Below are 72,089 nucleotides of genomic sequence, written 5' to 3'. Positions count from 1 at the left end.
AAAGGGTTGACTCTTTACAACAGAGTCAACAGAAACTGGAGCATCAATTAAATTATAATGGAGTCTGTGCAGAACATATAGTCACCTGACAAAACCGCCTAGAATTCTTGAAAGAGGAAAATAATGAATTAATTATTAAAGACATCCACTCGCAAGAGGAATTTGATGAGGAGCGCCAGAAATCTAGTGCATTTAAAAAACAGAGGGATGACCTGGCTGAACAGAGGGGCACTCTAATTCAGGAGAGGTACGCCTTAGGCCAGGACGTCAGCCAATTAAAAACCAAGCTAGAGGAAAGAAAGCTGGCCCTCCAGGAGCTCATTGAGGTAAAAACCGAGTATGAGAAGCTACTAGAGCACACCTGGCAGGTAGAGGATGCTCTGGAAAAGAACACCCAACCAATAATAAAACTCAGGAGGTGAGTGTCCTGCAGCAGAAATTGGCCCAGTATTTCCAATCCAGGCAGGAAGCATAGAGAGACAATGAGGCTCTCTGTGAAAGAATGATAGGCTCCACAAACAGATAGCCATGCAAGAGCAAATCATTGGGACCAGTAAGGCCTTAATAGAGGAGCAAAAGAGTCAGATTTTGGCATGTCACCAGGGAATAGGGGCTGAAAGAGAAGAGGTAGGAAGGGACAGAGAAACCCCTGAGCATAACATCAGGACCCCTGTAATCAGGGACTCTAACCCCTTCAGTACCATGGACCCTGCCAGCTTCATGCCCACTGGCTCCTTTGGGGATTGTAGACTTCAGCAGAATTGGTCACATGGGACTGATGGATCAGCGCCTCCCAGAAATTGATGGACGGGTGTCTCTGTACAGATCCCCAAATGTTAGAGTTAGCCTCTCTGATCAGGAAGGCTCCTGTGAGGGGAGAATTAGGGAATTGGATCCTCAAAAATACCACCTACTAAAGCACCAGTTAGTAGAATTTTGTGGGGAACTCCAGGAAAGCAAGCTCAAAAAGAGTATCTTAAAGACCTCGTCCCAGCTAGGGCAATGTGGGGGCGGGGTACTTAGCCCATCCTGGGAGCAAGGGAGAGTCAGAAGACTCTTCTCAGCACCACAAGCATTAAGAAACTAGGCCCCCACATTCTGCAAGCCATTCTCAAGCTCGCAGAATCGGGGAGAGCCTAGAGGATCAGATAGTCACCTTCTGTAGCAGTGCCTCTGAGTCAGAGGATGAGTAGACTCGGGTGAGTAAGACCAAAAAGGGCAACACAATTAAGAGGGCTCTACAAAAAGACCCCCTGAAACAGATCAAGGCCATTAGGAGTGTCCTAACTCCCTATAACAAAAATGCTAAGTATTTAGTCTGGGAGCACCTTGAGTTATACGAGCAGATGATGGATACTTTCCATCTGAAAGATAGCCAGAGTTGCATCCAATATGTAAAATGGACCTTTTCCCCTGAGTAATCCAGCTTCTTTGCGGGGCTGGAGGATCAGAACCACTCAAGATGGTCCACCTACAGGGCGGCCATCTTAAAACATTTTTCTGTCCATAGGAACCCCCAAGAGGCCTGCAAGGCGACCTACAATCTGCAGTGTGGGGAAGATCAGGCCCCACAAGAATTTGTGCAGGAACTTAAATGTGCCTTTGCACAGACCACCAGGAGGGTGCACACAGACAGTAGGGAGTCCATTAATACCTTCTTTCATGCACTCCCTAAATACATCATGACCCAGCTGGTGAGGGACTTTCTGAGAAGAGATCACTAGACGGGGTTATTGAACAGGCGACCCGTATTTATGAAGTGCAGAAACCCGTAGAGAACAAAAATACAAATAAAAACCACAAACCAGCCAACACCCCTGCTACTGCTAAGGTGACGGAGGTGAAGGTTGCCCCCATTTTAGATCCGGAGATGGGTGGCCAAAAATATTCCTGTACAGAATCCATCTTCTAACCAAAGAATCAGAAGGCCCTCGGGCCAATCCCAAACAGGTAGTCAGGGAGGTAATCCCACTAATGGGACTCCTAACTCCCCTGATTATAGTATCCCCCATTACAAGGACAACACACCCATCCTGGGGTATGTGGGGACTCTCCCAGCCCAAGGGGGGATCCAACCAGGTAGGCACCACCCCAGGAAACTTCCCTCCTAACTTTCCCCAGGAGAGCAGTAATCCCCCAAATGCCGGGTTGGGCTTCTTTCCCCGATACCCGCCAAACTTCAACCCACAAAACAACCCTCCTTTCTTTCCCCACTTTCCTGAGCCCAGACAGCCCAATCCGGGAGAGGGGAGGCCAAGGGTGGAGGGTTATCAAAACTATCCCAACCAAGGGTATTATGGGAGAAGGGACAGTTACCCTTCCTGTGATCCACCTAGGATGGACCAGAGACCCCGATACCAGCCAGAGCGGGTATCTCAACTGGACCGCCAGGTCCAGAACTTGTCATAGGATCTGGGTCGCATGCTGAGGGCTCAGCAGAACCCTCAGATGAACATGGCGGCCCAGAACTCCACAAACCAAGGGTCTGGTACTCCAGAGCAATGACTGGGAGAGAACCCGATAACCCACTGGTTCCAAAGGAGGAGGCACGGTGGACTGGGGGTGCAAAGCCTTAGAGGAAGCTTCCTTCCCTACTTGTGAAAAGCCCCTGGAAACCCAGGAACCAGAACCAAAATCTCCTGCCCCCGAAAGTCTGCAACCTAAGGAACAGAGGGCGGGGAGGAGAAATAAAGGACCTAAAAAGACCCATTTTGTGGAGGAGGTTAGTGTCTTCCAATTTGAAGGAGATGGGTCCGCAGAGGAGTTTGGGAAAAGGATCTTCTCCTTCATGGATGGGGGAACTCCTCCCAAAGAAAAATGGGTCCTGAGAGATCCTAATCAAGACTGGGTAAATGTGGGGACTGAGTTAGAACCGCCCATCATTGAACCCCAGAATGACAAGCCAGAAAATCACCTTGCCCAAACTTATTCTGGGGACTGCCTCCAAAAAGGGGGGTGGGGCGGCTCAGAATCAGAACCAGGAGAGCCCAAAACTCTCCCAATATCCAACTGCCATATTTTTTATACAGATCCCGAAGCACTCGCACAGAATCCTTCCCAAACTACCCCTGTGTCAGCATCGAGAGTCAAGAAATTAACCCACCAACTGGCCCAACATATCATGTTTACTGGGGAATGACATCCTGCATAGATTGTCTCCCCTAATATGATATGGCATTTGTATTTGTAACAGATTGTGTAAACAAGGTCCTCTGGACCCAGACTAAACGACCAATAAAATTAAAACATAGTGTCAACCATGTTAGTTTAAATGGCACATGCCACATGGTTGAACAAAAACCGGATCATTTTGAATCCCATTTTCAAAACAACAAAATCCCTGGCATGACAGTAATTGCAGTAGGACAACAAACTGGTGATGGGAATTCCTCTCTAGTTCTGAAAATCAACCTTCCTTCCAGTCTCAAGTGGCATTTCACACTGGAAGGAAATACTCTGAAATTCTATACCAATTTACAATCAGAAAATCCCACTTCCATAGTCCAGAATGATAAGAAACCAGCTCAAAGTTTAGCTGACATACAGAAAATTGGAGAACAGTTCATCCCTATTCAGTTAAATAAGGGGAAGGACTCTGTTCTCGCCCGAGTGTGCGTGAACAACGGTAAGAGCTTTATCAGCAAAGCTATGTTCCGAAAACTCCCACAAGGTCCAGCCATTCTCACCTTTAAATTGATAGACAAATGGGAAATGGACCTGGAAACTCCCAATTCCAAACACTTCCTGCCTGGCAGGTGTATGCTCAAAATTTCCATAGGCAACAAAAGTACATAACTGTTGGGTCGTGCAAGATGTCCCTGCTGCATTTTATTTAGGCAGTGACATTCTGAATCGCTTTGTCATTTGTTTAGACCTGATGAACTTCAAAGCCTGGTCCCAATTAGCGGGTAATCCCATGGACTTTGATGATCCATAGAAAGCATTTTGGTCAGCTCAACTGCTGCCATATGCAGTTGAAGTTCAGAGTGAAGAGGAAATCACCATCCCCGACTATTCCCACTTGAAGTAAAAATTAAAAGAGGACAGAAACTGCAAAATCCTAAAGCATATATTCAACTCAATGCCCATCTCCAACAGCAAGGGTTGGAGTTAAACCCAACACCATTAGTCAATACAGAACACAACACCATTCCAATAGTGGTGGAATGGCGGTTGATGACTGACATTTTTCCATAGATTTAGGTAATGAACTTATAGGACCAATCCCCAATGACTGTTCTGACAGTGATAGCGACAATGACAAAACACCAGACAGGATCTCCACCCGGCATGGGGGGAATTTCCTGGTGTACTCTTTCTGCCCTTATGGTAAGGAAGAGGTGACCTGTGACTTCAGGAGGGATGAGGTTGAAGTGGGAGAATGGAAGACCAGGCTCCCGCCCTTCCCCTCTCGCGCTTGGCCTAAAGGATCACGGCCCAGGCACCCGCCACGAGAAGAGTTTGCCCATCTACCAGACGACCAAATACCCTGGTACAGGAACATACGGATGTGTCCATCTGCATGCCCAGCAGCCCGCCCTGTCCATGCCGACACATGCGGCACGGATCAACTAGACTAAAACCTACACGTCGTTAGAGATGCCATGACGACCTAGCCAACGGTCAGCACACCTGTGCAAATATACACACCGGACACTCCCGCACCAATCTACACGAAGAATATACTCAGTGCTATGACGTAGGCGACAGACATACTCACGGACGTGCATCTTTATTATTTTCCACATAGGCTCTCAAAATGCAGAAACGCAAGACGCATCATGAACTCATCTAAAGAGCTTGCTTACGCTTCTCCTAAAACCAGGTGCCATAATGAGAAATATAACGAAGACACGATACTGGGGATAAGACAATATGATACTATAACCTAAAGCGCCTGTGCACCAAACGGTTCCACCTATACACCAGGCCCAAGTAGGCCGCAAGCAAGAGCTTCCATGGACGTTAAAAGAACAAGAGTCAGGTTGCTGATCCTGCAGAATGAGCCCGGCGAAAGCAAACAGCCAAGGTCGCAATGTTGCAAACCCACATTCCGAAAGCAGACAATCAAGGGCACGATGTTGCAATCTCATACGCCGCACACCAACGTCAAAGTCACACCTGCAAATTAAACCAGGCACACAGTGGAAAAACAATATTAATTGTGCAGAATTCTGCCTCAAACACGGTCCCACCTCACGTGACCAAGCCGAACCTGACAGGATGCCAAGGCCAGAAGAACGGAGGCGTCTGGATCCCTCGTTACAAGACACAGGCAGATACAATTAAAAGGCTCAATGGACATCTGCGACAGTGGGAGTAGTCGGCCTTCCAGCTTATGAATAAGTCCTCACATTGTCTGCACGTACTCATAGTGAAACATTGTTGCAAATGACAGGTGCACCGCGAGCTGGGAACAGCGATGGTCCCAGACTGGGAGGCTCGCGAGCGCACCAATCAGAACATGGGGCTCTTATCACTGACGCCATTAACATTAACCAATCATCAGGGGTCTTCATGTAACAATTCTCATGTATCTAATTGTAGGGACAACCCAGGTATATCACCTGACTAACCCTTGACCACTAACACTGTTCTCTATACGTATGCTATACTAACCCTACCACTCGAGCAACCAATTAAGAGTGGCGATAGGTTTTTGGCTAACTTTCCAAGGTGACGCAAGTAGCGCGTCATACTAAGGTAAAAAGGGCCTGCGAGCCCCACGATTGTGTGTGTGTCAGGACGGACGCGTACCATCCTTGACCCATCCCTGCCGTTTTGTCTAATAAACAGCAGAGTCACCTTGCTTCTTGCGTGTGTCTCATACTCTATCTCTTTTGGGATATACGGGAGGAGTTGGGGCCTCCCTGCCCGGAGGTCTGCGGACGGCCCGGCCGACCCCGGCAGAATTTCCCCCCGACAAGTTGGAGGCACTGCTGAGATCTGTTTAAGATCTGCTTTTTTATTTTTACTTTTTCCAGGTAATCGCGTTGCGAGGAGGCCCGGCGGCGCGGCCCCCTCTGCCGTTGCCCCCTTCTGAGGACTACAGGATCATCGCGGAGCTGCGAGAAGACCGGACAGCGCAATCCGGATATTGGCCCTCGGGAGCCGGTTGAGAAGTATCCCGCCCGCGGTTGGCGAGTGTCCAGACGTGGTCCAGACGAGGGGAGGTGGCGAGCCGCTTGGAGGGGTGCACGCAGTAGCCACAGGGGGCTACGTGCGCCTCGGCCGCAGGGGGCCGTAAGGGTGTCGTGTAAAGAAAGAAAGACAGAAGAAAATATACAAATGTAAAATACTATATTTTTATAATTTTCCTTAGCGGACTATCGCAAGTCCCCAAACTTACGGGGCCAGGTAACGATATAAGGATGTATATTGTAAACTGCTAGTGAGATAACCACTACCAGATAGGGGAAGGGTAACAAGTGGAGCGCTACTATGTCATACGGGACAGGATCGGGAGGGTGGGGGAACACCCTCACTACCCCACTACAACACATATGTACAACACTGCCACCCCATAGGGAGAAACTGATTAAGTATAGCATAGAATGGACCCAGGGGACGGATAACAAAATGATAACACCGTGGCCGCCTAATGGTAGCTTCGATCCATATGCCCAACATTCACTATTAAAGCATCTGCACAATACATACAAAGGGAAGAAGTTGGCAAACCACGTGGAGGTGTTTAACTTATGGAGGATGTTCCAAGGGTCCCGACCAGGACCAAATGGAATGTTCACTGTGGGGGAAATACCGGAAGAAAAAGAGATTAAGGAGGAAGGAGAGGATGGGAAAAAGGGGAGTGAAGACCCAAAGAACACGGGGAACGGACAAGAGGGAGGAGAAAAGAATAATACATCAGATGAAATAAAAAAGGAACCGAGCAACGATATACCCCTAGCAAAGGGAGTGAAAACAGAGGGAGGGGGGTTGTACCCTTTAAGGGAGTTAGGAGAGATAGGAAGAGGTCAGTTAAGGGCGGCTGAGGGGTACTCGAACCCGGCATACAGCCCTCCACCATATGTGGCTCATAGGAAGATGCCAGCAGGGGAGGGGAGGACTGGAGAAGAACAAACTGTGGAAGTAGGAAATGATGAGTGGGTAGCTGCACAGATACTATTAAAATTACGAGGTTCATTAACAGGAGAAGAGAAGGAGGTAGTAAAGAAAACAGACGAGGATAATACCAGGGAGAGTGAAATGAGGGGGGAAGAGCTGTTACGACAAAAGGAAGAGATTTTGGAGGAACGACTAGCAGAGTTAAGGGATGAGCAGAATGAATTGATCAAACAGCTCGAGAGGAAGGAAAGAGAGAAAGCGAGGAAAAGGAAAGAAGGTAAGAACGAATTGGAAAAAATAAGGGAACGAACTGAGGAGCAAAGGAGAGAAGTTGAAAGGGTAAAAGCAGCAGCAGAAAGGGTATCAAGAGTAGTGCTGCGAGAAAAGAAAAGGGAAGAAGAGAAAGAAAGAGAAATGGCAATGTGGAAGAGGAGATTACTATCAGAAACGACTAAGAAGACTAGGAAGAAAGAGGATGAAAGAATAATGGAAAAGATGAGTAGTGAAGTAATGGAGGAATTAAAAAGGAAAAGGGAGGAAAATGGTAGGGATATGGAGGAGAGAAATGAAGGAGAAAGAGAAGATAGGAGAAGGGAGAGTGAAGTATGGGGGGATGTGTATAGAGACACAGAAGTAGCAACAACATCAGCGCAAAGGGGAGCGGTTGATAAAGGAGAAAAAGGAGAACTGGACCTAATAGACTTACAAACAGTAAAAATCAAGGGGAAAAAGACCGAGTGGGGGGTGCCGTTTATGACTGACTTTTGTAGTGAGGAAGAAGAAGGAGTGGAGAAGGAAGGAAGAAACAGTGAAAGGGAAAGCCTAGATAAACTATACATCACCCGGACCAACACAGACTCACCATGGATCCGTAGGAGAAAGGATGAGCTGGAGAGAAGTGAGGAGGGAGAGCAAGGAATAGCGGAAAGACAGACACATGAGGCCGCACCGTCCCCATCACGCCCTCTCCCATCGCACCCTACATGCTCAACCACCTCACGCTCGTTACGCACAATAAAACTTGCGCCCTTCACAGACGAACTGACACCCTATGCATGTCGGCTTAGGGACCTCCCTAGACGCAGGCAGGAAAGACGAATACACATGCCCACATTAAATACAGGAAATGATGGAAGAAGGGGAAAAGATGGAGAAGAAAGAGTTACGAGCAGGGGAAATACGGATGAAATTGACGATGTAGAAGAAAGGGAAGAGGAGGAAGGGTGTGAGGACTCGATCTTATGGAACACAAAGGGTAAAACGAGACATAACTTAATGCCACTTCTGGAGAGAGGAGGGGTTAGACCACAGTATGTCCCTTGGAAGCATACAGAGAAAGAAAATATAAAATGCAGGCTCCCATCATTAAGTGGAGGTGCGGGTAAGTGGATATATGAAATGGAAAAACACACCGCAGGACAGAAACTGGCAGTAGGAGATGTAAAGAGCCTTCTAATATCGATATTAGGGGATACAGCGGATGACATTTGGAAGAGAGCGGGATTCCCTGGGGTAACAATAACAAACACATCGCATGATGGGGCACCATTCACAAACTGCAGACATGCACTATGGCAGGCACTGAGGGTACAGTACCCAGACACATCAGACATAGGAGCAATTACCTCCCGCAAGATGCGTGAGAACGAAGATCCTGTTGATTATATCCAGGAAATCCAAGAGAAGTGGCGCATGGAAACTAGAGAACAATGGGATAAAACACCTGTATACTAGTACAAGGGCTCCCAGAAGGAGTTCAGAAACAACTAAAGAAAGTAGTGGGAATGGAAGCAAAAGCATGGCCAGAACTACAACTGACTATAGTGCATCATTGCAGGACATGGCAAGGAAAAATGAAACAAAAGGAAGAGGACAGGAAAGCGGAAGAGGCTAAACTAGTACAGAAAAAGCTTACTAAATACACAATGGAAGGGGCACTAATGACTACGCCTACAACAATGACCCAAAGCCCCACACAAGTAGTGGCTGCACAAGATTCCTCCCAAATACCACCTTCACAGACTATAACACAACAGGTGCCGCCACTCCAACCATACATGACCAACATGGGAGGAGGACACCCATTGCCAGGAGCTGGGTATTATAATTATAACAGGGGGAGAGGAGGAATTATGAGAGGGAGAGGATACTGATATAACACCCAACAGCAGGTGGGAGGACTTAGAAATTCCTACCCCACAGGGCAACCAGTATACCAGGACAACACAGGGAGCTTTCCATGGCAGAGTAGGGAACCACCAGTGTGTTGGAGTTGTGGATTATTAGGGCACATGTCACGCACGTGTAGAGTTAGACCAGGAACACCATCATGGAGTGAACAGGGACAACCAAGGCCCTCACAGGAACAGCAGGGCATACAGCAACAGCAGACGTTGCAACAGGGAAATGAACAACAACAACTAATAACACAACAACAGCCACAGACATATTCACTGCCACAACAACAGGTAGCGATAACACAACAACCCCAAGCACAACAAACACAACTGGGTAGGGTGACGGTCTTGGGACACAACCCTTACACAGGAAATGGCCAATCGTTGTACCCTCAATAGGACAGCCCACAGACGGCCTTGGTGTGTCCCATCCTGTCAGTAACACCTAATAGTGCGGAGGAACCAAGCATAGAGGTAACGATAGGTGACAAAAAATTATCATTCCTTGTTGACACCGGGGCGACCCGGTCTTGCATAAGGGAAGGTAAATTTAAGATGTCAGGCGAAGCCATGAACACCCAAGGATTCTCTGGGGCTAGAGGGTTGGTTCCTTTTACTGATAACATTCCCTTATCTATTGGAGATTATGACCTGTCAGTTCCACTTCTATATTATAGTGTCTCACCAGTAAATATACTGTGGAGAGACATAATGAACAGGTTGAATATGACGATCTCCTTTACTGAGGACGGCATAATTTGCTCTACTCCAGGGATTAACATGCTCACAGCACGACAGATTATGCAAGCATACTGCGGACAGACAGCGATTAGGGCGGAGCCAGTAGATGGCGAACCAGTACGGGAGAGATATGGCATTTGCATGGATGCCAGGGATAGAAGGAAAAATATGGAGGAGGCCAGCAGCCTATCTGTTCAGACCAGAAACACCTGTTAATGAACCAGAAGGAAAGGTGGTTCCAGTGGACATTGAGAGCATTATTGCAACAGCTGATTACATTGCTGTACATGCCCAAGATAGAGAAGGAAGAGCATGGAGGGCAGTGATAGCACTAGCAGAAGGATGTAGGCTCACCCAGGTGTCAGATGAGGAGCTGTTCTCAGAAGAAAAGGAGGAAGGTGAAATGGTGTTTATGATGAGTGTGGAAATATGGCTAAGAGTGGCTTACAAACAAGTAGCACAGAAAATCGCAATGGCACTTGAGGCACCCGCATGCACCCCAGTCCCCTTCTTTAAGGAGGATATGTCAAAGGTACCCACATCATTGTGGACTACTAGCCCCTATGACGTGGGGTGCATAAAAAGTATAGGGGGAGTAAGGATAAAATTGAAAAAAGGTGCAATACTCCCCAGAGTGAAACAGTACCCACTATCAAAAGAGGCAGATGAGGGCATATATGAAACCATAACGGCCCTTATAAATAATGGCATATTGGTCCCCTCAGAATCACCATGTAACAGGCTGTATACCCAGTGCGCAAGGCTAAAGGGGGGTCTTGGCGCTTCATACAGGATCTCAGGCCCTTGAACAACATAGTAGAAGCAGAATATCCCATAGCAGCAAACCCGGCCACAATATTGTGTGGTATTCCAGCAGAAGCATCAGGATTTACAGTGATCGACCTTAAACATGCTTTTTTCTCAATACCATTGCACCCAGACTCACAAGATCTGACAAGCTTCACTTACAGAAACACAAAGTGGAAGCACACCAGATTGCCACAAGGGTATTGCGAATCACCCTCAATTTTCAACAGAGTAATACAGATGGATTTGGGTAACATTGAAGTGGAAAGCACTGTGTTGCAGTATGTGGATGACATAATAATTTGCAGTACAAACGAAAGAACATGCAGAGAGGACTCCTTAAAGATGTTGACAATATTGGCTGAGAAAGGTTACAAGGTAGACATGGAAAAGCTACAGTACTGTCAAGAACAGGTACTTTACATTGGTCAGCTTATATCCCAACATGGAAGAAAGATTGCACCACAAAGAGCACAGGCCATTTCAAACACTCCAATGCCACAAACAGTGAGGGAACTGCAGCAGTTCCTGGGGCTGTGCAACTACTGTAGAGCATGGGTATTTGATTACAGTTCATACATAGGACCCCTGCTTGAGGCGTTAAGGGAAGCTAATAAAGGGGAGAAAAAGATGGGGTGGACGATGGAAATGAAAGAGGCTTTTGATGAATTGAAAGATGCGATATCAACTGCTCCGGTACTGGCATCCCCAGACTATGAGCGACAATTTTTTATATTTTCACATTGCGACTCAGTAGTAATGAAAGCAGTGTTGGCTCAAAAAACAAGCATGGGCTACAAACCAGTAGCATTTTACAGTGGCCACTTAGATCCTGTGATGTTAGGTCATTTCCCTTGCGAACAAGGTCTCGCCGCAGCTGCCTTTGCGGTAGAAAAAGCATCAGCAATAACCATGGGGTGCCCAACTACACTGTTTGTGGAGCATGCACTATTTGCAATATTGAATAAACCTAAGTCCACCCTAACCACGCAGAGGGCATCAGGTTATGAGATCATCCTATCCAGAGCTGAACTATCAATTGTTAGATGTAGCACGGTCAACCCTGCAAGGTTCCTGGCAGAAGTACTTGAGGAAGGAGATTATGCCCACGATTGTACGCAAATAACTGAAATGTACTCATGTACTAGAAAGGTTGAAGAAAACGCACTAGAGGGAGGTGAGCTCCTGTTCATTGATGGGTCATCAACTATCGACCAAAGGGATTGTATAAGGAGGACTGGGGCAGCAGTGGTAAAAATGATGGAGGTACCGGTGTGTGTGGCCATGAAATGTGTACAATTACCACAGCATTACTCCGCTCAAGCAGCGGAATTAGTTGCACTGATCTTGACGTTGAAGGAAAGCTTTGACAAACGAGTGACCATATACTCCGACAGCGCGTATGTTACATCCACTGTCCACTCGGGGCTGTCGAAATGGAGAAGAAGAAGGTTTAGGAGAGCTGATGGCACTCCAGTGCAACATGCCCTCCTATTGGATGAACTAATTGAAGTAATAAATGACCCCCAAGAATTTGCTTTAGTAAAATGCACAGCACACACCAATGGTGAAGACCACATCTCAAAAGGGAATGCACATGCGAAGTATGCTGCATACTTTGGTGAGATATGGAACCCCCCAGAGTCACAGAGAGGGAGAGGGAGGGGAATGGCTAAGGAGATGTTGATAAGAGAAGGGTACACCCATCTCCCAGCCACACAGATTATGGAGCTACAAGCGGCTGCACCAATGGCCGAAAAAGAAATATGGGTAAAAAGAGGATGCACAATGTCACCAACCGACGCACTATGGCGCCAGGGTGACACTGGAAAGGTTGTAATACCATTGGCACTTTTGAACACCGCCCTGAGCCAACTACATTACCCAGCCCACACAGGCAAGGAAGTAATTGCAGCACGAATTAGGGAAGACTGGTTCTGCCCCGAGTTAAATTCTCATGTGTCAAATTTTATCAGCAATTGTCTCACATGTCAACAGTTTACGGCTGGCCACACTCTGAAGGTGATAAGAGGTACTATACCCCGGCCAGAGGGACCTTTCCGGCATCTCCATATTGACTATGTTGATATGATCAACGTATGTCAAGGAAATAGGTATATGATTGTAGTAGTATGCCCATTCTCGAGGTGGATTGAAGCAGGGAGCTGTTCACACCCAGATGCATTTAGAGCAGCTAAATTCCTAGTGAGGGAGGTCTTCCCCAGGTGGGGAGTGTGCGAGGTGTTAAGGTCAGACAATGGCCCACATTTCGCAAATGAAATGTTCCAGCACATCACATCCTTGCTGAACATCAAGCATAAATTTGCATGTGCATACCACCCACAGGCCAACGGTGTATGTGAATGCCTGAATGGCCTTTTAAAGGAGGCAATTGCAAAGATACAGCAAACAACAAAGAAGAGTTGGTTATATTGCCTTCCATTAGCCCTATTTGAGCTAAGGAATAGACCAGGGTCCGACCACCACCTCACCCCTCACGAGGTGGTTACCGGACGTCAAATGCGTCTTCCCCTAACGCCAACATCAAGAGCATTTACCGACCACGAGAGTACTGCGAGTGTTCTTGGTGATGAAATGTACCAATATGTGTCTTCTTTGATTACTAGTGTAGTGTTTGTGTCTCAACAGCTCGAGCGCACGCGGGGCGGGTCTAACAGCAACCAACAAGAAGACGTGGATAAAGAATTGGAAAAGGAAAGACTGTGTAAAGTTGCTAAAGGTGACCACGTACTACTTCGCAATTTCAACAGGAAGTGGAACAGTCCACGATTCACTGGCCCCCATCTGGTAGAGGAGGTATCAACGAGAGCAGTAAAGCTACAGGACAAGCGTGCCTGGAACCACCTACACGACGTAAAGATCTACAAACTCCAGACCCGCCCCAGCGCCACCGACAGGTCCATTGGGAGAACAACAACATCACCAACGGAGGAAGAGAGTTCTACCACAGCTAACGGCCTAAGTGTTTCCATACCCTGTCACTCCCCAGATTCCCCAGAGACAATAACTGAAGAAGAAAGGGGTGATCCCCATACTGCCCACCCCATGGTCACACGCTCAAAGAGTAAAGATACTTCCGCCAGTTGAGCCCCAAACCCCCTGCCCATTGACCCCTACCCCCACTGCAGTAATAACTGAACTGAAGGACATTGTCTTGCACACGTACACATGTAAACACGTGAATGCTCTCTTTTCTTTTCTCTCGCACATGCAGGAACTGCGTATTATTGTACTGCTAAGAAAATAGATAACTAACAAATTCACTGCCCAGGAGTAGATGGTACCCTCAGACGATAACTACCCAGAAGAATTGTCACACCAATTTGTATATGAAATAAAAAGGCCAACGTACCTGAAAAGAAGGAGGGTACGTGTCTACTACACAGCATTCCTCTTGGCCATAGAATATTCAATGCCCCACCTCCACCCATACTTGCCTGTCCTAAGAGATAGATCGCTTAGATTAGCGTGGGAACAGCTCTTCACCTGGGCACTGAATGACTATTTGATAGGGAGAGCTTAAAAAACAACAACTAACATTAATAGCCAGCATATTGAGAATTTTCAGGCGGGCAACTTTAACGTCGCAAGAATACGCTGCCGGACTGCAGCAAGGTAAGAGCAAAATGCAGGTGAAATTAGCATTTGTAATAAAAATAATAGGGATTTTGATGATCACCGGGTTCTTGGCTGCCTCTGTATGGCAGTACAGCTATGCTATCAATATTATTGCTGTACCCAAACCTAATACACCCCCACCCCCAGCTGCAACAGGTGTTACGTCAGGTGATACTAGTAAAATTGCACACAAGCAAAATAGAGTTCAACGCAGCACATACTCAGATAATAAAGGTATTGACAATTATGTACAAGATTCAGCACACATCTCAAACAACATATGGTACCAACACATGACCCGCATCGGTAAGCAGACAACAGAAGACAGCTGCTACGTTTGCTCATTAATACCATACGCCATGAGCGCTTCTCGAACATTCGTTGCCACAGAAATAGATGAAAAGACAGCACGATGCATAATATACTTGGCACTGTTCCAAACGAAAGGAAGATTTCAAGGGACAGTGGTGCAACTGGTGTGGAAAACACGAGACACATATCCATATGAAAACAACTTCCTCAAGACTTATTTGAGTTACCACAAGAGCAGTTTACATGCTGAAGCATTCAGATACATAACAAGTGGTCCTGAAAAAGGGGAAACAAAGAAAGTAACACTGCAGTATTTACCATGTGATTGGTACGCCACTGAAGTTCCTGGTAAAACAGGATGTTGGGAGAGGCCACTGGTGACGATAACGGGGAAGGTGTACATGGACAACAAATGGGAGATAGGAGTGGTTGGCAGCAACATGGTAACAAAAGAAACTATTTCAACTATCGATGCACACAACCACAGATGTTGGACGACTTGGATCAAGTACGTACCCATGCTCACGTGGATAGAGAAGGATGAAGACCCAATAACAATACTGCCGCTGACTGCGCCTAAGGTATGCTACCAACATAAAGGAGAGGTGGACGTAGGATACACCACCAACTGTGCAAGCGTGATGGAGTTACCTGAGGGGGGAGCAGGAACAGCAGTGATAATGGACCATTACTGGGCCTGTGGAGAAAAGGCATACCACACACTGCCCCCTCTGTGGAATGGTGTATGCACGATGGTGCACGTCAATGTACCATCACTAGTGGTACCCCAGAAACATGTGAATGTGGCGAACTTCCCCAAAATGGATGAAGGGGACAAGAGGAAGAAGAGATCTGCACAACCTCAGAAGGGGCCAGGGAACAGGAACAATGGCAATAATACTGTCCTAAATAGAAGGAAAAGACAAGGAGAACTCACTTCAATTCCGCCAGAACACAGACTATTCAGCAGAGCAGCAATGTTCTTCTCCTCAATAATACATCCGGGACTGCAGGCTTACGCAAACGCAAAATGGCTCCAGATAACTAGATGGGAACTAATGATGACCATCAATTCTACAGTAAATGGATTTAACGCAATAAAAGAGGAGCTGCGAGCTGTAAGGATGGTAGCACTTCAGAACAGATATGTATTGGACCTCCTCACAGCCATGGAAGGAGGAGTCTGCGCAAAGATAGGACAATCATGCTGCACGTTCATTCCTGCCAACGATGCTGACAATGGTACACTGACAGAAGCAGTTTCACAATTGGCCCAGATGCACTCCAAAATGATGGATGAAAGTAAAGGTGTGAAAAAGGATGAGAGCTGGTTTTCAATATTATGGTCATGGATGCCATCTTGGCTGTCAGATGGACTGAAAATTATAGTTGGTTGTACTATTTTGGCTGGAGCTACACTGATCATAATAAGATTTTGGAAGGCCCGGAAGGCACGCACCACAGACGAGTTGCTTGATATGGCCAGTATGCACCCCTTGATGCCAGCAGATGACGGCCAACACACAGGCACAATCATACAAGAGAGAGAGAAGTTGCGCAATCAGATCACCAACAACCACCTGGACCCACCATCTGTGAAGGTCGAGAACCCAAGAAACCCAAGAAGCTACATAGGGAAATGGGTATACTGTACTCCTGGAGGAACCTGTGAATATATGTATTGGTCATTTGAAGATCATGTTAACCACTATGGACATTTAGGAGGAATAACTAAGATAGGGAGAGTAAGAGGAGATAACGAAAAGGATATGTTTGTGGTCGACAAGTCGACCAGAGGGGGGACTGAAGTGGGAGAATGGAAGACCAGGCTCCCGCCCTTCCCCTCTCGCGCTTGGCCTGAAGGATCACGGCCCAGGCACCCGCCACGAGAAGAGTTTGCCTATCTACCAGACGACCAAATACCCTGGTACAGGAACATACGGATGTGTCCATCTGCCTGCCCAGCAGCCCGCCCTGTCCATGCCGACACCTGCGGCACGGATCAACTAGACTAAAACCTACACGTCGTTAGAGATGCCATGACGACCTAGCCAACGGTCAGCACACCTGTGCAAATATACACACCGGACACTCCCGCACCAATCTACACGAAGAATATACTCAGTGCTATGACGTAGGCGACAGACATACTCACGGACGTGCATCTTTATTATTTTCCACATAGGCTCTCAAAATGCAGAAACGCAAGACGCATCATGAACTCATCTAAAGAGCTTGCTTACGCTTCTCCTAAAACCAGGTGCCATAATGAGAAATATAACGAAGACACGATACTGGGGATAAGACAATATGATACTATAACCTAAAGCGCCTGTGCACCAAACGGTTCCACCTATACACCAGGCCCAAGTAGGCCGCAAGCAAGAGCTTCCATGGACGTTAAAAGAACAAGAGTCAGGTTGCTGATCCTGCAGAATGAGCCCGGCGAAAGCAGACAGCCAAGGTCGCAATGTTGCAAACCCACATTCCGAAAGCAGACAATCAAGGGCACGATGTTGCAACCTCGCACGCCGCACACCAACGTCAAAGTCACACCTGCAAATTTAACCAGGCACACAGTGGAAAAACAATATTAATTTTGCAGAATTCTGCCTCAAACACGGTCCCACCTCACGTGACCAAGCCGAACCTGACAGGATGCCAAGGCCAGAAGAACGGAGGCGTCTGGATCCCTCGTTACAAGACACAGGCAGATACAATTAAAAGGCTCAATGGACATCTGCGACAGTGGGAGTAGTCGGCCTTCCAGCTTATGAATAAGTCCTCACATTGTCTGCACGTACTCATAGTGAAACATTGTTGCAAATGACAGGTGCACCGCGAGCTGGGAACAGCGATGGTCCCAGACTGGGAGGCTCGCGAGCGCGCCAATCAGAACATGGGGCTCTTATCACTGACGCCATTAACATTAACCAATCATCAGGGGTCTTCATGTAACAATTCTCATGTATCTAATTGTAGGGACAACCCAGGTATATCACCTGACTAACTCTTGACCACTAACACTGTTCTCTATACGTATGCTATACTAACCCTACCACTCGAGCAACCAATTAAGAGTGGCGATAGGTTTTTGGCTAACTTTCCAAGGTGACGCAAGTAGCGCGTCATACTAAGGTAAAAAGGGCCTGCGAGCCCCACGATTGTGTGTGTGTCAGGACGAACGCCTACGATCCTTGACCCATCCCTGCCGTTTTGTCTAATAAACAGCAGAGTCACCTTGCTTCTTGCGTGTGTCTCATACTCTATCTCTTTTGGGATATACGGGAGGAGTTGGGGCCTCCCTGCCCGGAGGTCTGCGGACGGCCCGGCCGACCCCGGCAGAATTTCCCCCCGACAAGGTGAACTTTCAAGTCCACCAGGACTGTCTTACCTACCTGAAGCCATCGGTCCAAGTCAGTACTTTAACCAGGGACTTCTCCATCCAGCTGGAGGAGGCCGCTGAGATAGCCAAACCAGAAGTCTTTCCGGGCTGCCGGCAAATGGTTGAAGAGAAAGTCAACCTAGCTGATGCCTGTGAGACTCTAGAGCAAAAGCAAAAACTGAAACAAGTTTTCTTAGATTTTGGAGATCTCTTTGCGGTGGACTCATATGACTGTGGTCGCACCGAAATCCATACAACAATTCCCATGAACCCTGGTATGACTCCAGTGTTTGTGAAGCAATACCGCTTGCCGCTTGCATATATGGATCCCCTCACAGAAATAATTAAAAACCTTGAGTCCTGTGGGATAATTTGTCCAGTTCACAGCACCTTCAATAATCCGGTGCTGGGGATTTTGAAACCAAACCGCCAGTGGAGTCTCTGTGGTGACCTGAGGGAGCTAAACAAACGGATCCACACTTCCCGATGGCCTCTTCCCTACATTGACCAAGGTCTGGCCCAGATCCAGGGGTCAAAGGTATACACTGCCATTGACCTCACCAATGGGTACTTGACCGTACCTGTCAGTAGGGAGGACCAATACAAGCTGGCCTTTACCTTCAGAGGGCAGCAGTACACATGGACCCCGACTCCCTTTTGGATATGTCAACTCCAGCAATGCATTTAATATCTTCTTCCATAAGGCCATGCCCGACTAGGGTGAAATGTTACGCTCACCTGGTATCCACGGGGGCGCGACACGATACTGGATGGAGGACCAAGCCCTATACCGGACCCCTCTCTGCTTGGTTATGTGCCAGACATTGGGTAGCGCCCATAACAGGAGAATGTAGGGTTAAGATACTGGTTCTGTGATGGGTGGACTCCCACCTCCCTCTGGTCCAATTCCCCTCCCTTGGGGTTATTGCTTACCTTAGGTTTTTGTTCGGTCCTGTGTCTCTGTTCAGGGGTGTGTGGTTGGTGCGGGCATTCAGTGGACCTAGTTGCTTCACTGGTCTGTGTGCCTTTATGTCGGGTCCAGACTGGCTGTGACTCCGACTCTGCTTACTGTCTTCCAGGTGAGTTATGTCTTTTCTGTCTTAATTCTGTCTCTTTCTTTCCCTCCGTTTTCTCTGTCTTCTCGGCGTCTTTCTCCACTATACTGTTCCCTAACAATGTCGCTTTTGTTTTCACAGGGATGTTTGCGCTCTCGGAGTTGCCGTACCGATGGCGAAGACCACAGTGAGTTATTGATGCGTGGAGCGCTGTGCTGTTTATTGGTGTTAATTGGTAACCTGTGTTCTCTTCTCTTCTTTGTACAGGTTGCGGTGATGTTCCTGAACAGTCAAAAATGGACGCGCTAACCCATGTACACTGTCATGCATAGACCACTGCGCGATGGTTCACGCATTTTTAGTCCAGCAAATGCAGTAAGAAAACATTCGACTCGGAGCGCGGCTCGCCACAGTGAATGGAGGTTGCCATGGAAACTACGTGATACGTTGCTAAGGAAGCGCAACGTTCGTTTGGGATCACGGCATTGAACAGGTGACCTGGACTATTTAAACCACGCCTCCACGTTTGTTCAGTGCTTCTGATCGAGCATTCTTTGGCGTTCGGTTTTTGGCCTTTTTCTTGTTCTGATTAAGTACACGTTCTTGACCCGGCTTTGGACTCGACTACTCTTTTGGATCATCCTTGCCTGCTTTGTAAACTTTTGTCTTCTTGGTAACGAACTCTTGCTTTTGTCCCTCGATTACGTCTGGCCTTTTTTCCTCCTGTTCCTGTTCTTGCCCGCTTGGATTTACGACCCGGTTTGTACTTCGCAACTCTCTGGTTTTCCTTCTGTTGTTTGCACTCGATAAAGACATTATCTCACCTCCGCGTTTTAGAGACTAACTTAACCGTGGAACAGCTTCTGCTGCACCGTGGGACACCGTGGGACAGCCGCCACTGCACCGTGGGACAGCCGCCGCTGCACCGTGGGACAGCCTCCGCTGCACCGAGGGACAGCCTCCGCTGCACCGTGGGAGAGCCGCTGCAGCACCGTGGAACAGCTTCCGCTGTGCCTAGGAAGAAGGTCTCACCTGGTAAACTTTCTCCATTGTTATAAGGACGTACCATCATTTTTGCCTTACAGAGAAAGGTCTGGGTAAGCAAGATTTTGTTCTTGTTGCTTATTGTCACATTTGATCCCAGGGTTATAGGCTCATAGTGTTTTTTCCTTCTTTCAGAACATCTATTGGGTTTCCTTTAATCCGTTGTGAAGTCTCTAAACATTAGTCAGGTTAGTTTGGAGTAACTCTAGAGAAATTAATTTCTGTATTCATTGTCAGTTGTTCTAATCACATCATTCTTGTTTATTTTCTACAGCCACGAGGTCTCGATGGGAATCCAATCTTCCAGTCAATAGATTGCTTTGTATGTTTATTTGTGCATTCAAAGTGATATATTAGCAGGAAGAATTCTTCTTCTACACTACAGGGCCAAGTTCAAGAGGAAGAATTCTGACATACACGCAGAAAACCTGCATAACTGCGCATCACCATCAAAAAAGGCTGCACACCCCTGCCACACACATCAAATTTGGTGTAAAAACAGAACTCACTGCAGAAGAATGCCAGTCGGTGTTGTACTTGTAACATGAAGCAAGGCCACAAAAGTGGTCTAAAAACTGAAAATGCCCTTTAAAATGCAGCTTCCCCAACCAATTGCAACCTTCAACGTGCTGTTTTGGCACTAAATTCAGTCATTTTCCAAGTGAACTATTGAAATTAAAAGTGTGATGAAACCACAGATCATCCAGTGCAGTCAGAAGAAACCGGGCCTCACTGACTGACAGCAGCTAAAAAATGTATTTCATGCAAAGAAATCCCAGCACTCAAAGATGGAATAATGCTGAGTTAAATGTGTGTATGCTGCAGAGGAAACTCTGATGTAAAAACACTCAGTTTAAATGTGTTTTTTCTCTGAAGAAGTGAAAAATTCGTCTGTTTAAAGCATGTTTTTTGTGAAGGGCTTAATTCCTTTAATTGTAAAAATCCATTATGAAATCTGTTCATTTTATATCTTTTAAATGAAAGATTGTAGGTGATTTTTAAAGTAACCCAGTTGGTGTTAACTGGTTAATTCTGACTTGACAGTGCCCAGCCTGGGAAAGATGACACTTCAGTTTGACACTCCCTTGCTACAGGAAGGCTAATGGATGCTGGAGGTTCTCGCATATTAACAACAATGAGCTCATCAGACTTTCATCTCTGGCTGAGTCAAGGACAATGGCAGGCTGCCTACTTATCTCTACAGGGGAGCTTCCCTCTCAAGGAAGAGGACACCCCTCCCTGATCAAAGGAATGTGACAGCTGTTGCCTGTTGAAAGGAAAGTTGCAAAGAAAAAAAAACTGCCCAGAACTTTCAGTGTTTAAATACCTATTTGTGAATAGGTTTTTAAACTCTTTAACTTTGCAACAGGAAGGAGGACAAATCCAAAAATTGGTAGTTGTTAATCTAATTTTAGGCCTTTGCTTTGAAGACGTTCATGAACCCTGTACTACATCAGAAATCAAAGTTACAGGAAACCCCTAATTGTAGCAAAACTATTAATGCTGCAAGTCTAATATTGTATACCCATGCTCTAGTGATAATCGCCCAGATATGTACTGAATTAGAAATTATTAGGCCAAACTGTTATGATTTAAATTGATAAAATTCCACAGAACGACAAAGACAGTTCTCACAGAGATGGGAATTGAATGTAAAAATAACCCATCAAATATATAATGTATGTGTCCGATTTTATTAGGGGACATCATTTTAGAAATATACATTTGTGCAAAAGTTAAATCGTGGTTCAGATCAATGTGGGAGTTCCTAAATCACATAATAAAATATGACAGCTCTTTCTGACTGGCAACCAGAACAAGGCAAGTGCCTTTGGCCACTCACAGCCGTGGGGGTGTGGTTTGAAATTCTGCCCACACCATAAACTTTGTGATGTCAGTTGGTAGGATAAATATAGGAACTTCTGGGTACGCTGTTGAGCAGCCCGAAAATGGCTGCTTAGCTGTAGAGCTCCATGTGGCTGGGACTCTTTAATCAGACAGCATCAGTGGAGTTCATCACCTTTCCTGTACACCGCTAGCTTGGATTGTAGCTGACACTGAACTACACATCTTGTGCTTTTCCTGAACCAAATCGGTCACTGGGGGCCCCGCTGGGCCGTGCTGAAATTTTTGGCCTGCTGCCTGATACGCGCCACGGCATTTCCAGAGGACCGGCGCGGCCGCCTCCAGGGAGGATATCTATCATTTCATCGTGGCGCGGGGGCGCGGTGTCTGCAGCCACCGTCACTGCTGAATACCCCCGTCCACACCCGTGCACTGCGGCTTCCCCCGCTACTTACGGTGCCGCTCCGGCGGACTGGAGCGATGCCGGGGCGTGTGCCTGCCCCTTCCCGGCTCCCTCGCCTTTACATCTGAGGAGCCACAGCCGCTGGATCTGGCGATTTCTCCAATCGAGCCCGTATCACGGAGCGGCTTCCTAGTGGGTCGCGGACTGCACCCGCTGCTAGGTGAGGAGTTGGGCTGGGCTGGCCCTCCTCTGTTGCTGCTGCTCACGGCCCCTGCACTTTCTCATACGGCCTGCCCGCGCCGCATCACCGCCTGTTCCTTGGGCCCAGCTGACCATTGGGGCCCCTGCCATCTGTGAGCCCCTTGACGCTTCCCGGCTGCTCAGCTTTGGACTGGGGACCTTCGCTGCAACGCCTCACACACACGCCCCGAGCTGCCTGGGAGACACCGCATTGCGCTCCATTTCTGGCGCTTGGTCCAGAGCGCTGTGCCTTCCTGGCTCTTGCGGTTGGCCACAAACCCCACATTCTGGCTGGCATCTACCCTGGCCACGTGTCGGCGCGGGGGTATTTCATGTTGGCCATCCTGTACATTTCACTGGGCCTAAATTCACGACATCAGCACCCTGCGGTGGCCTCCTTCGGCCCATGCTTCTTCCTAGCCTGATATCTGGACTGCCTACACTTGTCTGTTTGCTTTACACGCCAATCTAGTGGCCATATGAACAGTGACCTTGCTAATGGGGCCCCATCGCATCTGTACCCCCGCCTGACCACAGCGACCTGCCACATCTGGACAGTGATCCCTGCTATTGCACCTCGGCACCTTGCTTTGAATTAGGCCTGCTGGTCGGATCCTCCCCCTTCACTCGTGCTATGCCTAAAAAATCCAGGGGGTCGAACAAGGTGGGCGCCATGGACAAATATGCTAGAGCAGCCCCGCACACGGACCGGGGCGCTGCAACGTCCGCCCAAGACGACCCTGACTCTGGGCTCCCCTCTGGGGCACCGGCCCCAGATCTCACCACCATGATGGAGTCGATGGCCAAGAATTTCTCCTCATTTCACGAAAAATTGGACGACATTAATGCCAATGTCGCCTCCCTGAAGTCACGGGTTGACCAGGCGGGAACGCGGATAACCGAGGCGGAAACCAGAATTGGGGCTAATAAAGAACAACTTCACTTCCTGCAAAATACTGTGGCAACCCTGACTCGTGACATGAAGCTGGTGAAATCAAAGTGTGATGACCTCGAGTCCCGCTCGCGTAGAAACAATCTTCGCATAATCGGCGTTCCCGAGAATGCCTTGCAGGGACGCATGGAGCTGGCAATCGAAAATTTGCTTAAAGACCTGCTGGGGAACCCTGCACTGTCCCCTTTCTTCACAGTGGAACGGGCTCATCGGGCTCTGTCCCCGTGTCCTAGACCGGGGCATTTCCCCAGACCCATCATCGCCAGGATTCTCAATTATAGGGATCGGGATCTCATTCTACGCCTGACACGTGACAAAGGTGACCTACGCCTTGACTCCAACACTGTCCAGATATTCCCTGACTTCTCGGTTGGGGTGCAGCAAGAGCGATGCCAATTTCTGGGAGTCAAGAAACATCTACGCAAGCGCAATGTCCCGTACGCCATCCTTTTTCCCGCCAGGCTCAAAATTACCTTCAAAGAGAAGTTGTTTTTCTTTACGGTGCCTGAGGAGGCTGTCAAATTCATAGAGTCGCAAATACCGCTGCCTGTCCCCAATGCCAATCCGATGGCAGATGACCAATTGCAGCTCACTCAGTGTCTCCGCTATATGTTTATTATTGCTTGTTCCTCATGTGTTGATGGTGAAATAACCCTTTGGACTCATGTATGAGCACACACTAATCGCTAGTACTGAATACCTATGCTAGGCTCATATAAGTAGTGCAAGACGCCGCTGGTAATCTGATGTCCTTTATGCTCCTTATAGGGCCAACCATACGGCAACAGCTCACCCCACTGCGATTGCAATGTTTACTTTTGTTGATTTGAATTTGGGTGATAGTCCCGGTTGGGCCAATGGGTCGGCGGGCTCATGTTTGGAGCCACCTGTTGTCCCCCCTTTTGTGGGACCTGTTTGTGTTTGTGGGTGGGGGAGGGGCGTTACACTGTCTGCGTGGATGGGGCGGTGCGGGAGGGGGTCGGGTGGGGTTGTTTGTTTGTTATGGAAAATGGCAGAGGCGGATTGGCAGACCACAGTGCATCGGAGGGCCCCTGTGAGGGCGACACCGCCCTAGTTCTACCCTGCGACACCATTGGTGGGATGTTACTTACGCTGTTGACATGCCTGTAGCAGTGATGTCCTGGAATGTGCGGGGACTGAGCAATTACACCAAGGCTCGTAAAATCATGGCATACGCCAGCAGGCATGGCTGTAGAATCCTGTTCCTGCAGGAGACTCATTCAATGGGCCCCTTGATTAAAAGTATGGTCCCAACTTGGGGTCCACACAGATATTTTACTTCTTACTCCACGCACGCCAGTGGGGTGGTGACAATGATCCATAAAGCGCTCAAGTTTGTTCTTCACAAGAGTTATGTAGACCCTGAGGGGAGATACACAATATTGCATTGCGATGTAGCCAACAGGGAGTACTTGCTGGTGAATACGTATGGGCCTAATGTTGACTCTCCCAAATTTATTGATCAGGTAGTCTCCATATTGCTAGGATATGTTGGGATGCAGATTATTTGGGAGGGACATGAACTTTATATTGGACTCCGCGATGGATAGGATGGGTACAGTCCCTAGGCCCCTATCTGGCGCAGCGCGCAGATTGCTCATTCACAGGGCGACGCTTGACATTCACGACATATGGAGGGCACTACACCCGCAAGCGCGCAAGTTCACTTCGGTCATGCACCCAAGAGTGCAGGGTCTCCCCACAACCACCTCAGTGATGTATGGTAGTGGGTTTTTTTCTATAAGTGTGGTATCCTTCACTGCTTCTGGCCAGAGGCTTCACTCCTAGCTGTATGTCCATAGATATTACATGGGATGGGTGTGCAGTGGCTTGCATGTTCAGTACTTACAACTTTGTTGTTGGGTGCATGGCCTTTGGCCATGCACCCAAGACTGCACACACTCCCCACAACTTAGCAATCGATACGCAATACTACAGGTGTATCCATGGGTGTGACATGCTGCGGTGGTTGTGGCCAGGGCCTACAGTCTTGGAAGTAAGGCCTTCGGCAGACGGCCATGCATCCAAGACTCTAGCCCTGGCCACAACCACTGTAGCATGTCACACCCATGGCGGCGTACTAATGAATATAATAATACCCATAGGAAAAAGTATTGCAATTATGGCATGTTGTCAATTTCAATGTTTGCTACCACTACGCATCTCCTTACAACAGTAACAGGTTTCCTGTCCACTGCATGGACTGAAATGCTACTTTTATTACACCCCTCATTTTCTGTGCGTACAAGGTGGCCATAGAAAATACATCATGAAGACCGACACCCAGAACAAATTCATTGATCACCCATGTCTTACTGTCTAAACCTGTCCCAACGCTCTCTGACACAGCAAAAGAGTTTTATAAACATAGCATGTGTACGCTGGTTGTTGCTCCGCTATCGGCGGTTCCAAGATGTCGGGCGCAGCCAAACAAAACACGTCTTGCAGCAGCCAATTGGCAGAGATGTCGCGTGTCCGCGGTCATGACGCGAGCCCATTAGCCAATCGTTATCTTGTCCGCAGAGTGAACAGGGAAGTGTGACTGCGGAGCAGACATAGATATCACAACTTTTTTGAGACATACTTTTTGGTCGTTTTAAAGAAAAATGCTGCACGGATTGTCACCAAATTTGCAAAAGTACGCTTTCTGGACCAAGCCCCTATACCTGCCACAAATTTCGTGGAAATCTGTCCAGCGGTTTGACCTGTAGCCATGCGCAAAGTTTTTCCTCCATTCAGTCTATGGAAAAAAAGAAGTTTTGGAACCCCCCCTATAACTTTTTCCCCCCTGGACCAAACATCACCAAACTTCGGAAAAAACATTCAGAGTGGCCAATATACTTTCTTTTCCAAAGTTTGGTGAGGATTCGTCCAGGGGAGCGGAGTTATAAGCCACCCAAAAAGTGCTCTTCCTATGGAAAAAGCAATTTAAGCATAACTATATATATTAAAATTGTGTTTGATTTGAATTTTAAATAAATAAATATTTACTTTTACCAACTACCCTGATTCCTGCTCCACTGTGACCTGTGACCTGGGGGGTATTTTGAGATGGGTGTGATATGAGTGGTATATCACTCAGAATATTGAACCTATAGACATTATAAATATTTCATTTGTGCATTACATGCTAGGCGAGACCTGGGTGTGTGCCTGATGGAAATCCTTAACAGTTGACAAGAGTGAACCCAGCAGAGGGATGTCCACAGTGAACTGTTTAAAAGGACATTAAGATTTGTGAAAGTCACAGGTGAAATTTTGTTGAGAAGCCATTGTGATCCGGCTGAGGGAGGCTAAAGAATGAGAAGGGTTTGAGCCCGGAAGAGTGGGATCCAGGGGTGTAAAATAGCCATCAAACCATAATAAACCTGATGGAGGAAGGCTCACATTCGAGAGGGGTGTGAGCCCAGGTGAGGGGGATACCAGGGTGAGGAAGCATCACCCAAAGTGCAACCAGAGAAGAGCTTTTGTTTAACATTTATTTTGATACAGTGAACCTATCAGGCCTTCGGAAATGTGAAAACCTAGCTACCGAAGGCCCTGATATCATTGCAAACCTTTTGGTAGATCTGAACCCGGAAAAGGGGGATCCAGGAGCGAAGGGCCATCACCCACCATGTATACGGAAAATAACTTTTGTTTATTTTTAGAAACCTATCAGGTCCTCAGAGGAAAGGGACTTTTGTTAGAAAAAGACTTAACCACCGAAGGTCCTGATTGCTGGGAGTGAAACTGTTGACTCGTGCTGGGAAAACTCGAGCGGGTTCTGTGCTCCGGAATCCTACCTTGTCCAGTACTGAAAACGTGGGGAAAGGAGACCCTGACTACCGCATCCTGACTTATTATTTGTGAACACTTCCTTCTTTCTTAGGAAAATTGTCCCACACTTCTTTTTGTATTCAGCGTAATGATTGGCAATAGTAATCTTTTTCGGTATAGGCCTTTTCATTTGACAAGATGCCACTCAGATTGCCTTATTATTGTTTGATGGTCGAAGCTTGCTCCCATCTTAGATTTATGTTTAGATTAGATGTTTTCCAACCTACCTATAAAGTTTAATAAACACCTTTGTACCGTGATCACTTGTGTCTGTCTTTACTGTTGCCATCATGAGTTACTTACACAACCCACAGGGAAGTGTCTTGACATCATCGTATGAGACATGATAACCCCCTTTTCTTTTTGAGGATGCTCCTTCCATTCCCCATGTGTTAATGGCATATTGTTACTCTTATTCCCCATCTTTGTGTAAAGTTGGTGTGTCCTATCCCAAACTCCCATTAGGAAGAATGTTCTAGCATCTGAGACGAGGAAGAGAAAGTGAGTAGTGAAGGTCACTCCCCAGGGAACTCACCATCCTTTTCCTCCAAAAGATAACCAGCCTTCCAAGACTACTACGAATACTTTTTCAAACTCTGCCCCACAAATTATCAAGAACTGGCTTCTAGTTTTGTAACAATCAAGATACTGCAATGAGAAAGCCAAGCCGAGTAATAAGGATCAATGAAGACGAGGAATGCAAGACATGCTCTATTTGTTGTAAGCATGACCGACTTCGGGACATTTAAACTGCTCAGCTCGCTAACAGAGACTGGGAAAGTCTTGTTCTCTCAGTGCCAGCCGAGGGGCTGCTGGGTGGATGCAATGTCGGGGGAGCCAACCGGCTCACAGGAGAAACTGAGGGTTTAAGGCTGCAGAGAATGGCACAGCATGCAAATGCCAGAATGAAAAGGACAGCCTCCTGGCATTTGTTTAAACTGGAAAGCAACTTCCATGCCACCTAGCCCAGAGGAACGCAGAGCGGGCAGGCGAGAGCTGTGGGAAGCCTAGAATGCACAAGGCAGAGATGGAGAACCCAGAGAAAGGAAGCAAGATGCTGAGGAGTTTCTGCTGGTCTGTGGCTGTAGAAGCAACCCCCACCACAGAAAACCAGTGAGTCCACCTAAAGGAAGCAAGGACGCCGGGGCATTTCGGCAACAGTATTGAAGCCAAACAGAAGTAAACAAAGCCAGTGAGAAGGAACAAAAGATACAATATACCTTAAAGAAACAGACCAGAATAAACGTAAGAGACTGTCAAGTTTGCAAGTGTGCACAGTACACATATGAGAAAAGTCCTGGCAGGAGAGTATACCAGGCAGACCCAAGCTGCAAGTATATGAGAAAAGTCGTGGCAGGAGAGGATCAGTCAGTTTCAAGTGATATGAGAGCAAGTCCAGGCAGCAGATTGTACCAAGCCAAGTGAAGTGAGAGCACATTCAAAGTACATTACATGAGAGAGTCCTGATCAGGATATATCAGGGAGTAATAAGACACTGTGTGGAAGTTATTTTGCATTATAGTTGTGTTGAAGTATATCAAGGAGGGAAAGGAACCTGGAAGAAGAGCAGCCATGTATTCTATCAAGGTTCAGACTACCAGCCAAGATATTGTGCATACCAGTTGAACTTAATTTGAGAAAGACTCAAAGAACTGATATCAAGCAGAGTGACGACGATTCCAAGGCAAGGGAGCCCCACTTTTATGTTGAAATTACACATTTTCCTATTTGTACATTTCAACACTTGTCAAGGCCAAAGACATTTCCATTTTCACCTTAGAGATATGTTTTTGGAATGCAAGGGTCAGAATAGTACTTTGGACACAGGACAGTTTGATCGGGACATCTTAAAAAGGACAGACCCCTTAATTTTACTTTAGGTAGGGAAATACCTCTTAGAGTATGGACAGAGAGGCTTTTTCTAAGCCTTGTGTAGTTAATAAAAGTGTCTGGCCAAAACCATGAATCCTCTCTGTCCACATCTCATTCCTGAACCTTCACAGCCACTGTCAAGTTGAGAGGTTTCCAGGGGTTCTTTTTGGATAGGAAAGGAAGATTCCTCAAGGGCTTGGCATCTCCCTTCAACCCAGGCCCTATCCCCAGGAACCAGTTGATTGTTTTGACTTTCTTCCAGTTATTTCTCCCTGGGGCATCAGACTGAGGAACATTTGCCGGTCAATTGTTTCAATTCATGTGCAAACTCCCTAGGCGTCTGATCTTCCCCACATTTTGAGTTATAGTCAGCTTTGTTTGCTTCTTGTGGGTTTTGGTCGGCCAAAAAAGGTTTCTAAGTGGCTGTATTATACGTGGGCCATTTAAAGTGATCTTGGTCTTCCAGTTCCACAAAGAAACTGGAGTACTCTGGAGAAAACATCCATTTTACAAATTCCACACAATTCACATAATTCTTGATTTCAAGGATAATATAATTTGCTCATATAGTTCCGTATTTTCCCACCCTGAATACTTACCATTCTTGTAGTAGGGGTCATACAGATTTTTATTGCTTTCATTTGTCTGATGAGGTCCTTGACAAGACCCTTTCTCCGTTTTGGACTTATTCTGAACCTCTGAACCTGAGTCCATTCTCCTTCAGAGTCAGTACTGCTGTTTGAACTCCAGTTCCCATCTTATTGGTGCTCTCTATCTCTGTGAGATTGGGAATGCCTTCCAAAAGCATGGGATCTGGAATACTCCTTTGGCCTGTGTGACAGTGAGCTTTCAAGGTCATTTTCCCTGTAGTCACTTTTTGGTGCAGGATAATACAGTCTCTTCTTCAGACTGTTGAAAATATGCACTATTCCTCCATTCAGGTTGGCTGGGGGAATCCATCCATTCAACGGAATTGTATGGAGGTTGTAAAAGTGTCCTTCCTAGACTGAAGCTTTTGCCTTTCCCTTTACGCTAAGTGGGCTGGGTGGTCTCTCTGCAGCATCATCCTATGTAAGTTTATTTCTCTGTTGTTCTCTCATTGATTTTCAGGTTCAGAAGTACTCACTAGACTATCCTTGACCTTCCATGCCACACTGGTCTGGTCAAATTCCCTTCTGTTTGGTAAAGGTGAAAATCCATCGATATCAGAGAAGTACTGGCCTTCCTGATCAAACTGGCTAAGAATAGGTGAGCCCACCTGCCTCATACATGTGTGAGATGTATGAGATCAGTTCTAGTGGGTACATGGGGAGATGTAAGTAATTGGTATGAGGGCCTTGATGTTCCCCTCAATCATAGGACCCTATCCCAAACATTAGTTTGTCAGATTGTCTCAGCACCAGTTTGTATTCTTTCATTTCATTGTTTAATATCTGAGACTTTTCTCCCTGCCAGGATTTCCTGCTTACATGCAGAGAGTTGATTTTTTAAATCTGACAGTGATGCTTGGCTAGCATGAAGCCCTCTGCTCTGTGCCGCCTTACAGTCCCTCACCTTCTGTACCTTTTCTTGGAGGACTTTGTATTCCCTAAGGGAGCCTTGCATTATGCACACGCATTTACAGCATTTTTCATTTAGGTTCTCTCTCCTGGGCATCTTTAGCATGTGCGGCATCCAACAGGTCAGCCTCTGCTTGTCTCAAACGCTCATAATATGTACCCCCTTCTTAAGAATCTCACTGCCGACCCCTTCTGCCCTGCCAACTACCACCCAATCTCCATCACTCCCTTCCAGGGCAAGCTCTTGGAGAAACTGGCCATCTCCCAGCTTATTCTCCAGACTGAATCTGTTGGCTGTCTTCATGACCATCAGTCTGGCTTCAGAGCTGCCAGAAGCACAAAAACCGCTCTCCTGAACATCCGTGAAGTACTGCTCTCCAACCTTAACTCTAACACCCCGTGCATCCTCATTCTGCTTGATCTCTCTTCTGCCTTTGACACGGTCAACCATGCCATCATGCTCAACCGTCTCTGTGATAACCTGGGTATCACTGGTCAGGCTCTGGCGTGGCTGACTTCTTTCCTCTCCAACTGACCCTCCCAGGTCCAACGTGGGTCCTTCCTCTCCGCTATCTTCTTCTCTACCTGTGGTGTGCCCCAGGGGTCTAACCTCTCTCCCTGGCTGTTCAATCAATACCTGGCACTCCTTGCCCACTGCATCACCGCTCTCTGCCCCAACTTTCAGTGCTATGCGGATGACACCCAGCTCATCTTCCGGCTACCCTCGGTCTCCTCATCCACTTCCCTCATCTCTGACTGTCTGCTATCCAGGAGTGGTGTACCGCCAATGACCTCTGCCTTAATGCCAGTAAGACTGATATCCTCCTCATTGGCAAACCTGCTCCCTCCATTCCTGTAGCTCTCTGGCTGGCCTCCCTTGGCCCTCTTCCTGTTCCCACCTGTATGTAAGGCTAAAAACCTCAGGGTCATCTTTGACTCTACACTCTCCTTCTCTCCTCACATCTCTGACATCTCTAAGAAGTCACACTACCAGCTGCATCTCCGCAGAGGTATTCTTTCTTTCCTCTCCTTCCCCCAGAAGCTCACGGTCTACAGAGCTCTGGTTCTCTCTAGGCTGGACTATTGCAACAGCCTCTTTCTAAATCTGCCTGCTTCTACTAGCCGCCCCCTGCACCTTATCCAGAACAGGACCGCGAGACTTATCCTTGGCCTCAAGCCCAGGGATCGTATCTCTCCAGGACCGAAATCTCTGCACTGGCTCCCAGTGGCTGCGAGGATTAAGTTCAAAACCCTCAGCATCGTCCGCAAGGCCTTCAGGGGCCTGGGGCCTCAATACCTTCAACTCTCTCTCCCGAAATACCTTCCTTCCCAAACTCTTTGTTCATTTACATCAAACTCCCTCAGGGGTCAGCCGCTTCTCCAAGCAACGTGTTGGTGGTAGATCTCTTTCTTCGGCTGAGGCCTCCCTCAAACTTGAGGAGAATCATCTTCAGTTCCGGATGTACCTCAACACCTTTCTCTTTGCTTCTGCTTTTTCTCCTTCTCTCCCTTGCTAACTTCCTGTTTGGCACTGAATTTGCACTGGTTACCTGGTCACCCCCTGATCTCGGGCCCAGGTCCCCTCCCCTGCCAGTCACACTCCTGCACTGCCCTCTGTATCCTACAGTCCCACTACCAGCACTTGACACGTGGTGTCCGCGCTTATTCTTGCACTTGCCACCTGCTGGCCATACTTATACTTACTGTTTAGTTTAGTTTTTTTACCCATGTACTGCACTGTCCTCTCCCCTTTCTCCCTCGCACTTCGCCTCCTTCCCCTTCCCATGCACTTGCGTGATCTGAATGACACCTGGCCTGGTAGGATCGTTGTCTGTCCTCCCTCTATTCCCCCTCACTTGCCTCGTTGCTCCTTGAAACACTTGTGTATAGGTGCATTATAAATGCCATATCATATCATCATATATGTATTTCACTGATTGTGGACAGTTCCTGAGAAACAGGCTGACCCTTATCTACCTCCATCTTCAATTTTGAAGACTTTGATCAGCTGTATTATCTGTTGTTTCAGAATATTTAAATCCTGTTGTATCTGATGAAAGACATTTTGTGAGTCAATCTCTTTTATGATTAACCGATTATTTTCACAAGTTAGCTCATTAATTCCATTGAGCAAAACACCACTGTGTATAGTCTGGTCATTCAATTTGGCTTAAGGTTTCTACACTCTCTTTATATGTGTCCTGCAGTCCATCGAACTGCATTTCTCACTCTGCACTTGCTTGTTGATGGAGTTTACCTCATGTGTAAGTTGTTCAATGAGGTTTTCATATTTCAGCTCAAGAAATTGCTGTAGTTTATGTTCTAACTGCCCAACTGCCCAAGTGATTTCTGGGCATGATAAATCAGCCGATTGATTAGCCTGTTTCAGGTCTCCAGTCTGTTTCAGCATACTGTCTTCTTTATTTTGCAATCACTCTTCTATTAATTATAAATAGAAATACAACGGAGCCGTGGGTGGGGACACTTTAATTTGTTCCTCACAGGGGTTTTGGGTCATTTACAATTACTCTAGTGCTTTTTATAAAATTACACCATCATGCCAAAGTTCCTGTACTATTCTGGCTTGCCAACACCAAGCCTCCTGTTCAGGCCAATCTCCCCAAACGAAGAGCGTGGCTAGGAAATGTTTCCTGGCATCTTCTACCTCTGTCACTCATTTTAAAGATGGCTTTCTCACACCTCCTTAGAAATTTGTCGCTATACAGGAATAAAAACATTGCACTTTATTCCTGCTTTGTTTCTCAACAATCAATACTGACTCAAATTAACGTTTCATTAACTCTGCACAATCCTATTCTTCTGAACACCTCCCTGGTATCTCAGGGGGTCAAGTAAAACAGTGGTGCTTTAACATTTGCATTCAACTACTTGCCATGAACCCTTCTGACATTGCACTAATTAATAGCCTGTTAACACTGCAATTGTCATGGATCAAATCAGAAAGCAAAATTCCAGCACAAGCCTCCATTTCTGTAGGATATATTTATGGGGGCAATAAATGATGTAGGGAGATCATTCCCCCCAACTGAGAGAGCCACATCAATTGAGCAATTACCTAGACTCTTAACTAACTTTGAATTATTGACTCATATAACACCACAATCTTCCCCTTTAGAAATGGGCAAGCCACGAACCAGGCCAGTGTGCAGAAAGAATATATACACAATAATTATCAAAACACACGCCACCTTACTCCATGGCACAGGACCTTTCCTTCCTGTCAAAGCTTCAAATTACACACAAATTACACACAAATTAAAAACACCAGTTGAAAACACAGTTCATCTTTGGTCACAGATTCTCTAACGCAACATGCACAGTTTTCATTCAGATCTCTAGTCCCCCCTGATCACTTGTAAAGAGAAACACAGGTATAGATAATGCTTCAGATGATTGGGCAACTCACAAGAACATCCTGAATGTATGAATAATCAATGCATCACCCTAGAACATGACATGACAATTTCATCTGACAGTAGAAATTGTAGGCGACTTAACTTCAATACACGTAGCGCCTTTCAGTTGGGCTAAAGGAATAAACAGTTGCAGTGCTCTTTATTTCTTACTTCCCTGTGCCCTTTAAATTTCTATCAATGTTCTAGCACACACACTTTTAACAAGTTCTATGAAACCCTTTCCTTTGTCACTATGCAGTGAAAATGTCCCCCTTCAATTTGGAGTTAATTTCACATTCTCTGTAGAGAGAGTGTACTTTTAAATCAGTTATGTCCCCTTTACTTCACCTTGGAGACCCTTTTCCACACAGCACAGACCCAGAGATTCAGTATAACATTTGGTGCTTGAATGCAGGGTTCAGGGAATGTTGAACAATCTGGAATTCTGTTTTTTAATGCAACCCTCCCCTTTAGGGGATTTTTGGAGTTGGTAAAGGGTAATAGATTACCCACAATTACTTTAATGACTATATCATTATTCACACTTGGAAAGATGTTGAAGTTTACGAATTTCTCTAAGATCTCCCAATGGTCCGTTTACTATGTGTGAATTAATGTAACTATTAATTAATACTTCCGTATGCCCACCCCATTAATAAGAGGAAGATATTATTTTACACAAATCCCACCAATGGTATGTTCTGTTTGATAAATGTACTCACTTTAAATCTCACTGGGTTTGTACACAGGAGACGTCAGCAGGCATCATGAATCATCTCATTAGAAGCAATGGGACCTGATTATGGATGGTACTCTAAAAGCCCTCCTCTTGCCTCTCCTGGTCTTTGATTATGGATGGTCTCCAGCCTCAATCCTTCTGTCGGCCACCAGTTCTGGAACATCCAAGCCCTTTTCCTGGTTCTGTCCAGATTTTAGTTCCACCTTCCTCCTTGCCTTCCTGTATCAATTAGTTAGCCAGTCCATCCCCTTTTGCCACTGTGTGTCTAGTTTAAACATCCCCCTAGCCACACCCTAAAAATGTCTAAATGATGAGGTCACTTGCTCATTGGTTGATACTCCTGATTGGACATCTCTTGTTCTTCCCCCGACACAAGACCTACCTTCTTCCTTTTAATCGGTCCTTAGGTCTCTAGGCCTCATTTCTGGGAGGTCTTGCTCCACCCATCTGAAATTGTATTTCTGAACCACTCAGACCTGAATTTAACAACCTTCAACATGATGCTTTTCTTGAATTTACAGATAAGGGTTGCGATCCATAGATTTCTTAAATGGTCTGATCATGCCGGTCGCAATGACCTGTGTCTGGCGTTGGCACGTCGTTTCATGTGCAAATGGCAGATTTTTGCGATTTCACCAGAAGGAACTCAGTTAATATCTTGCTATTCTATATAGAGGTATCTGATTCAATAAGATACCATATTCCTGACTCTCCAATCCGTAACTTTTTCTGGGGAGCTATAATCACATGTGAGCTTATAACTCTGGTCCCAAGGTCGAATTTTGAGGGAATTCCTCACCACAGATAGAGCATCTTATGTGCTTATGTGCTTTCTGAAGATATATGAACCATCTCTGTGTCTATTACAGTTCCCCAGTTTATGAGCAAAATGTGATTCCCCATGTAATCCTAAGCGACCCTTTAATTATATGCATACTTTTTCACTTAATAAATAAACACTTTTGGTTCCTAAAACCTGTATGTGGCACGGCTGGCTTTTGGTGACTAAGTCTGCAATAAAATCATGTAACATTTTTTCAAGGCTAAGATCTGAGCACATGTTTTCTTATCTCCTGGAGCAAAGGGGTGTAACTCCGCCCCCTGACTCGTGACATATTCTGGTGCCTGTCAACTGTCAGTCAACCAGAAATTCACCACAAATTAAATTGAATTTAGAATATTTTACAGAGTTGAAAAATCCATGGACTGCATCTTTATTTACTCAGTGTTGGTGATTTCACCCCAAAAAAGCTCTGTCGCAGGCAAAAGCTCTTCCCCCTTCCTGGCTTTGTTGAGCTACAAAGAGCTCCCAGATAGAGAGGTAAAGGAGTCTTTGACCTTTTTGTTCTGATGGGTGTGTTTTTTTTTCTTTTTTGGGTGCTCCTGCATAGGCTGAAGTCAGTTCTTGTGAATAGGAACACATGCTTTTAAATTCAGTATTTTTCTTTCTTTACATGAGACATGCTTTAATATTTGACATCACACCATATGTCCAACCTTATATTCTGATATATGTTTAAATGACTCTGGCAATGGAGTTTCATGTTTGATGTGTTCATAGTTCCATCCAAGCAGCAAAATGCACAGACCTCTCCATGGCAGCTCCCTGTTTGAGCAAATCCGCACTTTCGTGCATCTGTCACCTGTAATGGAGAATAGGCCTAATTTCTTTTGGCCTTGTCACTCAAACACATTGCACAATTAGTTTTTCTTTTTCTGAAATCAATATTTGGTAGTTGAGAGTTAAATGCTGGACTTTTGGTTTTGGTTTGGTCTGACAGCCAACAATGCACTTTTCATATTCCTGCACCTTTGGGCCTACTTACCCAGATGCAGTGGATTTGTATCTTGTTGGCAAAAATACCCCACAAAACACACCCGATGTATCTTACCCAAAATTATATATTTCAGGCCAACAGTGTTTTTTCAGTGAGCAGTACATCACTGAAGTCCTATGGGGGCACACCCAATGAGGGTTTCCCAATGCATCCCAGGGAGTTAATCCCCTTAATTCTATGGACTTCAGCGAATGAGCATAACACAACAAACTAATACAGCTGAAGGAACTACAAAACTGATGGACTTGTGAAATCATTTATAAACTTGCATTTAACACTATATCTGTGAAAATTGAGCTAACCTGAAATTTAAAACGCTAAGAATTTAAAGTATACACAGAGTATTTTCTGGAGTATGAACCTAATACCCAGAGTTGTTATTGTCATTTGTTCTTTTCAAAAGTTTTCAATTTTCCATTTGACTTTCTTTGCTGTTAGGAAACTTGGTCAGGATTTCATTTATTTTGAAACCAAGCCTTCTATGTTCAATTATTATGTTCCTATTTTTTAAAAATTCCCCTTCTCTCTGACTTGACTTAATTCAGTAAAACCTTTTTACTGATATCTTCTCACTCCATTTCATCTTCCCTCCAGCACTGGGTTTCTGTTTACTTGCTTCAGTACTTTTTTCTAAATCAGTTCTTCACCATTACTTTTAAGCAACATGATTGTGTAAAGGGTTTTTATTACTTCTTCTTTCACTATATTTACAATTTATGTTTGGCATATTGGAAAAACATGTTTTCATTTGTGTCAATATATCTCTTCTTCTATGTAATTTGAAATGTGCAAATCTCACATCAATAACTGTCTATCAAAAAAGCTAAGGTTGGTGTGGCATCTATTTACATGAATCATGCATGAATATGATGTGGCACTGCGCAGGATACGATACATTAAACCCTGACCAAAGAGGTATTTCACTAATTCAACAAATAATTGAGGTGAAGAGTACCATGTTTTTTGCAGCGATTGTTGTTTTCATATAACTGATGACTACTATACAATACAATGCCCTGTTTCCGATAATGTAGGCACACCAGTTGGAAGAATTTATTAACACCCTGCCACTTCCTCAATCGGTTGAAGAAGAAGGGAATGGTCACTGCTGTTAAAAACCACAAATAAGCCCAGCAATTGAAAGAGGCCAACTTCACAAAAGATTGTGTTCTAGTCCTTCTTTGGGACAAAACCCAGATTGACAATTCAAAAGCACTTGATTCTGATTCTCTTCTAGGTGTGCCTGCAGTTGTATACTAGCTGTTTTGTCCAGAACATTCAAGAGCAATGGATCATAAGTGATTGTGCAAGAGTTTGCCCAGATATTGGGGTCAAGGTTTGGTTTTTTAATGAGAGCAGTTATCCACTCCTGTTTTAAGAACATTTGGAATCGGCTAGTTCCAAAATGATGTGTGTTTATTAGTTATGTGATGTACGTGCTTACTATTCTGTGCAGTCATTAATGATAGTGGATGGGCACATGTCACTAGGATAATTCATCAGGTTTAGATTGGCACCAGTAGCTGTAGTGTAAGTATATAAAGTGCTTGTCTAGCCACCTGTAGGTTCCTCACTTTTTGCCTTCGTAAAAGGACAATATGATGATCTTGCACTGCAATGTCTCGCCGGACGATTGATCTTTTTTCATATTGTCTCAATTATTTTGCTCCAGTTTGTGGTGGAGTGGACACTGATCAAAGCATTACATGGCTTTTCTGAAATTTCTCAAAATCTTCAACATATCCCTGGATGAGCAAGATACTTCATCGATCTGTCAAGCATAGAATATTCTTTTCACTTCATTTGAGGCAGATTTATCGATAGCTTTACACACTTTGAAATGGCAACAGTTGGCATAAGAAGGATTCTTTCTCCACTTGTTTTCACTTGCTCTGTGAGAGGATTTTAGCATTGAAAATAAGAAATTCCAATGTCATGATGTAATATATTTCGTTAAAACTCCTTTGAAATGGTAAATTTCCTTGAAATTAAATATAACATCAACTAATAACTAATTCAGAATGAAATCTCATTCAGAATGAAAGCTCTGATTACTACTCAGGTTATGCTGTGCCCTCAGATCAGCAGGCATGTACAGTTAATAGCCGGATCACCTGCGAAGCCTACATGGTTCAACCCAATAACATCAAAAGGAAGCACACTGCAGAGTCTAACCTGAGCTGTAGTCTAGGACTCAGTTCCAGGCACTGTGCACAAGGTAGAAGTGCATATGCCTGTGGGTGAAAATTCCTGCTACAGCATGATTCAAGGAGAGATTAAGCATAACTGAAACAGCACATATGATACAAGTACGAAATATATGCCTACACTGAAATATAGACAAATGACTTTGTAAGATTGTCTGTAAAACTAAAAAGACTAAAAGCAGTGTTCTCATGTGCAAGTAATAATCCACAACTACGAGATGCAGATCATCTTTGTATCATATAGATACACACAGAGTTAGCAAGCCTAAATGAGTTTAAGTTATCCAATCAGAAGTACGTGTATGTTTGTAAGGTGATTTGTGCTGCCTGCACCATTTATCAAGAGTGCATGAAGGCACTAATATGACAGCTCATTGGACTGAGCATCTACTGCTGAAATCTGCATGTAACCTGCATATTATAGGTACAACTCTTGGTGCCGATGACATAGCCTGACATTTTGCTGATAATAATGATTCTAAAATGTTATATATATATATATATATCAGTAAAAAAACTTTGTTAAAGGGACGTTATGGTTAAGTTGCGCTACCATAACTGGTGAATTTCAGGGGGTTTTCGGTTTTACTTGGAACCATAACGTCCCTTTAACAAACTTTTTTTACTGAATTTCATAGGTTTTTAGTAGCGCAATTTAACCATAATGTCCCTTTAACAAAGTTTTTTTTACTGAATTTCATAGGTTTTTAGTAGCACAACCTAACCATAACATCCTTTTACTGAATATACATTTTCATAGTGTAAATTTAATAGATGTTTACTAGGATTCCCTTACTTTATATACATGTAACATAGAACATACCGAACACCCCGCTAATGATTTTGATGTCCGTGGACGACATCAACACTACCCAAACACTCAGGGGATATCTGAAATTGTTCTATCATACCATATAAACACTGCACAAGTTCAAAAAGCAGCACATAAACACATTATATATAATAATAAATAAGCAGTGGAACCTACATATTTAACACATCAACCATCCATTTAAATACCATATGTAATAAAATGGATTATACCATAACAAAAAAGATATGCCTCCAACATAATTACCTCACAGAAACTGCAGAGCTAGAAACAACAGTATACCTTCAAAACACTACAAATACAAGTTACCAGAAACTAGTAAGTAAACTTCATTTTTCTTATATATTTCTAAACTTTTTGTATGAGGTACAGTACAATTAATATATTTTAGTTTTTCACACAGAAATGTGCAGTACTTTGGAGTGGCTTGAAGAAAATTTTCCACGTGAGGAAATGTCTGAAGACAGTGATAATAATGGTAGACACTTCTCCATATAAGCATATTAACAATCATTACTTAATGTGTACTTAACATATATATATTTATTTTTAACAGACCCTACAAACACTGAAAGACACATTGGAAAAGACTCTGCAATGCATGGAACAGAAAATAGACATGCTCAAGGAACATTTCAATGGTTTGAAGCAGTTAGTTGAGGACCACATAAAAGAAAAAATTAAATACCATTGTCCCATCTGTACCTGTGCCCCCCCTCCATGTCCCAGTAAACTATCCCCAAAACCTCAACACCAAGATAAACGTTTTGATGAGACTTCATCCCTTCATCCCCTCCCATCCATCCTCTCCAAACCCCTAATTCCCCTATCTTTGTATCAGCTTCTGCTTCCCCCTCTCTTTCATAAATTGTATATATGTATATAATAAAAAAAGTTGTTTCTTTTAATTAAATTATTTGTGTCTTATTTTTTTTTTTTAAAGCAGTTAAAATGTCCACTGACAGCGCGCCTGTCCGTAATTAAAAAGATGTGGATGTCCTAAGGACACTACACCTGTCTGTACCATTTGAAACCAAGATGAAACTGTTCTTAGAACACACCAGCTGACCGGGATGTCCATAAATGAACACAATGGGGGTGTCCTAAGGACACTATACCTGTCTGTACCGTTCGCAACCAAGATGGAACTGTTCTTAAAACACACCAGGTGTCCAGGATGTCCGTAAATGAACAAAATGAGGGAGTCCTAAGGACACTATACGTGTCCATACCGTTCACAACCAAGATGGAACTGCTCGTAGAACACACATGCTGTCCGAGATACCCATAGTGAACAAAATGGACGAATCCTAAAGACACTATACCTGTCCATACCGTCCGCAGCCAAGTTCAAACTGTCCTAAGAACACGCGCAGTGTCCGGGATGTCCGTAGTCAAACAAAATGGAGGTGTCCTAAGGACACTATACCTGGCTGTACAGTCTGTTGAACATCTACGCACACGCGCACCACACGTAAATCCTGTGAACATTGCGCCTGTCCGTAACTTTCCGTCTCACTTGTGTCGCACTTTTAATTAGCTTCAGGACCCGAACACTGTCCGTAGAACACCCGTGCGCATGCGCACGACCGTTCCTGTGCATTTGCTGTCCTGCGGACACCCGTTCCCTTCGCGGACGTGTTCCCGACGTCATTATGTGACCGCACCCATGCTGAGTGTGTGTCCTAATTTGCTGACTCTGTCCGGTTCCCCAACATTTTAAAAGAACCTATTCATACAATCCAAATTATTTTACAGTAAAAAAATTCACCATTTCACATGTCCCAGACAATGGCCCTGGTTTTCCACATACTTTTTGTAACTTTTTGAACCTTTTTGAGTGTTTGATATGTTCGCCAGGTGCACCCCTCCACCCCTATAAAAGGCCACACCCCAGAGCTGATCTTCATTGTACTTCTGGCTATTGCAGATTGACTTTTGCTGCCTTTGCTGCTCTTGCTGAGATTATCTCATCAATCCTAATGGCATCCATAATTGCTGTTGCTACATCTGCCTCAGAACCACCCCCAAACCCTCCACCACCACCACCTCCCCAAGGGCCTGCAGAGGGGAACACGCGTGAGGATGTAGAGAACGAGGATGATGAGGATGAAGAGAATGAGGTCGAGGAATTCCCTACTACCAGCACTCGCCCGGACTCTTGGGTGTGGCGGTTGTTTACCGTTTATGGTAATGTACCAAAAGCACATGCGAACAAGGTCACCTGTAACCTGTGCAAATTGGTGCTGAGTCGTGGGAGACATGGTTTATACAGCTTTGGTACAACATTCATGAAGCAACACCAAACTTCGTTCCACAGTGCGGACATTCGCAAGGTTGTACCTTGTGTTAAACGTAGTAGATTGAGTTCCTCTACAGCATCCTCCGTTTCCGCTCCTCTCACCACAAGAGACACTCCTGTGGGAGAGCGCATCCCTCCAGCTGCTTCACAGGTCATTCACGATGCTGTTGGCCCTTACCTTTCAAGGGTCACAATATTGTGTATGTACTGCGACACAGTACTCTGCAGGGGGGAGAGTCTTCAAAGTGCTTTCGAGACTACGGTCATGGACCACTACCTGCTACCTACCTAAGTAAGGGCCACCCTACATCTTCCTCTCTCCACTTGCCCTTTCTTATCCCTGTGGTTGGTGTCCCTTCCTTACCCTCTTTTCCCCTCCTCTCCTAGTGTGTCGTGTGTAAAAAAGCAAAAAAAAATAAAACAACAAAAATCCCCCAAAAAATGCTCTTTTCAGAGCCGCCTTTCACACTTTAAAAAAAGAAGTGTCAAATAAACACTCCAGGGCCCTGCGCAGTTTTTGAAAGTCCGCGGACAGTCCTAGGACATAAAATATTTGGGGTGCTGCCCTAGCAAAACCAATGCACTTTTCTCTGGGAAGAAGTGGTGGCTCTTAAAAGAATCTTTTGGTGGTGTTTTTGTGTGTTTGAAAAACTTGAAATCGTCAACATGTACCGCAAAATAAATCACTCTAATTCCAAAAAAGGTTGCAATTAATTTTGTACATTTCACAGAAAAATCTGATTGCCAGCATAAGTAAGATGGACTCCATCTCTGCGAAAAATGTAATATTTTCATTGTGAAAAGAGGACATGCAAATATCTCTTAGAAAGGCACAAACAACCTTATTGACATTGCGCCTCGCTTTCTCCATTTGTGGACCAAATAAAGAAGAACGCAGCCACATTTGTCTTTGCGCAATACGAGAAAAAATTACTTGGGTATTTGGAAACATGTCCATGACCTTCTCAAGACCTTCTTTCATTGCAAATTGCAAAGAAATTCCAAACACATGTCCTAAACTGTTCCCTCCACAATGAATTATAATTATGTCTGGATGATGCTCTGTCTCTAAAGTAGCACAGAGAGGTACCAAGTCCAGCCACTTCATTCCACGCACTCCATGCCAGTGCACTTCCACATGAGGGAATCCAAGATCTGCAGCTACTCCACAACCTTCTGCATGCTCCTCCAACCAATGTATCCATGAGTCTCCCAAAATCCAGATAATCTGTTTTCGAAAACACACAGCCATAGCTATCAGTTCTTCTCTCAGGAAAAAGACGTTCTCACAAAATCTCTTCTAGCACAACACACCCACTAAACTTTACTGACCAATCCCTAGCTCGGCTCATTCTCATTTGCATGCCTCTCGACCCCAGAATCCCCGTATGTAATGTGCGCTGTCTGCAGACTACCGCCACGTCCGCGGACATATCGAAAATCTGAGCGTGGTGAATGTACATTTAAATAGTGTGCCCCATTTCCCCTTTGAGGTCGGCTCTGAAAGAGCCATTTATTTTGGTTTTTTTTGCAGATGCCTGACAGACACCTGTTACTTTGTATTTTTTTTTCTTCTTACTTTACAACTAAAATCTTCACATAACCTTCTCCAAAGCAACTCTTACATTCCAAAACAGCATGGCATTTCCCAAAAAAGATAAAGAAACACCATCTTCTTCAAAATAAACAGCATTACTCGAATCAATATTCTCATTGTTACAGAAAAACTGTCAGATCTCTCTGCCATCCCAATACGCTAATAGGCAAAGGAAGTACGGTATCACCAGTCAAGTACCGACGCATCCGCAATCAAAATGTGTTTAATCATAAAAAAGAGGCGGGCCGTAGTAAAAGAACACTCTGCCTACCCGGAATGCAGCCTGGGGCCTGGAAGGTAGCCTGGCAACGCTGGCATCCTCTGCAATGCAGAGACTTTCACACGGCTTGACAGGTACCACGCAAATGTAGTCACATGATACGTTCTTCATAAGCTCCTCCCTGTGATTCCGCCGGCTCTTCTGAACTTTCTTCGGTGGCGTTACGGAATTGCTGTCCTGTTTCCTGACATCTTGATTCCTGTTATCCTGAATCCCCCTGCACCCCTATCGTTATCCTCCTTGTTATGACCTCGGACCGTCCTTGTTTTGCATTTTGAACTACGAGTTTGAATCAGTTGCCACCTTCCTGTCTGACCACGGACCGCTACTGTTTTGCCTTGGATATTGATTTGTCTGCATTGCCCGCCCCTGCCTGACCACGGACCGCATTTGGATTTATCTTGGATTACGTTAAGAATATTGTTGCCTTCATCTTGCAAGACTTTGGACCACTTCTGAACTGCTTTGGGTTTTGTTTCCTTTTTGCTCCTCACGGAACTTTGAACTGCTTGCTTTCTGGAATTCACAAGTACACGGACTAGAGACTTTCGGGTGTACTGTGTGGGTTGTTTTGTTTTCTTCTGCAAATCACTGAGGGATCTTGCCACAAACTTCTTCAGCTCCCGCACTCTATGTTACCGTCGGACAGGAGTCCAATACGGTAAGACTGCTAAACTAGTATTAGGGATCTCCTAGCAGTAACTGAACTTAGGTGTCCTTAGTAAGTAATAATTTAGCTGTGCGTTCTTTGCTTAGACATCAGGTGCCTGCATTTACCAACCGTATCAACACTGCCTTACCTGAACTAGCAGGTTAGTGGTATTCTGTGTATGGTGTATTGTTTTGGCTTACTTGTCTACGCAGTTCTGATACTTGCCTTGTATTCAGCTGGTGGTGTGTTCACTGGCCTATCGTATCTCCACATCTATGGCACCTGGGTCATTGGTCTCCTGTCTTTCCATTAATAGACCATTCTGGTTGTCAATTCTAACAGCCAGACAGGTACATTATTAGGAAGACTTCGTCTTCTACACAACGAGGCAACTCGCTCCATTTCAAGTGCTTCATTGTTCTGACAAAAACATACCCGCTCTAAGCATGAAAGCATGCATGCCTCGATTGATTGCACACCTAACAATGTTTTGCTGAGGACAAAAAACAGACCTATTGTCCAATATTGCCCTAGGTAGAAATCCAGAAAAAATTACTTTCGCAATTGGAAAGATGTTCATTACTGCTTGAACCAACTGTTCCAAATCTGCCAACAAAGTAGGGGCACTCACGTTGCCCAAATGAAAAGCACCATAGTGCAAAACTACCAGATGGGGACTGTTCATCCTACGCATATCTTCACAAACTTGGAGAATTGCCTCTACATTGCAATCAGGCACAGCGCTCCACACCATCTCCACTCCTTTCACATCGAAATTTTTTCCACATGCCTGCATTGAGAATACTGCTGTAAACCATGGACAAACATATCTCTGAGCACCAACACCCTGACTTTCTCCACCTCTGCCATCTTCACCACACACACCCCTTTCTACACAAATCCACAGTGTCAACATCTGATTGGCTGATTCCTACAGTCCCCTTTCCATACTGTATTTGCTGGAAAACCCTGGATGTGGCACGCCCTACCTGTGGACAGCCGCGGGGTCCGCGCGGCATGTAACTCTTAGCCAGCCCTTCTACCCTTTACAGATCACTCTCGGTGCCATTCCCTCATTGGATACAGCTAAGCAGTCACACAACCATCCATCAATCACATCCAAGACCTCTACATCTAACTCCATCATCAGAGTTCCGCACTTCAAATGTACTGTTGATCACTCTGAATACAAGTCTCATATCATTGGAAAGCACCTAATACAAAAACTACTGTACAAGTCGCGAAGATTTCTACTTGCAGCTCCATGCATATCCACATGCATGATTACAAACTACAGGTATGCATATTTTATTCAGAGTACATGTACAACTTTTATAAATCCATATAAACAGAGTAATGCCACTAAACCTGCATAGCCTATACATACATGCCAACGCTCCTGATTTAAGCACGAGACTCCCGATTTTTCATTGAAAAATCGCACTATTTTTTACTGTCTCCCGCATAACCTATAAATACATGCCACCCCTCCCGATTTAGGTGCGAGACTCCCAATTTTTCATTGAAAAATCGCACAATTTATTACTGTTTCCCTCCTAAATTAATGCTAATCCCAATGCAATCCTATGAGAAAAATAAATGTTCCTGATTGCTGTGGTGAAATCTCCCTCTCAGGGGCTCCCGATTGTTGACATATCTACCTATAAAATGAACTTATTGAAATTTTTCCCATCTACTATAACAAACTATCACTTCCAAACCTGTCTGCTATCTACAACACAGCTTTAAAAAACCAAGTGAACTTCATGCACTTAAATTTCTACTCATTTGCAAAGCATGTTGAACTAACATATTGTAAATAAAATATAAAGGCTGCACATAGTCAAATGAAATGCATGCATACACTATGTTCAGATATCAAACAAGAATACTATCACAAAAACATAAAAATCAACGTCTACATTAACATCAGTGCTACAAACTCACAAAATTACTAACTTCTTTCTTTTACACTTGCAGTGAAGACCACTCTCCTGAAAATCAGCAGCATCTTAACTACAAACAACATATCCGAAGAAACCTGCTCATTCCAAAAAAAAAGAGTAAGTACAATACTACCTTAATATTCTTACTGTTCCTGAAAGACACTGTGTGGTTCATTCATGGAATTTGTGCACAAAAAAAAACAGCGATTTCTGAACCATTCTGCCCACAAATCCCCATTTATTAAACATAGATTAGCAGGCAGAATGGCACACAAATCCCCATTTTTTTGGAACACAAATAACACACTCAACCCTTAGAATGTTAGTACTATAAAACAAAGAACTGTTTTAATTTTATACCATTACGTTTACTATTAATGCTTCTCCTCACCACTAGGTCACTTTCTACTCTCATCTGAACCACAGTTTAGTAACACACAAATAGAAGAATAGCCTTCCCAACTCATTGTAACTGCCCAATGCACAATCACACACCACCACATACATCTTTCCCATCATACTCAGACACTCATGCACACAGCACACATACATTGCAAAACGGCCCAACCCATACGTTCTTTTTTTTTTTCAACAGACCCCAAAGAATGCCTACCAAATAGCAAGTCCGTAGAAAGCAGTGCAGAAATAGAGCAAATGAAAATAAAAGTGTCCAAAATAGGCATCCATCTCTACCAGAGTTTGTACAAAATGTTCAAACAAAACAGCTAATACAGTCATTTAGCAAAACAAAACAAACTTCTAGTACAGAAACTTTGCCTCCTCTATCAAAATGTAAAACGAAACAAAAAATGCTTAACAATAATTCGGCTAACACTACTGCTAAAACTGCTCCTATAAATCTTGATATACTAGCAAGTAACCATACCAAAAAAAAGTATTTTAGCAAAAATGTTCTGCCACAGAGTCCTTCAGAATCTTATAAAAACAGGAGAGAAATCATGCACAACCCTTAAAACCTAGCGTAGAAAATTAATCCTAGAAGCTTTCGTAGACAGTGCAATCCTTCTCAAAAGGAAGTTATTTATTTTAGTTTTCAACAGGATGAAACCACTAACAAAACTAACTACTAAACTACAAAAACAACTTCTCAATAAACGGAATGTCAACAAAAATAACTTCTTAAATATCTGTGGAGGTGAATGGAGTCACACAATGACCACAGAACCATACTTTAATGAAGAAGCATACAAACATAACCAAACAAACACAATTGCCATCCATAGCAGTGGACGAGCTTATGAAAAAATGTATAATGCCATAATGGAACAAGAAATACTGTTTACAAAAATATCCGCAGAAAACTCAGAATTACCTCTCCATTCGACTGAACCAAAACGTCCAGTGTGTAACATTCCCAAAAAATCTTTCAAATCTTTACGCCAGTTCCTCAATCAGTATGTGAAAGGTAAAGACAAAATCAAAATGAAAGTTCTGCAAAATATGGATACCTGTCCAGTGCGCAAATATACAGGACTACAAGGACATTCATTAGACTGCATTTCAGGACCTATTTGCAAAAGCACTGTCCATGATATCAAAATGATATCAACACATCATTCAACTATAAGAAATCTAGTCTATAAACTGTACCATGCTAAAAGATCTGCTTTAGAACTAGCCAATTTAAATAACACTCTTCTACATGGTACACCCAAAGACCTACAAGAAGAAATCAACCGTATCCACAGAAAATATTTTGAAAGTGAAAGCCACTTACAAAATGCAATATGTTTACAACAGACTAGCAACAATTCTGCAGATGGCAACCTTCTATTACACACATACAAAAAAGAAATACTAAAATGTAAAAGTACATCCGCTGAAGTACCAAACCATGTGTGTGTGTGTTGCCGCAGAAATTTTCACAAAAGTAACAAAAAACTATAAATGTAACATACAAAATAGAAGACAATGAAGATTCCAAATGGTTTGAATTAGCTTTCTACCTTGTAGCAGAAACCAAATACGAAATAACTGACCCCTTAATACTTTGCAGTTACTGCAGTTCAAAACTTGACAACAACCAAACTCCTTCACGTGCTATCACAAATAACTTGGAATTATGCCCACTACCAAAACCCCTGCAACAACTCAATTTATATGAGAGCATCATCATTCAAACAGTGCACCCATTTCAACCAATAATACGCCTTCAACCAAAAACAGCAAAATTACCTCCCTCTGAATTGGTGAAAGGCATTTGTGACAAAGTAGTTTATTTACCATTAGATCTGAAAGAAAATGTGCACACTCTAGGGGTGCAATGTCCAATAGAGCACTCCTTAATTGTCTTAGTAAATGGTGTACCAACAAAAGACAAAAAAATGTGGCAACAACTCGTGGACTTACATAAAGTTAGACAGGCCTTGCAATATCTGAAAGACAATAATGAATAGTACAAAGAAATAAATATTGAAGAAAACTTAAGGGAAAAAACTGAAATAATTCAAGAGTCACCAGAAACTGGTCAATTCAAACTTCTAGATCCTGCTACAGTATCCAATATTTTAGACCATTATACAGTTCATACATTACACTCTTATGACACCATAGATGATGCACTAGAAACGTACCAAATGCGACAAATGAAAGGATCACCAAAAAGCATATGGGAAAAAAGTATAGAAGCACATGCTTTTCCTCTACTCTTTCCTACTGGCAAAGGAGGAAGGTACGATGATAGACCCACTCAGATAACAGCATCAGAATACTGCTCATTACGAATGTATTCTGAAGATCCAAGATTTAGACAAAATGTGGAATACACATTCCACCTACTCTTCCATGCACCCAAGACTCCAGGCCTTGCCCACAAACACCTGATAGATATTCGATTCTATGGGTGTGATCTATGTGTGTGATATGCTGTGGTGGTTGTGGCCAGGGCCTAGAGTCTTGGGTGCATGGCCTACGGCCTGTGGTCATGTACCCAACACTCTAGGCCCTGGCCACAACCACCGCGCCATATCACACCCATGGTGGCCTATAACTCCAGTACTTATAACTTTGGTCTTGACTCTAGGCCTTGGCCACAACCACCGCAGCATATCACACCCATAGAATCAAACATTTTAACTGCGGCATGTGGTCAATTTTAATGTCCGCTGACACCGCGCGTGTCCTTAGAACAGTTTCAACTTGCCTGCGCACAGCACGGACGGGAATACTATCCTTAGGACACCCCCCATTTTCACTAATTACGAACATCCCGGACAGCACGGGCATGGCAAATACATCAGTAGCACCTGCCACCTAGACAAATACAGTATTTCACCCATCTCTTACTCCCCAAACCTCTCCAAGCACCCTTGCACACCAAAACACTCCCCAAAACTGCATTTCGCCTCTGTTTGCCGCCGCGCTGTCGGCGGATCCAAGATGGCGGGCGCATCAGAACAATCTGACTCACATCCCGCCTCACTCCAGCCAATCGGCGGACACGTTGCGTGTCCGCAGACATGACGTGAGCCAATTAGCCAATCGGTGTCCTGCCTGCGGAGCGAACAGGGAAGTGTCTCCGCGTAGCGGACATAGATATCACACATTTTTGGAGACCTACTTTTTGATCGTTTTAAAAAAAACTACTGGACGGATTTTCACTGAATTTACAAAAGCATGCTTTCGGGACCAAGCCGCTGCTCCTGCCGCAAATTTGGTGAAATTCCGTCCATCGGTTTGGTCTGTAGGCATGCGCAAAGTTTTTCCCCCATTCAGTCCATGGGAATAAAACACATTTTGGGACCCCCGTATAAGCTTTCCCCCCCTGGACCAAACCTCACCGAACTTTGCAAAAGAATTCAGAGTGGGCCATATACTATTTTTGCAAACTTTGGTGAGGATTTGTCCAGTGAGAGCGAAGTTATAAGCCACCCAAAAAGTGCTCTTCCTACGGAAACAGCAACTTAACCATAACTAGACAGCCACTACCATAATATATTGTAATAGAAACCACAGATATTGCTATTTCCTAGTACTGTTAATAAGAGGTGTACCTGGTGCCTGGTTTAATGGTACTCAACCGATTGACCTTAAAAGGATAAGCTCATCCCTGGTACTTACAGGATAATCATCAATTCGCGAAGCATACAGTTTATTCACAGAGAGGTGTATGCTCCACTATGAGGAAAAGCAATCCATATAGACAGCTTCACTTTCCATGAACCAGACACCATTTCTAAACAATGCAGCGTTCCTAATTACAAGGCACCAATTGACTACTTTGAAGGGATAATACACATTTTTATTGAGTGCTTCCATAGAATGATGTACATCCATTGTGTACATTCCTAGAATTTTGTAAAGTCACCTTGAAGTTCCATGACTGTAGAACACAATATGGCTAAACAATGCAGCGTTCCTAATTACAAGGCACCAATTGACTACTTTGAAGGGATAATACACATTTTTATTGAGTGCTTCCATAGAATGATGTACATCCATTGTGTACATTCCTAGAATTTTGTAAAGTCACCTTGAAGTTCCATGACTGTAGAACACAATATGGCTTTATGCTTCACGTGACACAGAAGGTAGCCAGTATTTGTACCACAGAAACGACCACAGAAAGGTCAATACAGAATTTTGATCACATCTTTTGTACTCACTTTTTGCCACAAAATGAAGAGGCAAGTTTGGGTGAGGAAATATAGGATGGAGAGAGGTTGGAGGGTGGTGTCTAGGTTCTCCCCCGGCATGTTTCTTTAAGCAAGTGGTTTAAGAAAACAGGCAGTAAAACCGTGGTAACACATGCATGGTAAAAAAAAAACACAGATCCACACAGAACTACATTGTGATTTATAATACAATATAATGTACAGATTGGGTACATTTATGTGTATATTACCACATAAATAGAAAACCTAGCCTTCAGCGAATCTGACAGCTCAGTGCTATGCACTTCCAGATGATTATAATGTTTTTGACCATGCTATGTGATAAATATAGCACTTAGAGATAGTAGGTCAGCAGTGATGATACAACTAGATGACACATGGGATTAACTATGTACATTTTGTTTTTGCGTTTCATATAGAACACACCTAGTTCAAGAGCAATGGATCACTGTATACCAGTCCAAGGAACAGGATCACAGTGTACAATGTGTCCCGAGTGGTGGTAGAAACCTGCACAGTTTCCTAAGTGGCACCATGGAATTCCATGAAGAGCAGGGTTTTCAGTTCTTTCCTGAACTTCTGAAGTGTTGGAGTGGTACTGATTGTGCTGGGATGGTTGTCTAATATGCCGGAGGGCACAGCAGGAGAACGATTGTTTCCTGGTATTTTCTCTCAAGGCTAGTGTAGTTTCAGGCCTAGCAATGATCTGACCCCCAGAGAAGAGTGTACCATCAGGGGTCTGAAGTGGTACGTTTGTATAAGAGGTAGGCTGGCTTCTGGGCGTGCTTGCCTTGGAGGTGATGCAGGGCAGGATGAGCATGATGGGGTAGAATGTTTTAGAAACTTTAAGAAGGCTGCGTGGTGGACGTATTTGTTGGGAGCCAGGTTTGCAATATGAATCCTGGTGAGGCGGACATTACACAAAACAATGTGTGCAATCATCAGAGCTTGTACCACGGTCTGGAAGTCCTGGGGAAGGAGGAAGGGCTTGATCTTACCCCACTTACCATATGCCATAAAGCATAGTTAATTGCACTGATTTATTTCATTGGGGCTTTACTGTAGTCCATGATTCAAGCCAACAATGCATCCTTTATTCAAATCTTTTATAGATTTACATACTTTGGTCTTTCGTGTGAACATACTGATATAAAGCTCTCAGTGATAATCCATTTGTATAAAGCAATGAGCAATGATAACCTGTTGATCACATTTGTCTTATCAAAATTACATAATAATAATAAATTAGCATTTACATAGCCCTACGAACCCTCAGACATCTGAGCGCTGCTTATTATTACCCACGGTGTGGTGCACATTATTGACATGGGAAAGATGAAAGGCTGATGTGTCAAGACCTGATGGTCGTGTAGCCGATGAAACCTCCGTCCCCAAGTACCACTCGAGCAAACAAGAAATTACTGCCCGAGCGGTCCTTGAGGCCACAGGTGGTGAATTGTCGTCCGCCAGAACCAGGAATGCCGGAAGATGCCCCCTATGACCACTGTAAGGCAAACATGAAGTTAGGTCATAAACACAGAACCCCAGACTTGTATATGAATATGGAATAAGTCTACAATAGGGCTTACCCTTAGGAGTTGGTCGGGACCCAATATTGGTGTAGGGATGTTTATCGGAGGCAGCCGGCAAGGGTGACGACCAGATGACAGTTGGTAATGCACTTAGTAGGATGAAATCACCACCTGACGTAGAAGCCAGAAGCTGTAAATCAATCAGTTGAAAAGTGCGTAATCCAAGAACAAAGTTCATAACAAAAAGGGCAATCCAATAGCAGTCCGGGGACGGAAATGTGGTCGAGTCCAGGAGAGAACAGTTCCAGCAGTATAGCAAAGGAGTAAGTTCCAGGCAAAGGTACCGTGAAGGAAGAAGCCAAATCAGAGTCCAAGATCAATCCGAGGTCAGTGGTAGTAGTCTGTAATCCGTAATCCGTAATGCGCCCAACAGGATCAGCTGTGAAGCGCTGGAGGGCAGTCAGCGCGTCGCTTTTGAACGCTGACTAATGATCACGTGACTCACATCATCCGTCACGTGATTGAACGTGCTGAAGGAGGAGCTCCCAGGTGCCGGCAACGGAGACATTGTAGAATGCCCGTGGCGCGTCTCCATGGCAACTGCCAACGCCGGAATGGAAACCAACGCCGGGATGGCAAAAACCGGCGTCGCTGACCTTGTCCCATTCCTTGCCGGCAGGCCTGCAGGGGAGAGTATGTCCTGGCATGTATTTTGGTGGTGATAGTGGGGGCTGGATTATGGGATGTGTCCACGGAACGCGTGGATGAAGATGGGGGCGTGACATGATGTTAGGGAGAATTCTCTGGTCAGGCTGAATTTCCTAATCTAGTGAGTCCCTCAGCAGCTTTGCTGGATTTTTGGGGTTTATTTTTTTCTTCTGCCAAGAGTGAGACTCTTTTACCCTCACTCTTGGACATGATTTGGGTGTGTTTCTTTGAATCTAGATGTGTTTAATGGGCTATGGGGTCTTTTACTCCATAGGGCTTCATGTGTTTTTGTGATATGTGTTCACAGCACCCTCAGTGCAGTGACACAGGGGTGTCATAGTGACCCCCCAGTATAGACTCCATACCCTGGGACTGACTACTGTCTCCCAGGGCATGTAAAGTCACCATTGACTTTACTAGTCTTAAATTCTGAACAGAACCAGTACAAACCATCATATTGTGGACGTACTGGCTGGGGCAATTCGATGGCCCCAGGGTCTGTTAGTCGAGGGGGCACGTCTCCGCCCCCCCGGATCGAGTTTTGGCTGGTGGCAGTGGATACTACTTTTTATATTCAACCGCAAATATTTTCCTATGGGATTTCCCATTGTTTTAGGCTACTATCTTTATTTAATTATTTACGGTAGCCTCGAACGTACCGCCGGTTTATTTAATTAATATTAATTCTCCGGTTGGTATTTTTTGCCAAAACTTGATTCTAAAATGGCGTTTGTGTTCTCTTCTGTGACTCCAACCCAAGTCGAGCCCTTTGTTCCACTTTTTGGCGGGCTTCTCCACAGAAGCACTCCAAAGTGGTGCCACTCTGTCTGGGGTACTTAGGAGGGGTGGAGGGGAATTTAGGCACCCTGGACTGAGTTGCCTAGGCAACTCAAGTCGCACTCCATCCTGATTGGCCCAAGTGGTGAGCCGGACGGCTCACCACTTAGCATGTTTGAGTGACAGCTAGGATGAGTGAATGGGGGTTTGCTGCATAAAAGCAGGGCTTTGGGGACTGGAACTTCAGAAGTCGCCACAGGACCTAAGAATCCGACGAGGGAGAAGCTGAGCCGACCTGCCACAACACCACTACCGGTGGAGCCCTGCTGGACTGCCTCACCACTTTTCCCAACGACAGAGGAGAACTCCCGCCGGAGAGTCTTCTTCCTTTGACTGGTGGGGATAACCAGTTTCACCGTCTTTTCGCCTTCCCGATGTACCTCGTGGCCGCCTTGCCTGTGCCAAGCACCCCGGCAACTGGGATACCACATTTTACCACGACCGCGAAACAAAGGTACCACCTTTAACCGGAAAACTCTGCGGCTGGTTTCTGCCCTGGTAGTGCAACGACCTTCATCTTTCCTCCAAGTCGAGATCTTCTCTTCCCCTGGACGACGACACAACTTGTACCCACTACTAGGAACAACTGCCACCGCTGGAGGATCCTTCCCACTTAAGGTACCGTGTCCCGCCTGGCTTCCCTTGCTACCGACTGTACGGGGTAGATTTAGCCCCCGGCTTTCGAACCTGGGTTAGTCTGGGACACCCTGCCTAAACTTTCTTAAGCCTCTCTAAACTCTTTTTGAACCCTCTGCAAGACTTTCTAAGCCTAGTGTAACTGTGTGATCTTGGGCGCATTTGTGCTCTGCTCTCTCTAAGAGTGGGCCCAGCCTTTGGACTTTGGCTCACCAGTGACTTTTGCTCTTCTGCCTTGCTAATAGTGTTCCTGAATCTTAGAGTGGTGTACCTTTCCATATTCTGTCTTTTTCCCTCCCTTTCTCACAAACTTATTGGAGTGCAATATCGTCGGATTCTTAGGTCCTGTGGCGACTTCTGAAGTTCCAGTCCCCAAAGCGCTCACCTTTGTATGAAAATAAGTGGTGTTTTACTGTGACTTATCTGATAAGGAAAAAGGGGTGTATATATTACAATAGTAACTGTGTTTAGAATATTTTACAATAAGAGTGCTGGAGTGTTTCAAACTGTGTGTTTTTAAATAAATAATTATATATTTTGATACCAAAGCTCTGGTCAGTGTTTGCTTGTATTATTGTATCTGAGTGCCTATTGTGTATACTTTGCATACTGCCTAACTCTTCTTGAGGGAAGTCTGACTGCTCAGCCACAGCTACCAGGTAAATCTGGGTGGTACAGACAGCTACCAAATGGGTTTACTGCCAACACCTGTAGTCTTAAATCTTTTGCAGTGCTCCCTAAGGGAACTGCACAGGTTTCTGCCTAACAGCTGAGTTTGGCCCTGCCGGGATTCAAACCAGCATCAGTAGGCTCTGCACAGATGTCAAAGGGAGAGCTCTACTTGCTGTGCTATCAGACCAGCTGCATAGGAGCACACACACACAACCCAACTTTGCTAACATACTAGGGTCTCTATTGAAATTATTGATTTTTAATAACAACAATATCATAGACAGTAATTACACTGTGCCAACTGATTAATACGAGATGTGGTCGTAAAATCATGTCTAATCATTTCTAATAACAGTACATGTAGAAGTACAGTAACCTTTATACAGCATGCACAAAAACAGCACACAGAGATTTGATTTAACCAAATGAGATTGCGGATTCATAAATGCGACCTGCAAATTTTCAACCCCAAAAGAAGCTCTAAACATGAGTGCCAGGATAAATTGCAACAAACACGCGTTATCATCTTTTAGGAAGCTGGTTTACAGATTTGCACTTAAAATAACAGTGTGTTTTGCCCACTTCACAAATCGTGGCAACATTCATGAATCATGTTGTAGTGACAACACTGAAATAAATGCAAGATTCAGAGATATTGTTGTATGTTCCACCCCATTGAAGATGCAAACTAAAGAAATGTGACATTAGATTCCAGTGCTCTATCAACAAGGGAATGAGGCACATGGGGATTATTGATAAAGCCATAACACTTATTCTAAATCCAACCAGATTAAATAATGACTGAGAATATCTTATTTAGTCCATTCATCACATATGAATATGCTGATTCTGTATGTTAAACACATAAGGGGTTCGGTTTATATGTTTTTAGGAAAATGCATTAACTGAATTTATTATTCTAAAACCTGAAACTAATTAACTGTAGTTGGGACACATACTTTGTGCGGAGCGTACAATAAAGTGTCAAGCTTGCATTAACTCAAGGGACACATGTCCACACTAGTGCTTGTTTACGACAATGGGGGTCATTACGACCCAGGCGTTAACCATGGCGCTACTAGCGCCATGGTTGACGCCGGTATTTTACCGATTGCGCCATGGTGGATGGTGGAATTACCGCCCAATTCCAAGGTTGGCGGGGCGGTAATTCCCCATTCACCATTGGCCCTTCCCCATTCCCATGTTTGCCCCCATAGGGCTCAATGGGAATGGGGAAGGTGGTAATTATTACCTCGAAAGTCCCTTTGCGGGTTCCTTCCTTAACAGCTGGTAAAACCAGCCGTTAATGTGGGGACCCGCAAAGGGACCTCGTAATTAGGCGGTAAGGGGTTAACGGCGCCGCCACCTTTTACAGCGCCGTTAATCCCTTACCGCCTGGGTCGTAATGAGGCCCAATGTATCTTGGTTACAAATTTGATAAATAACAGCATCGTATAAATGAGGTTGAGAATTGTGGACCCCTATTTAAACTACGAATTACAGAAAAAGTATTGCATTTACAAATGGTGATTCACTGACAAGATAAGTGGCATTCTCAAGGTCAGAGGGCCAGAGAGATTCATTAACCTTTGGCATTGAAACTATGAAATCCCAAAACTAAATGTGCACCTGTTTCTAAAAGGCCATTCACCCTAAGCAATGGAAAATGAACCATGAAATCAGTCATCTGTCAAATGAAATGAGCTTTCACAAGCAAATGATTACTAACTGATAAGTGAACACGCTTTCATATGAAATGCAATTTAAAGTGTACATTTGGATAATCAATGTACTGTACCCTTTGAGTTATTAATCCCACAGAAACATTGAACAGATTTCTGAATTTGGCCTGATCAGCTGAATATAAATACATATAAAAAGTATATTCAGGCATGTATACTTTGTGTATAATGTGCACATATTGATAATGTCAGTGTGTTTGAAGTAACATACATAAACATTTCTCCATTGAATCTGATATTTTCTAAAAAATCAGAATGTTATTTTTCCCAGTACCACACATTCACCTAACTAGTTAAATCAAAAATTGATATTTCAGTCCAGCACAGTTTCCCACACCTAGGGGTAAATAAATTCAATTCACCAATGGAAGCAAGGAGAAGGGCCTTTCTGGATAAATGTTAGTGTAGGGAGCCAATCATAGAAACCACCCTACCAAAATTGTAGTGTCATATGATGCTTTTGGGGGGACCTTCACCTGGCATAAAAAGTCGTGACACACAAAATTTGCTGATAGCACTTCTATGAAAGGGCATGATACATGGGTCAAGACGAATCTCCCTAATTGAGCCAAGAGGAAATCACAGATGTGGGACACCTTACTACCTGTATCCAAAGATCTGAGGAAGAAAATAAAAGGTTTAAAAATCCAGTGCAGTCCCAACCATACAACACCACCACTCAAAGAGGTCCTGAGGCATACCAGAGGCTGATTCATGTCCACAAGATTTAATTTGACTACTAAAAATATAAATGAACCATGGCCCCATTGTATATTTAAAATATTAAATTCCGTGGCAATTGATTCCCAGGTAAAGGGGCACTTTTCTCAACAGAAATAATAATTAATCAATTACCTGATTCAGGGGCAAGAGACTTCGTGGAATATGTGATTTCAATGTATTCATGTAATTTCACTGATTTAGTAGGGCTATTAAAAGGGCAAATTCTTGCTACAACTCCTATAAACAAATGTCGAAAAGTGGAATATTTGTCCAAGCTATAACCTATTTGAGAGAGTCCTTTTAGAGAGATCCAACTAGAGGAACTTGCTATTTAAAGTGATTCCTTTTCTGCAAACCCCTCTGCTTCCAAAATGACAGCAACATCATTGTACAACGTCCCTGTCCATTAATTTCCAATTTGGAAACCAAAGTTCATTTTAAAATGCTCTTCTAGTGTGTTCTGAAAAGAATCTGTTATTTACTCTGATGTATTTATTTTCCGATGTCGTTTTTCTAGTGCACGTCCCACTTCAATAGTTCATTCATATTTCTTAATGGTTGATTGTTTATTATATTTCATTTGAAGTGGCAAAGAAACATGTTTGAAGTCCAAATCTCTATAGAAAAAGGAAATGTATATTGTTTACAGGGTCTTTTTTAATCAAAGTTCTTTTTGTTGCATCTTTTTATTTGTGAAAGCAAGCTTTTTGTGGAGAATTATGTTCTTTATAAATCAACTTTTACTTTAAAAGTTAATGTTTATGATGATGGTAGAATATAAAATGAAATATCTAAGTGCATTTTATAGAATAGTTATTCATATCTGTATATATTGGTATGGACACTTGGGCGAATCTGCAATGCAAACCGGATTTCCCTGTTTAGATAAAAAAGTCAGTCAATCGAACATCATTTTATTTGGTTTGAAACCTTCAAGCAGGGCCATCTTAAGCACCTTTGAGGCCCGGGGCACGAACACCCCTGGGGCCCCCTCCACCAAACCGAAGGGATTGAGGGATCCGAATATATGGTCACACCCCTCTCGTGATCACCACCCATAGCTTGATATGCAGGCTCGCAGCGCGCAAAATAAGCATGGTTAATCCCTTTATCCTATTAATTCTTGCTGTAATAAGACCAATTTCTGGACCCTCACCATATTGATGCTGTGTTTGTTTTTATAGCGACCGCTATCTGGTGCAGGAACATTGCTGATGATAGCACCTGATGTTCTACAAAACAAAGTACATATTCATGCAGGTTATCAATCTCAGACATAGGAAAGGATGAATGTGCTTGCTGGAACTTGGTTGTGTAATCTTGCATATGACCACAAATTTCTGCAATGAGTGCTAAACACACTGAGCCATCTTCTGAACCATCCCAGCAATCAAATGTATCAATATGCATTTCAACTTAGACTATTGCACATGATCAATATGATCCCCACAGAAAGGTCATAATGCTACTGGAGTGGTGCCATATTGAATGCACAAACTGTGTATACCACAGTGAACACAGAAAGCATTACAGGATGAATTAATCAGAGCAGAATGTAACTTTCAACAACAGACACGCAATTGGTTTGGCCTCACCAGCATGCCATAAAATGTCCTGATGTGTGCCATTTATGTTTAGTGAACGGAAACTGACTTCTTTAGGTCAGGCAGCCTTGAGGGGCCCCCCTCTAAGGTGGGGAAACGGGGCAAGTGCCCCTTTTGCCCTCCTTAAAAGACGTCTCTGCCTTCAAGTTCCATAAAACAATTAATACATGTAAACAGAAGGCCCCAGAACAAATGACTATCTATAAAAAATATATAATACAGCTGAGTAAATTATTCTGTACATTATTTGTGTGAGAGGGAGTAAATAGAAAATGACACGGGGTAATACAATTACAAATCAATCAATACCAATCATACATATTTCATTCAAAGCTCTCAATTCAAGGCAAGGTGTAAGTTTGAGTATCCGAAAGAATTGCTTTGCTTAATATTACCAAGCTTTAAGAACATGAATTAAGGAAACCTCCATAGAACAATACTTCTTAATGATATCACTTTTGGGCTACTGGGAAGTTGACACAGTAATTGCCAAAGAGAGCACATGCTTTCAGTCTCAGGCACTTAGACGTCATTAAGCATAATACCAGACCCATTTTTCAAGATCCTCTTTCTCAACAGCCGTGCCCTGAAAATGAAACACGCAGTCCCAAATACCACATGGGGGAGCAACCAATCTTTTAAGTACCTAGTGGTCAACATTACGTGTCGAATGCCTGTGTTGTTTAGTATAGGTCACACTATGAGTTATTTTTGCAAATTAATAAAAAGTGCGCAATACTTTCTGGGTGGGAACCACAAATTGGGCAAAGGCCTGAGTACCTCCCCTGCCATTTCCTGGTCCTATAGCAACTGGTAGGACTCCAATCTTAAATCGAGCATAGAGAGATTTCTCCCTTGACTACATTACGCACTTCTCAATGAGATGACCCTCTGCACTTATCCTGTCCCTCCTGGACCAGGCACCTGTCCTTTTCCCCCTTCCCTTACACTTCCTGTCTGCGGCACTCCACCTCTCTCCCCTTCCCTCCTGTCCCCACTGCTGGTCAGGGACCTGCCTCACCATCAGTTGTTATTATGTACCTACCCTCTCCTCAACTCTGTCATCAGGCCTAGTATGCTATTATTACTGTATATTATTTGGAATCTCCAAAGCCTTATGAATGATTGTATCCCATACCATACCAATACCATTGGCGAGAGAATAGTGTCCAGATAACCCTTTAACCTTAATTTGATTGTTGATTCTATGTATTCCACACCGAATTTCAGCTTTGTCGCATTGCCTGTCAGCTCCTTGAGCATTAGCCTATTTGCCTTAGTTTTCAAGGTATTCAGATCCAATACATGGGGTATGTGAGAAACCAGAAGGTGTCTCACATGCTGATCCCCAGAGATGTGTCATCCAGGTGGCCAGGACACAGCCATCGCTGTTGGATCCAGTTCCTGGGGGTGGACCAGTGCCAGAGGATCACATGGATGAGGGGTCCTTGGGAAGTGGAAGTGGGACACCAGAGGGTGAGACACGATACCCCTTCCCTCTAACAACTTTTCCCTGTCCTACCAAGTAGGATATTTAGGAACTCAACCCACCCCCTCTTCCCGACATGGACACTTTCACACGAACAACTCACCATGAGTGACAACCGGACTACCCCCCCTTTCTCAACAGTATTTTTCCAGATTTTCCTAAACTTACTAGTGAAAACGACAATCCCCATAATTCCTCCCCTCTGTTCTTTTCTAAAGTCACTGAGACGAGGAAGAGAGAAATTGGGAGGATGAAGATTACCAACAGGGAACCACAGGCACAGAAGAAAGGCTCTCCCCATTCTACAGCAGACTGTCCCATTAATGAGGCCAGGCTAAGTCAGGCCTCCGTTTTTAATTACTCACACCTGACTCCACTTGTCTCTCCCAGGCAGCATAAAAGGCGGAGCAGGAAAGCACACTTTCAGCGAGTTGGGATGCTGAAAGGTGTCAGTGAGAAGGAGAAAGCCCCAGTGAGCTGCAGAAGCCCTGGAAGACCTGCAGGAGGGAAAAACACCCAAACAATGGTCCTGCTATTTGAGAGGAGACTGCAGTGTGGAGGCGGGAGCTATACTTCCAGAAGGCAAGACCAGGGGCATCTGGGGTTTCCTGGGGTACCTGTAGCAGAACTCATGCCCTGGAGCCAGACAGATGAACCCAGGAAAATGAGGGGCAGGAGGTAAGACCCTGACCTCATTGAAACATCCCCCTTATGGCTACTACAGCTACCAAAACATGGAATTCTGTTTTCGGAGCTGTGAAGTGTGAGCAAAATTATCACAAGTGCATTCTGGGACTGAAAGTTGAGAAACATATTTTTGAAGATTGTGAACTTTGTGAGAAGGGTCCAAGCCCGGCAGAGGGAGACCTATGTGAGTGTTGTGAGAACGGTCCGTGCCCAGCAGAGGGAGAAGCCTGTGAACTTTGTGGAAGGGGTCTAAGATGGTAGAGGGAAACTTTGTAAACTTTTGTGAGAGAAACTGGCACCAGAAATACAATGGTCCGGAGCCACGTGGGAACTCAATCGAAGGTCACTGCCTGGTGTCTCCTCCAACAAGTACCAAGAGGCCTTAGGGGAGGCCGGCATGAGATGTCAAGGTGATCCTACAAGGGTCAAACCAAACCCATTGTACAGACAGACGTGAACCTAACTGAGGTATGGCTGCAAATTGGGGTGAACCCTAACACACCCTAGGACATTGTGATGAATGAACTGTGCAAATCCTGACTGGGGGCTTCAGAGAAATCCTAACTGGGGGCTGAGACCCAGACTTAGGTAAAGGGAAGAACCTAAGGGGTCTAGAATATCTTTTTGTTGAAATGTGGACTTTGGCAAATGTGAACCTGACAGAGAGAGGCCAAGAGAAAGCGAGAGGAAGGGAACCCCTGCTTTCTGATGAGATTTAGAAATTGTGAACTGTGGAAGGTGTGAAGCCGACTGAGGGAATTGTGAAACTGGCATTTACGCCCGGCTGAGGGGAATGCCATGCAAACTGTGATGGTGAAGTGAGCACTTGCCATATAATAAAAGAGTGATGCAACGAGACGTGATTGCCCTTCAGAAGCCTCTGTATAAAATGGCAAGTGCTTTGAGAGGCTAACGCTGAAAGAAGGATCGGAGCCTGGCTGAGGTGGATCCTAGGGCAAAGGGCAATCACCCAACATGAAGGTTACCAAAAGGAACATTCTGTTTTGTTTGTTTTGGCATATCAGTTCCTCTAAAGCAAGATACTTTGCATGAGAAGAGACTTGAGCACAGAAGGCCCTGATATAGACAAAATGGACTGTAAGCTGGTGCCTGAGAAGTCCAGGTCTGTACTGTGCTCCAGAGTCCCACCTTGTGTCGTGCTAAAAATGTGGGGAAGGGAGACCCCATCATAACATCCTGACTTATTATTTAGTGAACACTTCTTTCTTTTCTTGTGAACATTATCCCACACTATTTGTAGGATAGCGGTAAGGATTTGCAATAGGTATTTTTAGTATATGCCCTTTTTATTTGACTAGACTTCACTTGGACTGTATTATTATTATTTGATGGTCGTAGCTTGCTCCCATCTTTAGATTTAGGTTTAGTTTAGGCGTTTATCAGACCCATTTTTACAGTTTAATAAACACCTTTGATCTGTGATCACTTGTGTCTGTCTTGCTTTGATACCATGCCTTCCTTACATATGGTGTCAGAGTGGGATGTGACACAATTGATACTAGTTGGGGACCCCACCAAACTAGACAACCTCTACATTTGAATGCCGCAATCGGAGCCTCAGAGAGAGAACGAATTATCAACAGTTTCCTCAAAAATGGCTCAAACACCCATGAGGGTGAAAGGAACTATAACCACATCCCATTTGCCATCCCCGCGATGAAGTCTTTAGAAAATGTACAAGAACCCTTTAGGAACATGACTCAAAGAATGGGGATCCAGTTTGCTCCTCTAACCAAGCAAGCTATCCGTCCCATTAGGAAACATGTAGAAAACCATTCTTATCAAATAATTTTTCCCCACAACTGTCAAATTCCAAAAAGGGATAAAATAATAATTTCCCTGGTGCTTAAGGCGAAAGTACCAAGGCACTTCATCATGTATCTTATGCCTCTGGGTAAAACGAGATGGAAATGAACACTAAAAATATTACCCCTCTTGGGAAATAAGGAAGAGCTAAAAGTTGCCCTCTTGAATTTATCATGTGAGATGATACGGATCGAGAGGGGCTAAATGATGGGACTGTTAGTGGTTGAACATTCTTGGGAGGTTCTGTCCCAACTAGACCTTTGGGAGGAAAAGAGAGAAATGATAGAAACAACCACCATAAAACATCCTTCACAAGAAAAAGTTGAACAACACATAGATATCTCTCTAAGTGAATAATCACATTGGGAGAAGGGGGAGGATCTCGAAAGTGATTCATCAGAGGAATCTGTATCTGTGCCTCTGGCTCTAATAGACCTGGTACATTGTCAGAAGAACCCGCAGAACAGTACAGGCCCTGGGTCATCAATTTTAGAAAGAGACATCCTACCTATCTATTCTCTCCCCATCCTGATGGAGCCAAAAGAACAACAACTTTGGGACCTGCAATTAGAGATGGAGAAGACACCTATCTTTAATTTCAAAATGACCAAGCACATCCCTATTGGATCAGAGGTAGGAGGCCCCCACAAAAGTGAAGAGAGTGTGAAGGTGCCATCTTCCCCACAGATGAATCCCCCTAATTTGTTTTGAATTGGTACAATCTAGAGAGTGCGGAACAAAAGAACCAGGGAAGGATAACTGTGTCACCAATTTTTCTGAGGGCTCTAATCCTGAAGGAGAAAATCCAATGCTCCTCAGTTTTGAAATGAAACCGTGTTTGTCCTGTAGAGAAATGGGCCATAACAGAAGACACTGCACTATGAATAAAATAGATCTGAAAAATAAAATTAGGGACCAACAAAAATCGTGGATACAACCTGAACAGATCTGTGCATTCCATCAGAACGCCATAGAATGTTGAGGAAGGGAATGTGGGAAACCAGAAGGTGTCTCACGTGCTGGTCCCCGGGGATTGGTCATCCAGGTAGCCAGGACACAGACGTCACTGTTGGATCCAGTTCCTGGGTAGGACCAGTGCGGTAGGATCACTTGGATGAGGGGTCCTTTGGAAGTTGAAGACCGGAGGGTGAGACGCGCTATCCCTTTACCTATAACACTGTTTCCCCTTCCTACCAGGTAGGATAATTAGGAACTCAATCCCCCCTTCCAGAGATGGACAGTTTCTCACGGACAGCTCACCATGAGTGACAACAGGACTTCTCCCCTTTCTCAACAGTATTTTTACGGATTTTCCTAAATTTACTAGTGAAAACTACAATCCCCATAATTCCTCCCCTCTGTTCTTTTCTAAAGTCACTGAAATGAGGAGGACAGAGATTGGGAGGATAAAGATTACCAACAGGGACCCACAGACACAGATAACAGACTCTCCCCTTTCTACAGGACACTGTCCCATTAATGAGTCAGGCCTCCCTCTTTAATCAGTTGCACCTGACTCCACTTGTCTCTCCCAGGCAGCATAAAAGGCGCAGCAGCAAAGCACACTTTTAGCGAGTCGGGGATGCTGGGAGGTGCCGGAAAGAAGGAGAAAGCCCTAGTTAGCTGCAGAAGCCCTGGAAGACCTGGAGGAGCAGAAAACCACCCAAACACTGGCCCTGCTGTTTGAGAGGAGACTGCAGTGTGGAGGAGGGAGCTGTACTTCCAGAAGGCAAGACCAAGGGCAGCTGGGGTTGCCTGGCGGTACCTGTAGCAGAACTCATCCCCTGGGTCCAGACAGGAGATCCCAGGTAATTGTGGGGCAGTGGTAAGACTCTGACCTCATTGAAACACCCCCCTTGTCGCTCCTACAGCTCCCAAAACATGGAATGCCATTTTGAGGAGCTGAGAAGTGGGAGCAAAATGATCACAAGGGCATTCTGGAACTGGGAATCCAGAAACATACTTTTTAAGATTGTGTTTTTTCTGAGACAGGTCAAAGCCTGGCAGAGGGAAACCCCTGTGAACCTTGTGAGAAGGGTCTGAGCCCGGCAGATGGAGAACCCTGTGAACTTTGTGGAAGGGGTCTGAGCCCGGTAGACGGAGACCATTTGAACTTTTGCGAGAGAAACTGGCACCAGAGATAGAGCGGTCCGACGCCAAGTGGACACTCATTCGAAGGTCTCTGGCTGCTGCTCCCTCTCCTCAACCAGGAGAAAAAACAAGTACCAAGGGGCCTTATGGGAGGCCGGCATGAGATGTGAAGGTGGTCATACGAAGGTCAAAAACTACCCATGGTACATTCGAAAGTCTTTGACACTGTGTGGAGGCAGACGTGAACCCGACTGATGAATGCCTGTGAATTGGGGTGCACCCTAACACACCCTAGGACAGTGTGATGAATGAACTGTGCAACGCCTGACTGGGGGCTGAGACCTGGACTTAGGTAAAGGATACAACCTAAGGGGTCTAGAATGTCCTTTTGTTGAAATGTGTACTGTGGCAAATGTGAACCCGACAGAGGGAGGCCAAGAGAAAGCTAGGGGAAGGGAACCCCCACTTTCTGATGAGATTTAGAAATTGTGAACTGTGGAAGGTATGAACCCGACTGAGGGAATTGTGAAACTGGCGGTTTCGCCCAGCTGGGGGAACGCTGTGCGAACTGTGATATGGTGAAGCCCGCACTTGCCATAGAATAACAGAGTGACCCAGCAAGATGTGATTGCCCTTCGGAAGCCTCTGTTTAAATTGGCAAGAGGCTAAAGCTGAAAGAAGGATCGAAGCCCGGCTGAGGGGGATCCTAGGGTGAAGTGTAATCATACGATGTCAAGGTTACCAAGAGTAACTGTTTTGTTGGTTTTGGCATATCAGGCCCTATAAAGCAAGAGACTTGGGCACAGAAGGCCCTGATATAGAGAAAAGGAACTGTAAGTACATGCCGGAGAAGCCCATGAGTGTGCCCTGCTCCAGGGTCCCAACTTGTTCCATAATAAAAACGTGGGGAAGAGAGACACCGGCTATAACATCCTGACTTATCATTTTGTGAACACTTCTTTCTTTACTTGTGAACATTATCCCACACTATTTTGTAGCATAGCAGTAAGGATTGGGAATCGTTTTTTTTTTTTTTTAGTGTAGGCCCTTTTAATTTGACTAGACTCCACTTAGACTGTATTATTATTATTTGATGGTTGTAGCTTGCTACCATCTTAGATTTAGGTTTAGATTAGGCGTTTATTTCACCTATTTTTACAGTTTAATAAACACCCTTGAACTGTGTTCACTTGTGTCTGTCTTGCTTTGATACTATGCCTTCCTTACAGGTACCTCTGATTTATTCCAGAGATCTGGCATATCCAGTTGAAAAGGCGTGTCTTTACGAGTACAAGCCATTTTAGGCTTTTCCCCCTTCAGAATTCATGACATAGGACAAGACATTCTTATAGTTTTCTAGACCTTTCCCATTCCAGACCCTTTCCCAGACCATTTTCAGTTTTAATGACATCCGCGCCGAGACCCTGATATTATCAAGTTCTAGATGGACCAGAGTCGATGGGGTTGACACAGGTAAAAAGCAACAATTTCTTCAGGAATTTATTCTCATATTTGGACAGATCAGGTGTGTTAGCATGGCCCCACAATTCCGAGCTGTACGGGGACGCCGGTATGGTTTGTCTGTGTTGTAATTCCAAAGCGGGGAGATTGCACCTCTGCTGTGTTTAGCATGGAAAGACAGAATTCCCCTGCAATATTGCATTAGAGAGAGTGCTGATTTAGTAACCTGAGCTGCCAGCTACCAGAGTCCTCAAACCTCACTGCGAGATCATCAAAATCATAGACGTGTTCAATGGGGGAATCACGTACACTCAATCATAATCATCTCTTTTTGGCAAGAGGCAGCCTAATAAAACGTATTAGCAACACACACATAGGTAGGCTGTGCTGGTAACCTATTCCTCATTGTATTATTCTTCATTCAATTTTAGTTAGTGTTTTCAGTTGACTTCCTTGGCAGTGTGATTTAATGGACCATGTGTATTGCCACCCTTTTATTATTTTGAATGACACATACATATTCTTGCTAAGGCAACCCCTCAGATTGTGGGGTTGAATTGTTGCTGTGGTAAATTTTCGAATAGTGACATTCCTCATGACAAATCAACCATTGTAATATAAGTGAAAAATGCAACAGACATATCTTACTGTGCAATGGTGATTTAACCTCCCCACGCCTTGTGAGGTATAACAATGTTTGGTGGTACCTGGAATGTGAAGTCTACATTTCATTATGGGCAAGCAGATTGGAAGATGCCAAGCCCATTGTGTCTGATAAGCTGTGATTACTAGTTCAGCCTCTTGGAGTGGATCCACAAGGAGATAAGAGCTAGAGCAGAGAGCAATGAGGTGTTTGCACATATTGTGAAGGCTGTGAGAAGAAGGCAGTCATCCTTGAACTCTTGAGTAGGTAAGATGTGCATGATTAGTCCATGTCTTTGTAACTTCTCATTATGGAGTGCCAATGTCCCTTCTTTATTGATGGAGAGAGTGGCCCCTAATATATATTCCATAAATGCAGGAGCATGATCTGAACTATCATTGAGAGCCATAGCAAACAGATAGTGATGGATGGAGGCAAGATCAGCCTGAACCTCTGTAGAGATTAGAGCTACCAGGATAGCCCTGGGACTAATGACTGGACAGATGATCGTACCAAAGATTAACTAAAAATACCGACTCTGCTTTTTCCGATTCAGTCTGATGCCATTTCCTCCAAATAGGATTCGAAAATGGCTATGTCACACATTTTGTTCTAAAACCGGGAAACCCTATTTTAAACCACTTCTATAGAGGCGCAAATACGGCACTGACCCTTTCCTATCGTAATATATTCTGAATTCCAGTTAGACCAAAATCCCCCAGCCTTGTTCTGCATATGGCAGATCCTGGTCCAGATACATATGTCAGTTAGCATTCTTCCTCCCAGAGAGGACTGAGCCACAGCTGGTATCTTCTTTTCATGTCACATATGTATGTGACCTTGTAAACCTCACAGGACAGGTGAAGGTACTCCAGAATTTTCAAGATCATGTAAGGCATGCAAAGAGTGAGATGTGTAGTGGAAAATAACTATGGAGCAAAGAGTGCTTTGGACACAAATAGTATCTCAGGAGGGACTTAACTCTGCACCCGCCGTCTAAGTTTCACAGATAGTGCAAATTATTCAGGAAACCTTTTTGCACTCTTGGAGGTACAGCTGAGATACCCATTGACCTCCAGTGGTTAGTGCTCCTCCCTTTAAACCATTGCCCATTTTCTAATACCCTAACCATGAGCAAATGCAGTATGATCTTTGTTCCCAGCAGGCTGTTGGGAACGGGACATGACACATTTAACAGATTGTGAATATTGCAGATGCCAAACTGGAGGAAAATCCTAGTGCTTCCACTATAGCACTGCAGCGTTTTTCCTACACACTTGGAGCTAGAGTGGAGGGCAGTGTGTAGTAAGTATCAGGCCTTAATTCGCCTGTGAGTAAGGACCTCCACTTTACGAAGAACCTGATGCCCCTCTTGCCTCTCAGAGAGGTAGAAAGTGGTTCTGGGTGCTTCATATTTGTCTCTGCAGAACCGTAGCATGAACAATATTTGTTCCAGCAAAACCCGAGCATGACCGTAGCCACTATGGAGAGCCACACAAGAATGATGGACAGAGAGTCATTCCTCCTGGCTCTGTGGTAGGATTATAGCAGGGGTGCACACCTGGTTTTGGTTGAGGTCCGAATGTACCACACAAGTCATAAATAGTGGGCCCAACTATCCATGAGAATGAGCAGGTGATAGGGATACCGGTGCACGACTTTCAGTTAAAAAAGAGCACAGGTTTTATGGTGTTGACTTTTTTACTGTAACATTTGATATTTAGCTTTTAATTGTACCAGCACTTTCATGTGTTTGTAGCATGGGGCTGAAATCATGTTTCTAAAAAGAAGTTAAACTGCACAAGGTAAAATCTGGGCCACAAAGGCTTCACACACTTGGCAGTGTAACTGACTTTAGGCAAGGCAACACTTCTTCATTATATTCATGTGACCTGGAAGGCCATAAATAATTTCCTGAAGAGCCACACTCGGCCCACGGGCCACGTGTTGTGCCCCAAAGGATTAGAGCACATGAATGGTCCAGATGACTGGCCAATAGTGAACTAAAAAGGACCTTTGTGAATTTGCTGTGCCAGTCACTACGTTTCCTTTCAAATGAGCTCTGCTAACAGATATTTCAAATATGGTAATGGTAGCCAGCAACAAAGGGACTATGGGCTTGGTGAGGTTTAAGAGAATTTGTCCCATAGATACAGACAGAAAATTAGGATGCAAGATTGATAGAAACCAATAATGGTACAAGTTTGGATTACTGGGCTCAGTTAAAAAAGAAATGAACACTGAAAGCTAAGATAAACCAAATTTGAAGCCAGTCCTGCATGAAAAGCATTTAAATGACAATATATATGTTCTCCACTAGCAGTGATATTAAGCAAAGAGGCAATATCAAAGGGGTAGGACAGAGAATGAATCACAATTTCTTATTAAAAGAGAATGCTTTGGGATGGGGGCGGGTCTCCACAAAAGGGCTGAAACACTTGGGCCCGATTCATGGAATATTTTCCTGGTTCAAAGTGACTTTGCACTGCTGAAAAGTGACTTTGCACTGCCGACACAAACCCTAATTTATGGAACTGTGCAAAGTGTATCAGCACATAGTACTTTTTGCAGTTCAAAATGACTTTGCACTGAAAAAATATACTTTGCACAGTTCCATGAATCAGGACTTTTGAAGGGCAAAGTCACTTTTCAGCAGTGCAAATTCACTTTGAACCGGGCAAATATTCCATGGATCGGGCCCTTGGTGTTCACAGTTTATGTAAACATAAATCCTTTGCAAATGGAAGTTATGGAAGCGATTATCCGTAGAGAGAATCTGGACTTGTCACTCCATTTTGACAACTGTGAGAACAGCATTAGGCTCCCTTTTGGAAAGTAAAAAAATAGTGGTGACAGTTTACAAACTGTGATTTGAGTTGATATATACCTTGTGAGTCGCAATTGTGGAGTGCAGTTCGATCCTCAAGGAAATGTAGCAAATTGAATGTTTTGTTGAAAAAAAGCACTATATAGCACTTTGGCACTTTTCTAACCCCAGAAGGCACTATGTTCTGTACTTTTTACACTTTGTTTCTAGCAGGTTTTGTACAATAGAAAGGTTGATGATTATTAGCTTTTTAAATTGGTGTTTGATACTGTTTTTAATAAGTTGTGTGATTGTAATGAAAATGAACAGTGTTTTCATTGTTGAGATTGGTGAAGATCTGTTTTTGCTGTGACTAAAGTCCAACTGCATTATTTCCTCAGGTTGCAAAAGACTATATTAAGAGGGAGGGGTAGCCTGCAACGTTCATGTGTGGTAATTACAGTTATACTGTTATACCGCCTAGTGGAAGCAGGCCCCCTGTTAGTTCCAAATATAAGTTACTGCGAATAAATGAAGACATACCAGTCATGAGACAAATATATAACAACAGTTTATTATCACTTAAGTGGACCCAGATTCATCCATGTCTGTGTACAGCCATAGAGAAGATGATCGAAGGTATGGGGGAAACAGATATGTTTTATACATTTTCAGATTACTTCAAATTCGTTCCAGTTCATTGTGTGTTCACGGTTCATGACCCATGAAACGTGGGCATTTTGCAATGGCAACATGTGCGTCAGCGCTTTACATCATCCCTCAGACAATTTACTGTCTGGGAACAGAGTAGAGCGGAGTGTCGGAGTATATCTTGTTCCGAGCACAAGGTAACATTACTTGCACCCCTTTATCTATATGTTGCTTCTGACTAAAAGGTCAGTCTGCATTTCAACTCAGTAATCCAGTCTTTCACAAATACAGATGGCATGAATTGTGCTCCTTTTAATCATCTAGTTGCACAATTAGCCTCGGATAGTCAGGTGTCAGGAAGGTACTTAAACTGCTGATTATCTATGTTTGTGCCAGCTCTTCAAGGCCCTAAGTTAAATACAAACAATGTGCTCAGCATGTCTTGCATTTCTGTGCAAAGACCCACTAAGAGCTTTGTAATCTGTGAACCTTCACTGTATGTGGAGTGAAAACCTGGAAAGTTAGCAAAATGGCCAAGATGAAGTTCGGATGGCACGATTCAATGTGTGCGCTTAGGCCAACACAACATAATACAGAA

Source organism: Ambystoma mexicanum, chromosome 5p (assembly GCF_040938575.1).
Source record: "Ambystoma mexicanum isolate Mex_15411 chromosome 5p, UKY_AmexF1_1, whole genome shotgun sequence".
NCBI classification, from domain to species: domain Eukaryota; kingdom Metazoa; phylum Chordata; class Amphibia; order Caudata; family Ambystomatidae; genus Ambystoma; species Ambystoma mexicanum.
This window is presented reverse-complemented; position numbering follows the sequence as displayed.